We start from the raw sequence: 70,647 nt of genomic DNA, 5'->3' as shown, positions 1-70,647 counted from the left end.
TTGGGCTCCAAAATCATTGCCGATGGTGACTGCAGCTACGAAATTAAAAGGCTCTTGCTCCTTGGAAGGAAAACCATGACAAACCTAGACAGCTTATTAAAAAGCAGAGACATCACTTTGCTGACAAAGGTCTGTATAAGACAAAGATACGGTTTTTCTAGTCATCATGTGCGGATGTGAGAGTTGAACCATAAAGAAGGCTGAGTGTTGAAGAACTGATGCTTTCGAACTGTGCTGCTAGAGAAGACTATTAAGAGTCCCTTGGGCTGCAAGGAAATCAAACCAGTCCATCCTAAAGGAAACCAGCCCTGAATGTTCATTAGAAGCACTGATGCTGAAGCTGAAACTCCAATACTTTGGCCACCTGATGTGAAGAGCTGACTCATCGGAAAAGACCCTGATGCTGAAAGACTGAAGGCTGGAGGAGAAGGGGACGACAGAGGATGAGACGGTTGGATGGCGTCACTGACTCAATGGACATGAGTTTGAGCAAATTCTGAGAGTTGGAGATGGACAGGGAGGCCTGGCGCGCTGCTGTCCATGGGGTCGCAGAGTCAGACACTACTGAGCGACTGAACTGAAACAGTTGTTGGCAGTGGTCCAGTGTCTCCAGTTCGTTGGGCTGAGGTCTCTTCTTCTCTTGTGATTAGAAGTGGCTGCTTAATTGAGTCACTAGGGCCTTGTTACAGCAGAAACGTAAAAGAGCAAGCGGGAAGTTGATGGTGAACGGGCAGACTCTGGAGTCTGGAAACACCAGGCCAGCAACTCCCAGGGGCCTTACACTTTTCTGTGAAGGGCCACAGTTGGTTAGATGGGCCAGACACTTATTTCTTTCTTAAACTGAGGTTTAATTGACATATGACATAATGTTAGTTTCAAGTGTACCCTGTAATGATTTGATAACCGTTTGTTTTCTCAGTGCTGTCTTGGATACATTAAGTTTTACATTTTGATGAAATTGTCAGTCATTTTTCCTTTTCTCTCCCAGTGCCTTCTACATCCTCCCCAAGGACATCTAGCTTACTGCAAGCTTGCAAAGGTTTTCTCCCCAGAGTCCTTCTAGACGTCTCCTAGTTGGTCTCTCATCTTTAGATCTGTGACCCATGTTGAGTTAATTGTTACATACAGCGTGAGGAGAGGGTCTATTTCCCCTACGTTTATCCCGCTGTTGAGACGACTTTCCTTTGTGCATTGAATTGTCTTGGAGCCTTTGTCAAAAATCAATGGGCGGGCTTCCCTTGTGGTCCAGTGGCTGAGAATCTGTCTGCCAGTGCAGGGGACACAGGTTCAATCCCTGATCCAGGAAGATCCCACATGCTGCAGAACAACCAAGCCCATGTGCCACAAGTACTGAACCTGTGTTCTGGGGCCCGGGAGCCACAACTGCTGAAGCTTGAGTGCCCAGGGCCTGTGCCCCACAGCAGGAGAAGCCACTGCGGTGAGGAGCCCGGGCACCAGAGCAGCTCCCGCCCCCACAGCTAGAGAAAGCCCACACACAGCAGCGAAGACCAGCACAGCCACAGGGAAATGCATCTTTTAAAAGAATCGGTGGGTCACGTGTTCGTGGGTCTGGCTTTGGAGTCTGTCTGCTTCCCTTTTGTACCTCCACCCTTTCATGGTGTCTCACCACTTCGATTTTGGTGGGTTTGTAGCACATCCTGAAATTGGGTGGTGTGGGTTCAACTCTGTCTTTTCCAAGATGGGTCTTCTATTTCTAGATCCTTGGCACTTCCAGATACGTTCTAGAATGTCCTCTAGACGTCTGTGCATGTCTGCAGAAAGCCTGCTGGGATTCTGATGGGGATGGCTCTGGGTCTGTGGATCCGCCTGAGGTGTCTGGACATCTCACTGCAGCAGCAGCCCCCCGACCTGTCGGTCCTCCGTGAGGCTTTTCTTCTCTTTCTCTCAGCAGTGTCTCTGGGTCGGATCTGCCTGTGTCAGAGTTAGGGGGCCGTGTGGGCTGCAATCTGGAAAGAAGGACCAGATGCCCCCAACCCTGGTCCAGGGAGGCTCTGAGCAGCGGAGGCAGCCCCTTGGCTTCTGTTCCTGGCGGATGCGGCTCAGCCTCTTCGAACTGACCCATAGACTCATGTGATCTTCATCAGAACCCCAACAGACTTTTTTGATAGAAGTTCGTAGACTGATTCTAAAACTGGGCTGGACGTGCTGAAACTCTGGAAATGGAAAGGCTCTTGGTGATGCTCGGATGCACACATCTCCACGGGGGTTGCCCTCCTCCCACCCCAGCCCCAGCTCAGCCTTGGAAGATTCTACGTTATCCTTCGTCAGAGGAGGAAAGGGAAGAAAGTGGTCCCAGAGGCCCCAAACCTGGCGTTACTGAGAGGCCCCAGCATCCAGCCCCGGTCTCTGCTTTTGCCCTCGGGGTTTGGTTACACGTTGACAAAGACACCCAGAAAGTTGAACAAGACTCAGTTCTCATCTGTTGTTATGGTTACAAGGAGGGGAAATAATTTCCTGTGAGGTATCTTCTGATCACTGCTGTCGGATGCAGGAGCAGATTAGGAGAGCACCATGGTGATGTCCCTGGCTTGCTGGGGGCCACGAGACATTCGTTTTGACCTCGTATGTGGGGTTACAGTCTGCCCGCTTCACTGGGGAGATAGAATGGACCTCATTAACAGCCATCAGATGATCACTTTGCTGGTTTTATTGGGCTTGTAAAATTGCCTTTACCCTGTTCTCTCCGAAACGCTGGATTACGACATTGCAAGAGATCAAGGAGGCTGGTGTGTGTGTGGTGGGGAGGGGGGGTGCTGGGTGTGCGGGGGCTGGAAGGGAGCCCACCACCAAGCCCAGGGTTGTGGCCGGTGGTCTCCTTCCTACAGGGAGTCAGCCCGCTGGCACTGGGACCCCACACGACTTGAGACACACTCTCTGGGGTGACTCCCACTTCCCCCTGACCGCTGACCCTGCCCTGAATGGCAAGGGGAGGGGGTGGAGATGGACGATGTGACCAGCAAGACATCAGGGGTTTCTGGTTGGGGGCCTGGGGGCAGGGGCTGTGGCCAAGGAGGGTCTGCCACAGTCTGGGGCGCAGTGGGCTGGGGGGTGCAAGCGGTGCAGTGGTCAGAACCCCAAGGCGGCCTGGGCCTCGTGAGAGAAGAATCTCCTGCCTGCTCTTGGGGGTGGGGGTTGGGCACAGAGAGCACCCAGCTGGGGTGGTACCAGGGCTGGGGGGGGGGGGGGCTTGCTCATCCGAGGCCTCAGTGCAGCCCGCTCCTCTGGACCCCAGGACCCAGGGCGCCTCCAGAGACCACGGTCCTATTCTGCCGGCTCCGGGCAAGGCCTGCTTCCTCCTCCCGATGGGGTGTGGGCATCAGAGATGGGGAGCCCAGGCCACCTCCGAGGTCTGGGGCCTGAGTACTGGGAGGACAGCTGTGCCCCCACAGGGGACGGAAACTGCAGGCTGCCCAGGACGCAAGGTCAGGCGCAGCCAGGGTGGGCGGGCTGCACCCCTCCCGGCCCCTCTCACGCGGGCTCACCTTCCCCGTGTGAGCCCGTGTGGTCTCTGCGGGACCCCGCAGTCCCATCAGAAAGGCCCCTCCCCTGCCCCTGGTAACCACACTCTGGGTCAAGTGGGTGGGCGACCACCTCGGGGGTCTCCTTCCCTGCTTGGGCCTTCGTTGCTTTTTCATAAACTGAAGAAATTCCTGCAAGCGCGGCTCACTCGCCCCCCCCCCCCCCCAAGAAGCTTCCCTTTCTTCCTTTTTTTCATCAACAATGGATAGAGAGGAGCATGTTTTTAGTGTCAAAAATCAGCGGGTGGGGCCTCTCGGAGAGTGTCTGGACTTAAACTCTCCTGCCTTAAACAGCCAGGAAACTGGACAGAAGATGTGAGGCAACCATCCGCAGACCCTGGACAGTGGGCAGCTCGGGACCGAGGGCCCCGATCGAGGGGACAGGTGAGTGAGCCGCCGCCGCGCTGCCTCCTGCCAGGGGCGGGCACACAGGGCCCAGAGGTCCTGGAGACTTGAGGAGGTGGGGGCCAGAGTGCTGGGAGGCTCAGGCGGCTGGAATCTGCAGGACAGGACTGGGGAAGAGAGAGGAAGGCAGAGAAAGAGCTGCGGAAGCCCGCACCCAGATTCCCCCAGGGGTCTCTGCCTGAAGGCCCAGAGTCCCATCCGTGGGGCGAGGCTGCCAGAGAGACTGCGGAGAAGCAGCACAGGCCAGGGCTTCGGGCGAGTGATGTCCGAGCCGGTGGCCTGACCGTCCACGCCAGGGGCGGAGAACTCGCTGACCCTCCCCGAGCCAGGGTGGGAGGACTCGCTGACCCTCCCCCGGCCGGGGGCGGAGAACTTGCTGACCCTCCCCCAGCCAGAGGGGGAGAACTCGCTGACCCTCCCCTGGCCTGAGGGGGAGAACTCGCTGACCCTCCCCCAGCCAGAGGGGGAGAACTCACTGAATACTAAACACGTGGATGTTCATAGGATGGACTCCATGAGAGCCCCACCTCCTCAGTGGGATGATAATCCTGGAGAAAGTCACAGCCTACAGCTGTTCCCAGAAGCATCAAAGTGAAACTGAAAGTGTTAGTCGCTCAGTCCTGTCCGACTCTTTGCAACCCCGTGGACTGTATGGACTGTAGCCCGCCAGGCTCCTCTGCGCATGGAATTCTCCAGGCCAGAGTACTGGAGTGGGTTGCCATTTCCCTCTCCAGGGGATCTTCCCGACCCAGGGACTGAACCGGGTCTCTGTGTCATAGGCAGATTTTTTACTGCTTAAATGACCAGGGAAGTCCCAGAAGCCTCAAAACCAGCCCCCAAAGGACCACACTTCAAAGGGATGTGATGGAATTGCACACTCAGCAGTGTGTGTTCAACAGCCAATCCGAATCCGTGGGAAAAGCAAAGGCCCAGGAAGCTGTGTCCCAGGAGCAGGAGAAAACTCAGTTCGTGGAAACAGACCTGGAAATGACAGAGCTGATGGAAAAGACAGGCAAGGATGTCAAAACACTTGCTATAGATAGGTTCATCTGCCTAAGGGCTTAAAGGAAAACATGAACACAATGAGGAGAAAAGTGAGATACAAACATTTCAAATGGAAATCATGGTAAAGATGGAAATACAATCCTAGAGTGAATATTTCATGGGGTGGGATCAGACTCCACAGAAGAACCAGTAGGTTTGTGTTAGCATCGAAAGCAGGAGTCGGGAAAACGTGGCTAGCTTGCCTGCTTTTGTAAATACAGGATTTTGTGGGCGCACGATCAGACTTGTCTGCTGCGTGTCATCCACGACTGCTTCTGAGCCGCTGCGTCGGACCTGAGCGGCTGTGACAGCAACCGTGTGGCTGAAATGCTATGCAGCCCGTGACAGAAAAGGTCGGCTCACCCTAATTTCAAGTATTTACCTTGTGGTCTCCATACACCATAAATTGTAGAGCAAACCCTCTGTTTCTCAAAACCAAGGCACATGTTAATTTTAAGCCAATGGATCAGAGGGATTCCCAATCAGTAGAACATGAACTCTGAGGATGGTAATGTAACCTGGGTTACACTTTGGGGAAGGCGGGAAGTGGGGAGAGCCGCTCCCCCTCCCAGAGCTCCTCTGGGGCCCTGGGCGCTGAGCACTGGGGTCTGTGACCTGCTGGGTCTTGGGGCTCTGTGTTTCCACCAGAACGTGAGCCTCACTGGCAGGGTTGTCTCCCTCACTCTGTGCCCCGAGGCCCCATCCTGACCGGATGCAGGAACGGGCTGGCTGCAGGAACGGCCGGCTGCAGGACCGGCTGTGGGCACTGGAGTCTCACACCGATACCCGGCCGTGGTCGGAAAACTTGGCCTTTCTCTCAACACCGCATGTTCCCCTCCTCCTCCCCTTCCCCCTCTTTGCTCGGTTTTTTAGCTGACATCTATAATTTGGAAAGCCATAAAAATGAATATAGATGAAATATTAGAGGGTGACAGTATGAAAAAAGCATGAACAAAGAGGCTCTCACCGCTTTAAATAGGCCTTAAAACTGCTTTCATCCACGTGCCCGCCTCAGCCCAGTGAAATTGATTCATTGACCAAATTGGCCATTTAAAATTCAAAAGCCTGTGTTCCCTGAGCTCGGCTCCCTCCTCTGCAGATTTATGGGGCCGCAGGGAGGCACCCGGGGTGTCTCTGGGTTCTTTTTTAAGGATGATCTATAGTGAGGCAACAGGCCCCTTCTTCCTGGGGAGCCTGTGCTCACCCCACACTGTGGACTAAAGCAGGCAGGGCCAGTGCTGGCTCTCGGGACCCCAGAGGGCACCTTTGCAGGTGCTGTCCCGGGACCCCCATCTGTGGGCCGGCCTCCCCTCCCAGCTCGATACCTTCTGAAGATCCCGCCCCCAGAGGGAGATGAGAACAGGAGGTGAATCTACAGAAAGGAGTGAAGTACGGGGTTGGGGGGAGGCCTGAGATCCTGGTCTGTGGGCAGCTGGTGGAATCTCAGGGAGACCGAGGTCACCCAGCCTCCACCTCTAAACTCACCTTGGCAGGAGCTCAGACAGCACTGGGGAAGCCCAGAGGCTGAGCCCGAGGCAACCCAGGCAGGTGTGGGCTTCCCTGCAGAAGAATTTTGTGACAATCAGCAGTGCAAGGGTGGGGTCTGTTTTACACCTGTCGCTTCAAGGATGGTGAGGCTAAAACATCAGGAGATGACGGCCCCTGAAGGACAGACAGCTTATTACTCACAGACCACAAGAGGAGGGATCCGGCCACGCCCTGCAGGGCCTTGCGGAAGCACCAGGGTCAGCTGGGAGGCAGAAGGTGAACCGAGGGCCATAGCCTTTCTTGTGGCTTCCACGGGGAGGAGGGTGAGGCTGGGAGCAAGGTCAGGACTGGCTGGTTTAGGTGATTCACTGGGCTCTGGGGCAGGCCTGTCCCCGGTCCCTGGGCCTGGGATACGGTGCAGAGTGTGGGAGCCCACAGCAAGGCTGGGGGGCGGGCGCTGGACGGCTGGTTTGCATTTGAAGGTGTACTTATGGGAGCGGCGGTGGCGTGAGCTCTTCACTGTCTCTAGGAGTTGAGTGGCCCCTGCATGGTCAGCAAGGCCCCAGGTGTCAGAGCATCCGAACGTGGAAAATACCAGATGTGGTTCACACAGGGTCTGGGAGCCCCAGGGGTCGGCTGCCTCACCCCTCACACCACCTGGTGAGTAGGCAACGATGCCGTCCCTGGTCTGGGAGCCCCAGGGGGTGAGTCTCTCACCTCCCAGCCTGCGCCCCGCCAGGTGGATAAGCAATGGTGGGCCATCCCTGGCCTGGGAGCCCCAGGGGGTGGGTCTCTCCCCACTACCCCCCCACCCAGCTGGGTAGGCAATGGTGGGCCTTCCCTGGACTGAGTTACCCTGCAGGGACCTCCATCCCTGCGGTCACCTGGGCTCCGGCCACTCTTCTACTAAACCAGCTGCGCCTGCAGAAGTGCTGCCTGGAAGCACGACAACTGGGGGGCTGGGGGGCCGGGAGGGGACGCTGCTGAGGGCGTGGGGGCTGGGCGCAGAGCCCACGTCCGTCCCAGAGCTCAGAGCAGGTGGGGCTGCTCCACTCACCAGGGAAGCCTCCAGGAGGGAGTGCAGGAGGCCGAGAAAACGGGGCGGGAGATGGGTCTGCAGATGCTGTGGCGAGTCTGAGACCAGGAGGAGGGCTCCGTCTGAGACCCGGGCCAGGCTCTGTCTGAGACTGGGATTCAGGCTCAGTCTGGACCCGGCACTGGGGCTCGGCCTAGACCAGGACTCCGAGTTCAGTCTGAGACCAGGAGGAGGGCTCCGTCTGAGACCTGGGCCAGGCTCTGTCTGAGACTGGGATTCAGGCTCAGTCTGGACCCGGCACTGGGGCTCGGCCTAGACCAGGACTCCGAGTTCAGTCTGAGACCAGGGCCTTCCCAGCCGTGGGCAGGGCTCAGTGTCCGTCTCTGCACACGACAGCTAAAATCCGTGCGGAGGGAACAGGCGGTCCTTTCATTCGAGAAAGCTGCGCCTCTGCCCCCACCTCCAGTGCAGCAGGAGGTGGGCTGGACCCAGCCAGGCCCCCGCCCAAGGCCTGGGCCCCCAGCACGCTGGGCTGCTTCCCTACCCCACTCGGGGTGGAGTCGGGGCTCCCTGCAAACACTCAAGTCTCCATTTTAATTACTCCATCTTATTTTGTAACTTTAATTATATAATAAGTGACACTAAAAAACCATCGTTAAATTTTAAGCCTTTGTAATAACACCATTTTATTACATTTTGATGACTTTATAACTATGATTCTTTATTATTCGTCCCGTGTTATTTTATGACAGCACAGTGAGATTTTTAATATCTAATTACAGAACCCAGTGATCATTAAGTACATCTGATACATAAGCTCGCTGCGACCTGGTCCCAGGAGCGCCCGTGTGAGCAGAAATTGGAGACCTGCGTCCTTTCTGGGCGGAGGGGTGGGCAGTCCTGCTGCTGGATCGGAGAGGACAGTGCAGGGTGCTGGGGTGTCTCTATGCAGCCAGACGAATCTTATGAAAGGTCATGGCCAGCTGGACACACCCCGAACACATCCTGGGCTCCCAGGTGGGGGTCCTGAGGTGGCCAGCCCCGAGCAGCCCACTGCCTGCAGGGCTGGCAGGTCCACTGGCCTCCATACTAGTGGGAAGGGCTTCTCTGCGCTTCAAGTCTGTGCCCCAGAACACCCTTGTGAACTCAGGGGGAACTGCACAGAAGTCCTGGGGGCTTCTGGTCTACCTGTGAAGGCATTCACGCAAACAGAATCTCCGACCAGAGAGGGGTAACTTGCCAAGGTCACCCTGAAATTCAGTGGCACCCCCCCGGAAGAGAACCCAGGAGCCTCCCCCCTCCCCGCCCCCAAAGGGCCGAGCAGCCAGGACTTAACTGGGCGACGATGAGGCGGGGCTGGGAGACTGGGGTGGGGGCAGGTCAGGGCGGCAGAGCAGCGAGAGAGGCAGACAGTGTTCTCACACACGTGGAGCCTCTCCAGCGCCCCTCTTCTGCAGACACAGGCTCCGCCTAGGGACCCTGCAGAGGAGCTCTACATGAGGCTGTCCACCCCAGCAGTGAGCCCCCCCTATAAAACTGGTCTCACTGACTGGGCTGAGAGCTCCTTGGAGGCAGACGGAAGGCTCTGGACCCCTAGAGAGAAGAAGCCTAGACATGCTTGTTGCTGGGACTCAGAGGGCCGAGTCTAGCCCCTTTGGCCCGCCTATGAGGCCGGCCTTGGCCACGTGCCCCTGCCCCTCCTGCCGCATCTGTGCTCCCGCCCCGAGATTCTTCCCCATCCCAGGCTTCCCTGTCTTGAGCTGTGGTCTCTTCAAAATCCACTCAGGGTGACGGGAAGGCCCAGGAGAGCACTGGTCACCTCCCAACCCCAGACCTCCCACCAGGGCCTCGTCTCTCTGACCCCTTTGGGGCTGGAATGGTGGATGTCCGGGCTTGGGCAAGTCCCCCGGGGGACCCTGCTCCAACAGGCTGCGCTGCACGGATGCCCGTGGGTGATGATGCCCAGCACACGCCGCTGCCTTAGATGCGGAGGGCAGGGTCTGATGCAGACTGGGGCCTGGCCTGCCGCACGCACAGGTGGAGGACACACAAGACTCTGGGGAGCATCTCCCCGGCCCGCTGCACCTGCAGGCCAGGAGGGGAGCCAGACGCGGGACCTACGTTCTGATGGGTAGCAGGAAAGTGCTGCTCGCGTCCGTCTCCAGGGGAACGGGAGTGGGGTGTTCTGTCTGTCTCCCTGTGCAGACAGCCCACCCTGGGGCTCGGGGAGCAATCTTCCCGCATGCAGGACTCAGTCCTTCCAATCCCATGATTCAGTAGCCTTGCCCAGGCTCTGACTGGATTTGATCATCCTAGAAATGATATCGTTGTCGCGTCCCACTTGGAGGAAGCTCAATTGCCTGAATTGGGAGCAATCAGCATCTCGTCCCCGCGGCCGCAGTGAGGCAAGAACTGCTGAGCTTCTGCTCTGCTGGGCTTGAGTTTCTGCCATGGCGAGTCAAGACCCTGATTCCAGGGGACCCCCCGCCCAGACATTCTGGTGATTCAATGCAGGACCGCTGTGAAATCTTTTCTCATTTGCCTAAAACTGAAAAACAATCAAGCCCCTAAGCAGAAACTGTCTGCTGTGGCTCCAGTTCATTTCAGGGGATTCCTTTCCTGGGCAGCACCCCAATGCCTGGAAACGGTTCTGATTCCATGACAGGATGGCTCAGGGCTCAGTGCTCTGTGCTCAGGCGCTTAGTTAAGTCTGACTTTTTGTGACCCCCAAGGACTGTAGCCCACCAGGCTCCTCTTTCCACGGGATTCTCTCTGCAAGAACACTGGAGTGGGATGCCATTTTCTCCTCCAGGAGATCTTCCCAACCCAGGGATCGAAACTGTGCCTCTTACATCTTCCGCACTAGCAGGCAGTTTCTTTACTGCTAGCGCCACTGGGAAGCGCATGATGGAGTGGGGAGGGGGCACTTTAACAAACAGCAGATGGAAAATCCCTGGGGCAAGGTGGTGATGCCCCGGGTGGGTCCAGGATCCCCAGGCTTATCCCCGCCTGTGTCTCCCAGGACAACGCTCCCACCCAGGGAGCGGGGTTCTGGCTGAGCTCCCGATGTGCCTCGAGCCTGCGCCTGTGCTTCCTGGCCACGTGCAGGGCCCTGGGTGTGGCGGCTCAGCCCCTCTGAGCTTTCCAACACAGAGGGCAGGACAACTTTTACTTAACTTCACTGAGCCTCAGTTTCCTCATCTGTAAAATGGGGATTCCATGATTCCATGCTGCCTAGAATGTTTTGTTTTTTTTTAACTGTAGCATTCAGGAGCTTTTAGTATGTTTACAGAGTAGTGCAATTAAACCATTATTCTTGTTGTTGTTAGTTATTCAGTCATGTCCAACTCTTTGCAATCCCATGGATTGTGGCCCACCAGGCTCCTCTGTCTATGGGATTCTCCAGACAAGACTACCCTGGAAGGGGTAGTCATTCCCTTCTCCAAGGGACCTTCCTGATCCAGGGACTGAACTCAAGTCTCCCAGATTGCAGGCAGATTCTTTATGGTCTGAACCCCCAGGGGAGCCCCAATTAATGGTAATTAAACCACTGTCATAATCTAATTTTAGAGCATTTCCCTCAGCCTGCCCCCTCAAGCAACCTCGCACTGTTAGGAATCACTCCAGCACCCCGTCCCGCTTCGAGTGGCCGCTGATGTCCGTTCTGTCTGCAGATTTGCTCATCTCCACACTTCGTGTAAAGGCAGCTACTGCGTGGCCTTGATGACTGGCTGCCTTCACGGTGCATCGCATTTTCATCCATGTTCTAGGCTGTATCAGCACTTCATTCCCTTTATCAAAATGACTTTCTATCACAAGGACATATCACATTTTGTTTACCCATTCTTGTTGATGGACATTTGGACTGTTTCCATCTTTCAGCTGTTGCGAATGATGCTGCTGAGAACATGCGTGTATGAGTTTTTGTGCAAACGTATGGCTTCATTTTCCATAGGGTTTCCATAGGGTTATGGTTTCGATGCCCAGGAGTGGGATTGCAGGGTCAGGGGTCACCCCTCCGTGTCATTTTGAGAAGCGGCCAGACTCTCTTCCACAACAGCAGCGCCACTCCACGTTCCCACCGACAGCGTGTGAGGATGCTAATTTCGCCACATCCCCACCAACACTGGTTGTTTTCTGGTTTGGGGACTTTTGAGTGGCCGTCCTGGTGGGCATGAGGTTGTGTCTCACTGTGGTTGTGGCTTGTGTTTCCCTGTGACTAACGCTGGGGAGCATCTTCCCATGGGCTCGCCGGCCATCTGACCATCTTCCTTGGAGAAATGTCTATCCCAGCCCTTCACCCCGTGTTTGGTTGCTTGGTTCTATTTTCCCTGTTGACTGTCGCCCCAGGAGTTGGTGAGAAGGCGTGAGAGGAGGTGCCGCCCCCGCCCCCCTGCACTGTCCCCCGAGTCCAGCTCTCCTCTAGCCTTCCGAGGTTTGTTTTCTCTGCAGAAAAGGTGGGGCTGGGACATCAGGGGGGCCGCACGGCTTCTCGTTTGTCTGAGAGCTGCTCCCCCGCCCCAGGCGCTCACAGAGGCAGATGTCACCAGTCAACCTGCAGACACAGTCCAGTTCTGGGGAGCCGGTGGGGGATCGACAGGGTGGTGCTCACTGAAATTGCTTCCGGATGTGCCCGTGCCCGTGCGGGGCTCTCTGTGCAGACCAGGCCCTCCGGGTCCTCCCGCTCAGCTTCACCAACGACGGGAGATTGCCCACCAGCTCCTGATGGCTGGCAGCCCTGTTTGTAACAGGAGGCTTGGGCCCGATGCTAGGGTGGGGGGCTGGGGGGATCTCCCCTGGGTGCTGTCCCCAGGGCTGGGGGAGAGAGCTGACCCTTGTCCTGCCCTGGGAGTCTGGGTCCAGTTGAGCAGGTGGCCTTTGTGTTCCTGGGGTTCTGGAGCCGGCTGAGTGTCCGGGAAGGGCGGGGTCCAGGTGGCCCAGGGAGGTGAAGGCCCAAGAGACCCCTGGGGGTGGGGACTACTCTCGGCAGCTCCTCTTCTGCCAAGACTGCTCTGGGGAAGCCCACCCCTGAACCCTCACCAGGGAGCCCCAACCGCCAGCCCCTAGGGTCCCCTGGGGTGGGGGTGGACACCCACCCAGGGTCACACAGTCAGGGAGGGAGCCTCTGGGTGCCCAAAGCCGAAAGCCCCTGACTCATAGCTGAGACTGCCGCACGTGCCCCTACTGTGCCCGGGCGTGGCCCCGCAGTCCCGCTAGACGGGCATCACTCAGGAGGGAGCCAGGGCACAGAGAGGTTGAGAAACCTGCCTGCAGTCACACAGCCGGAGTCCAGAACTGGAGCCCACACTGTGAGCCCTGTGCCAGGGCCTGAGAACTGACCTCTGACCCAGGAGGAAGCACTCCAGATGGGAGTGAGGACGTCCAGGAATTGCAAGACCCCTTCCCCCTCCCCAGACAAAACAAGATGCTTGTCTGGAGGTATGTCCTCACTTCCACCCTCCGTGGTTCTTGGGTCTGGTTCACTCACGTGTCCTCCCTGCCTCCCCGCTTTCATGCTGGAAGAGGACGATGAGGGTCTCAGCTCCCAGGAGCTGGCAGGTCAGATGGCCGCTGGCCGGGCCTCACAGGCACAGTGGACAGCCAGCTGGCCCAGATGGAAATGTGGCTGGCGGGGGTGGAATCCTGCAGGCCCCAGGGTGTTGAGAGCAGGCATGGGACTCACGTTCTGGGGCTACAGGGATGTGATGAGTGAGGCTCTGGCTGCAAGAACTCCCGCTGGGCAGCTGGCGATTCCCAGAAAGCAGTGCTGTGGGCGGGAGGGTGGGGACACAGCAGGCACGCGGGTCGTGTGTGTGTAAAGCCTGCGTCACACTTGTGTGCGGAGAAGGCAATGGCAGCCCACTCCAGTACTCTTGCCTGGAAAATCACGTGGATGGAGGAGCCTGGTAGGCTGCAGTCCATGGGGTCGCTAAGAGTCAGACATGACTGAGCGACTTCACTTTCACTTTTCACTTTCATGCATTGAAGGAAATGGCAGCCCACTGCAGTGTTCTTGCCTGGAGAAGCCCAGGGACGGGGGAGCCTGGCGGGCTGCCATCTACGGGGTCGCAGAGAGTCGGACACGACTGAAGACTTAGCAGCCGCAGCAGCAGCAGCACTTGCGTGAGCAGGACCAAGCCGCTGGCCGGAGGCTTTGCCCGCGGACCTGCCGACAGCCCCTCTCGCAGGGGCTGGAGTCCAGTGTGGGGGTGTGGGCCCCAGGCTTCCGGGGGCGCAAGGGGGGCTCTGCCAGGGGCAGGGTCTGCCCTTCACTCTGGGGACGGTGCTTCAGGAAGGCCCTTGGCGGGGCCTCCGCGGCTGTGGAGGATGGTTCTCAGGCTGGAAGGGGCTGAGGGCTGAGCCACCTAACTGCCCTTTCCTTTGTCCCTCTGTCTCTCCCTTCATCCGCACCCCTCCTTCCCCTCTGTGGTTGGCAGGATTCTCGGGGGCCCCTATGGCCTGATGGGCACATCCCGGGGGCCCCGGGGAGAGAGGAGACCTCACTGCCGTGAGTGGCCACCTGTGTCCACAGGGAGATTGTCCTGGGGTGAGGGGAGGGGGTGACCTCTTCAGAGGGGGCTTCCTGGAAGGTGAGGAAGCAGACACAGCTGGGAAGAAGGGAAACGGGCATGTGGGCTGCTGGCCGGAGCCTCCGGGAGCGGGGTGCAGTCCCCAGACAAAGGGCAGAAGGAAGATGAAGACTGCAGCCCTCCAGCCTCGCCCAGTGAGCTGGCAGGGCAGCCCGACCTCCAGGAAGAGGTGCGGCTGGCCGACCTGGACTGCGGCTCTGAGCTCCTGCGCAGACGAGCAGCTGACCCATGGCTGGGCTCCCACCCCGAGGAAACTGTGAGATCCTTCGTCTAACATATTTGTGTTTAAGCTGCTGGGTGGTTTGTTTCAGAGCTTGGGGAACCAGTGCGCTCTGTCAGCCGGAGAGCTGGCGGTGGGGGTGCGGGAGCTTGCGGAAGCTTCCCCTGGGGTGTCTCCCGTCTGGGCAACAGACGGAGCAGGCCCGGCCCAGGGAAGGCTGCTCCAGAGCCAGGCCCACCCAGGCTAGGGGTGGGACTCGACCGGGAGACTCATGGGGAGGGGCGGGCTAGGACCCCAGCTCGGCCACTCCCAGCTCCTCCTTCCTGCCCCCGGTCACATTTCCCCACACCAGCGCAGCCCGCTCAGACCAGCAGGTTTGTGGGGGGAGCCAGGATCCCCACTAGGGGTGAGTGTACCCTGCCAGGTGGGCCCCCAGAGGCCCCTGGTGACCCCTGAGAGGTCACCAGCCTCCCGCCCTGCCGCTCCCACGTGCTCTGGATGAGACCCCAAAAGCACAGCAACAAGTAAAATAAACAAGCGAATCCGTGTCAGAAAAAGGCTGTGCGCTGCCAGAGAGACAGTCAACAGAGGGGACAGGCAGTCAGTCAGATGGGAGAAAGCGCCTGCAAACCGTGTGTCTGATAAGAGGTTCGTATCCAAAATGTAAGGAACTCCTACGACGCAACAGCAAGAAAACACAAACAGTCCAATTAAGAAACAGGCAGAGGAGGTGAATAGACATTTTTTTCAAGACCTACAAACAGCCAACAGGTACATGAAAATGTTCTCAACATCACTCATCATCAGGGAAATGCAAATGAAACCATAGTGAGATATCACTTCACCCCACACCTGTTAGAATGTCTATTATCAAAAAACAAGACAGAAGAAGAGTTGGTGGGGGATGTAGGGGAAAGGGAAGCCTGCGTCCTGTCAGTGGGAATGTAAGTTGGTGCAGCCACTGTGGAAAACAGGATGGAGGTCACTGAAAACTAAAAACAGAGTTACCAGATCATCTAGCAAGCCCACCTCCGAGTGTATGTTTGAAGGAGAAAAAGTCACAATCTTGAAAGATACCTACACCCTTATGTTCAGAGCAGCACCATTTACAACAGCCAATGATGAAAGCAACCTAAGTGTCCGCTGACTGATGGACAGGTAAAGAAGATGTGCGGGGTACAGACAATGGAATATTACTCAACCACAGGAGGAGGAAATCTTGCCATTTGCAACAACAGGGATGAATCTTGAGGGTATATCATGCTAAGTGAGAGAAGTCAGACAAGAAAGACAAATGCTGTGTGATCCCACGTCTGTGTGGGATCTAAACACAGAGAGCAGCTGGGGGTCGCCGGAGGCTGGGGGGGCGGCGGGGGACGTGGGGAGATGCTGGCCTACGGGTTCAAGCTTTCAGTTAAAAGATGGGTGAGTTCTGAGGACAGAATGTACAGCAAGGTGACTCTAGCTAATAACGACGTGTTTTTTAGAAGTTTGTTTTTGAACTTTTGGCCGTGCTGGGTCTTCGTTCCTGCGAGCAGGCTCTTCTCGCTGCGGTGCCTCCTCCTGCGGAGCCGGGCTCCAGGCGTTCCGGCTTCAGCAGGGGCAGCACACGGGCTGTGTCCCCCACACTGCAAGGCACGCTCTTCACCACTGAAGCACCAGGGAGCCTGGTGATGCCGTACTTTACATAAACTTGTAGCTATGAAAGGGACACCCTAACTTTTTCCTCAACAACCTCAGAATGGTAATTACGTGAGATGACGGGTGTGTTAACTAATCTTATTGTGGTAAAGATTTTGCAATACATATTTGTGTGCTAAGTCACTTCAGTCATGTCCAACTCTTTGCGACCCCATGAACTGTTTCTCACCAGGCTCCTCTGTCCATGGGATTCTCCAAGCGAGAATACTGGAGTGGGTTGCCGTGCCCTCCTCCAGGGGATCTTCCCAAACTAGGGATCAAGCCTGTGCCTCTTACATCTCCTCCATTGGCAGGCAGGTTCTTTACCACTAGAGCCATCTGCTAAGCCCCAGCAATACATACATGTGTATCAAATCACCCGTTCTACATTTTTAAATTTCATATGTTGTGTGTCAATCATGTTGAGAAAAAAAAGGAAGGAAGGAACGTCCTCCGGGGGCCTGGCCAGGCCCTCAGTCTCCTCAGTGAGGGAGGTCCCAGTAGACCCCGCCGTATTCATTTGTGAGACTGCCTCTCCGCGGGCTCCCCTTGTTTTCAGCTTCAGAGTTTCTCTTGCTGCCTCTGCGGACAATGTCATGAGTGGAAGCATCTTTGCTCTTCTATCTTAATACACAAGTATTTTCAGTTCTGTGGAAGCCAGCCCAGGGGCTGTGTTTTGGGCTGAATCTTGTACCCCAAATTCATATGCTAGAGTCCTAATCCCCAGGAGAACCAGACTTCATCTGGAGACGGGGTCTTTAAACAGACAAAGGTTGATCACCTTTGTATTTAAAGGTCTGTAGACTCAAAGCTATGGTTTTTCCAGTAGTCACGTACGGATGTGAGAGTTGGACTATAAAGAAAGCTGAGTGCTGAAGAACTGATGTTTTTGAACTGTGGTGCTAGAGAAGACTCTTGAGGATCCCTTGGACTGCAAGGAGATCAAACTAGACAATCCTAAAGGAGATCAACCCTGAATATTCACCAAAATGACTGATGTGGAAGCTGAAGCTTCAATACTTTGCCACCTGATGTGAAGAGCCAACTCATTGGAAAAGACCCTGATGCTGGGCAAGACTGAAGGCAGGAGGAGAATGGGGTGACAGAGGATCAGATGGTTGGAGGGCATCACTGACTCGATGGAGGGCATCACCGACTCGATGAATGTGAATTTGAGCAAGCTCCAGGAGATGCTGAAGGGCAAGGAAGCCTGGCGTGCTGCAGTCCATGGGGCCGCAGAGAGTTAGACACGACTGAGTGACTGAACAGCAACAGGAAATAGACATTAGGGTGGCCCTAATGCAACCCAGCTGGGGTCTCTAAGAGGGGCTTGGGACTCAGACACGCGCAGGGGGACGTGCACGTGAGGACCTCGGAGGAGACGGCCGTCTGCAAGCCAAGCAGAGAGGCCTTGGGGCAACCAGCCCTGCCGACACACACATTGGACTTCCAGTCTCCAGGAAGGGAGACACTAAACATCGGCTGTCCAAACGTCTGTGACACTTTGTGATGGTCACTCGAGCAAATGAGTCCTGACCGGGACTTGGGGTAAAAGGGAACACGTGGTTCTTTGGGCTGATCTGTTGCAGATATGGGGACTGCTTCCAGGGCCTGAGCGTGGGCTCTTGTCTAACACTCAGAAATGAAGTGTCCAAGGAGACACACGTGCTGGCAAAGCAAGAGACCTGATTGGGAAGGGGCGCCCGGGTGGAGAGCAGGAGGGGAAGGGGACCCAGCAGGACTTCTCGGCCATGTGGGTCACAGGCCCGGGTTTTATGGTGATGGGATTAGTCTCCAGGTTGTCTCTGGCCAATCATTCTGACTCAGGGTCCTTCCTGGTGGGGAGTGTGTCCCTCGGCCAAGACGGATTCCAGCGAGGAAGATTCTGGGAGGTAAGGCAGGACATGTGGACTGGCGTCTCCTCTCTCCTTTTGACCTTTCCCGACTTCTTCCATTGGTGGTGGCTGGCTAGTTCCGAGGTCCTCCCCAGGACCTCCTGATCTAAGCCGCTCATGCGAGGGGCTCCTCTCCTGCTGGCCAGGGCAGGCAGTTCCCGTTGGTGCTTCCCCGAACAACGTCACTAGAGGACTTTCCACACACGCTGTCATGCCCTGCTCCCTCCCGCGGCCCCAGAGGACCTGCTCTCCACTTAGCAAACGGGTAGCTCCGGTTCTGAGAGTTTTAAGTGATTGCTCACTGATACTTTAAATTACATTTCCCTGACTATTAGTGATTTTGAGCACTTTTTATATGCCGTTTCCCATTCGAATTTACTCTTTAGTGAATTCACACTCTTGGCCCATTTTTTTTTTCATTGGATTGTTTGTTTTCCTCTTATCAGGCTGTAAGCACTCCACATCTCATAGATAGTAGCTTCAGATTGTCATTCTCATTGTAGAGAAATTTTTATTCTTCCAAACTCATCGTTTGTCTGTTGACTTTGTTTTAGGCGTCGATCCGTAGATGTGCTTTATGCTATTATACAGCCCTGCATATTTATAACATAAGGACTTCGGAGGTTTCAGTCTTGTTTAGTAAGGACTCCTTACTCCGACATTGCGCACAGTCTCCCAGATTTTCCTGCAGTGCTCTTATTTCATTTCACTTTATTTCACATTTGAGTCCTTAATCTGCTTAGAATTTTCCCTCGATTAAGAGGTGAGAGTGGCTATGCATGCATGATCTTCGAGGAGGTAGCGAGCTGTTCTGGTTCCATTTATGAAATGCTGCTTCCTTTTACTCTGAAACAAAGCCCTTGACCTACATTAACTTCTTGGTCAAGCCAAGGCATTTCCTGACTGTGCTGTGTGCATTTAGGACTTGGATTCGCCTTTAATCCATTTTGAGTTTATTTTTGTGTATGGAGTGAGAGAGTAGTCCAGCTTGATTCTTTTGCATGTAGCGGTCCAGTTTTTCCCAACACAATTTATTGAAGATACTGCCTTTTCTCTATTGCATTTTCTTGCCTTCCTTGTTGTAGATTAATTACTCTTATAGTGCAAGTCACTCAATTGTGTCTGACTCTTTGCGACGGTACCCTGCCAGTTTCCTCTGTTCATGGAATTCTCCAGGCCAGAATACTGGACAGGGAGGCCATTCTCTTCTCCAGGGGATCTTCCCAAGCCAGGGATCGAACCCAGGTCTCCCGCATTGCAGGTGGGTTTATTTCTGGGCTCTCTATTTTGTTCCATTGATCTATGTGTCTGTTTTTATGTCAGTTGCTAAGTTCTGTCTAACTGTCTGGGACCCCATGGACTGCAGCACGCCAGGCTTCCCTGTCCTTCACTCCTGGAGTTTGCTCAGATTCATGTCCATTGAGTCAGTGATGCTATCTAACCGTCTCATCTTCTGTCATCCCCTTCTCCTTCTGCCCTCAACCTTTTCCAGCATTAGGGTCTTTTCCAATAAGTCAGCTCTTCGAATCAGGTGGCCAAATTATTAGAGCTTCTGCTTCAGCATCAGTCCTTCCAAAGAATATTCAGAGTTGATTCCCTTTAGGATTGACTGATTTGATCTCCTTGCAGTCCAAAGGACTCTCAAGAGTCTTCTCCAGCACCACAATTCAAAAGCATTGATTCTTTGGTACTTAGCCTTCTTTGTGGTCCAACTCTCACATCCATACCTGACTACTGGAAAAACCATAGCTTTGATTGTACACACCTTTGTTAGTAAAGTGATGTCTCTGCTTTTTAATATGCTGTCTAGGCTTTTCATAGCTTTTCTTCCAAGGACCAAGCGTCTTTTAATATCATGGCTACAGTCACCATCCACAGTGATTTTGGAGCCCAAGAAAATAAAGTCTGTCACTGTTTCTACTTTTTCCCTATCTATTTGCCATGAAGTGATGGTCCCAGATGCCATGATCTTAGTTTTTTGAATGTTGAGGGTTGTTTTTTTTTAAGCATTTATTTATTTAGCTGTGTCAGGCCTTAGTTGCTGCCTGTGGGATCTTTAGTTGCGTCATGCAAACTCTTAGAAGCAGCACATGGGATCTAGTTCCCTGACCAGGGATTGAATCCAGGGCCCCTGCACTGGGAGCTCAGAGTCTTAGCCACTGGACCAGCAAGGAAGTCCCTTGAAGGTTGAGTTTTAAGCGATTTTTTCAACTCTCCTCTTCACCTTCATCAACAGGCTGTTTATGTGTGCTGTGTGTATGCAGTTGTTCAGTCATGTCTGACTCTTTGCGACCCCATGGACTGTTGCCTGCCAGGCCCCTCTGTCTATGGGATATCCCCAGGCAAGAATACTGGAGTGGGTTGCCATTTACTCCTCCAGGGGATCTTCCCAAGCCAGGAATCAAACCTGGGTCTCCTGCATTGCAGGTGGATTCTTTACTGACTGAGCCAGGTTCCTCTTTGCTTTCTGCCATTAGAGTAGTAACATCTGCGTATCTGAGGTTGTGACATTTCTCTTGGCAATACTGATTCCAGCTTGTGCTTCATCCAGCCTGGCATTTTGCATGATGTACCCTGCACAGAAGTGAAGTAAGCAGGGTGACAATGTACAGTCTTGCCGAACTCCTTTCCCAGTGTTGAACCTGACACTTGCTCCATGTCCGGTCAACATTAGTAGTGATAAATCATGTTGGTAGCATGTACCCTAAGTGTGACGTGATGAGGATGGCTCTTTGCCTCTCCCAAACACAGTGAAAGGGAAAGTGAAGTTGCTCAGTCGTGTCCGACTCTTAGCGATCCCATAGACTGCAGCCTACCAGGCTCCTCCGTCCATGGGATTTTCCAGGCAAGAGTACTGGAGTGGGGTGCCATTGCCTTCTCCCTCCCAAACCCAGAGGCCCAGTCTAATCATGAGAAAAACATCAGACAAATTTCACCCGATGGTCATTCTTTAAGATACCTCTAACTTTTCTCATGTTTGGGCTCCTAAATTTATTTTCAAAGTTCTTTATATGTTTTATCATAAGTTCTTTCTCCCTATACGTTTGCTCTTTCTTCATGTTTTTTTTAATGATGAGAAAAACAATCACATATTTATTAGTTTGATCTTACTATTAAATAATATCAGCATTTGGGTGTATGACTTTCTGGACCTTATTTACGCATATAGTTTTAGTTTGTTTTCATTTTTAATAATATAGCTATGGTAATACAAACTGTTAAATATCATGAATCTCATTTCTGCTTAGCAATTTGATTCTTTTACCATGCTAGTGTTCTTTAACTGGATTAGTTAATTAAAGTGTAGTATTTAATTAATTTTTATAATGAACTTTTATTGTCCTTGATAAGCATTTACAGGGTTTTCAACATACTGTTTAGATAGCACCATGATGACCATTCTTGAAGCAGTTTTATACTCCAGGGTCCTCGGATAACTGGAGCAGCTGGTATCCTATGCTGTTCCTGGGAGGAGGGCCTGGGACACTTGATCAATGAAGAATCACCCTAGGTTTGCCTCAAGAAGGAGGGCGGGGACTGTTTCCTGTTCTCGCCAGCAACTCAGTCATGCCAGCGACTCACAGGGCCCACAGCCCCCGTCAGGAGCTTGGATCCGGCACCCTCATCCGTCCTGTCCGGGAGTCCTCACCCGGCTTTCCCGGTCTCACCGGGGGTCTCACCTCTTGGCTCACGGCACTGCCCGAGGCCCTTCACGAAACTGGACGTGACGAGGGAGGGTCCACTGCAGACACTGCTGGTCCGCCAGGAAGGCAGAAAGCCCAGGTGAGGCAGCTACTGCCTCCTACAGGGGTCGGGAGGCGGCATGGCTGGCCGGCGGGGGGCCGTGGCTCCCTCGTCCACCGGTGCCCCCAGCCCCCGGCATCTGGCACCGACGGAAGGACGGGCATGGGCGGGGGCAGGTACGCATGTGCTTCAGCCTTCAGCCCCCAAAGGCTGCACAGTGTGACCCCCTCGAGGGGGCGCAGTGCCGATGACCCGCGGGCTGCGCTCTCTGCCTGCCACACCCGGGTGGGTACACAGCTGCTTGGCGGCGTCACTCCGAAGGCTGCCATCGCTGTACCCGGCCAGAGCCTCCTCAGAGCCGGTTATCCTCACACAAACCTCCCAGAGCCTCCGCCGTCCTCCGGCTGGAGCCAGGGTGAGCCTAAACTTGCTACTGACCCCGGGCAGTCAGGTCCCCGTAAGTGTCCTGCTGGGGCCGCTTATGCCAATAAAACAAGATGGAGTTTGATTCCAAGAGTTGCATGCTTGCGCTCCAGAGTCCACACTCTGCCCGACCTCTGCTCATAATTTTTATGCCCCGTCTTCCAGGCCACTGACTTGGGTCTGAACGACGACCATGCTATCCTTCAGCCTGTCTCCTGAAAGGCTGCTGTGAACTCCAGCGACAAGCCTGCACCGTCCTTGAAGCTACTTCTGTGTCTTCACTGTCCTCATTTGCTCTGCTTCCCCCGTCTCCTCCATCAGCAACATGTATTCTTGGTTCTGCCTGGTCTTTCATCTCTGGTGGCTGCCCTTCCCTACCCTCCTTGTTTTGGGGTATTTTCTTTCTTGGCTCCCTGGGGCTCAACAGCGATAACTGTGTTCCCTGCGCATAGCGGTTCTGCAGGTGGTGGACTCTGTTGAGGCTGATGATGTAGAAAGAGGCCTGTGACCAGCCCTGTGGGTCTCCTAAGCTGCCGATTCCACTTTCTGTCTCTCCTGCCATCCCAGGGCTGCCTGGGAGCTGGCACCCATTTCAGGGGAGGTGGGCAGATCGATCTGAGAGGGGAGCAGACCAACCTATGCCTCCAGAATCTTCTTCCCACTGTTTAACCTGGAAAATCATGTTGGACACCCCAACTCTATGCCCCTGAAAGAGATAAAGAGATCAGGTCATCCCCCTGAGGACCAAGGCCAAAGCCACTTCTTCTCTGCAACTGTCCAAGGGAAGGCATGTCTCCGATTCCACCAAGGATGATGTGTTCTAAACATCAGTTACTGGTTTTCAAGTCACAAATTCTGCAACAAAGTGACATAAGGGGACGGCGTTTCTCTCCCACTGCAGTGAGCTGTCAGGGACCGTTGCGGCAAAGCAATGGGAACAGCTCAAGAAGGAATCTAGGGGCACTTGGAGCCGCATCCCAGAATATGGTCCGAACCCTCGACGGCGAGTCCATGGCGTCGGGAAGAGGTGCGTGGTGGCTCAGGGAACCGCCTATTAACCACAGCACGGTCGGGGTTGAAAAGACCTGATGGATTTCCTGGCTGCTTCCTCCCTCCCTTCATCAGCTCTTGGCCCATAAGCCAGTGAGACGTCCCTGCACGGCCTCATGCTCACACTCCCACGTCTGTCTCCTGAGCCGTGGGTCCGTGGATGCCTCCGACCGCCTCTGCACTGTGCAGCCAGGCAGCCCAGTTGCTGGGTGAGTTCAGCTCACGTCCTCCACCCTGGACCTCTCCTCTCCTTTTGCGGGGAGGCACTGAGCAGGAGAAAGCGCTCCACAGGGGGAGGTTCCAGAAGTCTGGCCACACCCCACCCTGTTGCTATGCTACGCCCTTTGTGTCCTGTTGTCTGGGGAACGTGAGCCCATCAGGGGCTGCGGGGTGGACACTGGCAGCGCCAAGGAAGGGGCGCTCTGAGGCCCTGGGGCAGGCGGAAGGAGGGCAGTCGGAGAACCCAGAGGGCCTGGGGCTCCTGGGCTCCGAGCCCAGCAGTAACAGGGCTGCTCCTCTGGTGGGACGGACGTATTTCTGCCAACCGTTTTCTCCAGACAGAATGAGTCTGCCTCCTCACTGGAGCAGGCACTATTTTTTCAGTATAGGAGCATCTTCAGTGATAAATCCTTGGATAAGGGCTCCCTTCTCCTCCGAGAGTTTGTCCAAAGAGCTTCTTGAGTGCAGGCAGGGCAGGGATAACCAGAGTCACAGGGTTTTGGGGGGCTGCCAGTGGGCCCCAGAGGGCGGGCGCACGGCCGTCCCGACCTGTCACATACCAGGAGGGAGGAGGGTGGGGATCGCTGTGACCGAGTATATTTTGTCCCAGGAACGTAAGCGTAAAATAGTGCCAGGAGATCTCGTGTAATTCACCTCATCAGTAGATGGTAGGAGGCAAGCTCACGATCATCTCAGAGGATGCAGACTGGGTTTAAGCCCACCCCCTCCTCGGTGGAAACGCTCAGATGATTAGAGATAGGAAGGTGACCTTAACAGGTGAAGGGCAACTGCCGCCACACAGCAGAGCGCCGGCTTCCGTTAACTTCCGACGCAGCCCACGGAGGTCGGGACTTGGAGAGCTGACGTGTCTCGTGGCTGTTACTCTCCATGGCGCCGATGGTCCGACCAGCAATACAAGACAGGAGGAGAAGCGGGGATGAGGACTGGAAAGGAGACACGAGTTAGCACTTAGGTAGACAACGTACCTTTCTGCATAAACAAATTTTCAAGGAAATTTTGCAGATAGAATTAATCAGGTTTGATATAAGGAGGTGTAAAAATCCAAGGCATTTCTATGCAACAGCCATCACTAACTGGAAAGTGCAAAGAAAAACCACGCCGCCTGCAATAGCAGTAGAACTACTGCTCAGCAGTCAAGAGAGACGTGCCCCACCCCCAGGGAGGAGACAGCACCCTTCTACTGGATGATGGAGAGGGGGAGTTAACTGTGGGAGAGGCCTAGCAGGAGCAGAGAAACTCAGCTTTAAGTGTTCGGTTCTCTCTTAAAATAATCTGTGAAGTGAACGTAATTTCATTTGAAATCCTAACAGCATCCCTCACGGCACCTGCTCAGGTGAGCTTCTGCTCTGCAAGGAACATTGAAGGGTTTGTCCCACCGAATATCAAGGCTTCGGCCAGGGCTGTGATAGACTGCATGAACAGACAAGTCATTGGAAGAGAGCAGGGCCCCAGCCAGACCTGCACGCACTCCTGAAAGTGGGGTGCCTCAGAGGCAGCTACAGATCAGGCTGTCACCTGTCACCAACAGGAAAGCAAAATAATTTGGGTCATGAGCTAATTCTGTACAGAGAATAAACTTCATGTGGGTTAAATTCTTACATCTGAAATGTTGAATTTTAGAACAATTAGAAAAAAACTATCGGAGAATGGCTTTATGATGTCAGGTACAGAAAAATTTCTTAAGCAAGACCTGCAAACACAAACCATAAAACTGAAGCTGATCAGTTCGACTTTCTGATAATTAGTATCGTCTGTACAACAAAAAGCACCATGAACAAAGTTAGAAGTTAAAAAAAAAATAAGCGGCAGACCAAGAGGAATTATTTTCTATAAACATAGCCGACCAATGATTATCCAGCATATATAAAGATCTCAGGGTAATCAATGAGACAACAAGAGAAAAGAACTGGGGGAAGAGGAGGGAAGGCTCAAGAGGGAGGGGATATATGTGTACAAAAAGCTGATTGACTTTGTTGTAGAGCAGAAACTAACAACATTGTAAAACAATTATACTTCAATAATGAAACATACAATGAAAACGCCAGAAAAAAAGAATCAATTAGAACAGGGCAAAGATGTGACCACATGATTAACAAGAAAGGTGACTGAATGGCCAATGTCCTCTCCCCAGGAAACTGGGAGATGAAATTAGAGCAGTGGTTTTACAATCATCTGGTTAACAATGGTTAAGGATCTAGTGGTAACGGGGCTAGCCACGGATGAGTGAGCTGCGGGACAGAGCTAGGGAGGGTGCACTGACTCCACCCTTTGAAGAGAAATCTGTCCACTCCCCAGCCTGGCTGATCCTTCTCCCAGCACGTCCATCTCTCCTTCTGGGGACACTGTTGCATTTTGCACAAGAGCCGGAAATAGGTGGCCCCTCTAGAACAACCCATGAGAACAGTGGAAGGTGTCAGGCAGGGACAGATCGGTCCTTAAGATGGAGGGTGCATGGACGCGGGCCAACATGGACCCATGATGTGGCGTGAAGAAGGAGACAAAGGGCCTTCCCTGGCGGTCCACCTGCCAATGCAGGGAATGCGGGCTCCATCCCTGGTCTGGGAAGATCCCCCACGCTGTGGGGCAACTGAGCCCAGGCGCCACAACTGCTGTGCCCTCGGGCCTGGGAGCTGCAAGTAGCTGAAGCCCGGGCGCCTGGAGCCCGAGAGCTGCAACCACAGAGTAACTCCTACTCACCGCAGCTAGACAAAGTCCACACACAGCAACTAAGACCCAGCACAGAGAAATAAGCAGAAAAGATGCACAGTTACACACAGGGCCTGATATCACCCATGCAAAGCCTTAAAATGCACGTATGTTTACAAAACAACACGCTATATTGTAGTAAAGATATCGAGCCGTGACCAGTGAGGCTACCGAGGAGAAGTGAGGCAGATCAGATGGGTGGGTGCTGCCCGGGGCTCCCTCCATTTTAACATAGCACTTTGGAAAACATCACCTGAGGCAAATAGAGCAGAATGCTAACGTCTGGTAGGTCTGGGTGGTGAGTACGAATCATCCTGTGTAATTTGCTCAGAACGTTGAACTATCCCGTAACAAAACACTGGGACAAAGACCAGAGATCCCCGGGGAGTTGGGGTGGGGTGCGGGGGAGGGCAGGGACTAAGAAGAAATAGGAGAAAACAAAAGCTGCTAAGATGGCAGAATAGGTTAATAGGATGAAAAGTAAGAGAGTGGAAATGGAAAGAGCTCAGGGTGGAAATGAAAGAGGGAAAGAACCATCCCAGATATGCGCGTGGAGGAGGCGGCTGAGAGCATCTCAAGGACGCACATCTTCAACAGATGACAATTGAACACCTGCGGGGAGCTGGGCCCGGGCCTCAGAGCCTTCCCTCCCGGTGGGCCGCTCTTAGCACGCAGCGCGTGCCCCCGTCCCGAGCCCGGCAGAGGCTCCGGGTACAGGCGCATCTCAGGGGCCTGGTGTGCACGAGCTGGGGCCTCCGGGGTCTGGGTCTTTGCTTTCCCGGAGACGTCCTCCGTGGACTGCATCAGGTGTGTTAGGAACACCCAGCGGCACGTGTTTTCTTTAATTTTCCGTTCCCAGTAGCAATACTTGGAGAAGGCAATGGCAGCCCACTCCAGTACTCTTGCTTGGAAAATCCCATGGATGGAGGAGCCTGGTAGGCTGGGCAGTCCATGGGGTCGCTAAGAGTCAGACACAACTGAGCGACTTCACTTTCACTTTTCACTTTCATGCATGGAGAAGGAAATGGCAACCCACTCCAGTGTTCTTGCCTGGAGAATCCCAGGGACGGGGGAGCCTGGTGGGCTGCCGTCTATGGGGTCGCACAGAGTCGGACACGACTGAAGTGACTTAGCAGCAGCAGCAGCAGTACTGACCTGCGCTCTCCCCAGGGCCAGGGCCAGGGCCAGGCAGAGTTAACGCCTCCCTGGCTTATGTCCTCTCCTCCGACTCGGTGGGCGGGGGCCGGCCAGTCTCCACCGCCCACCCAGCGTGAACGGTCCAGTGCAGTTCAGTTTTGACCCACTCCCGACTGGGCTCCATTTGGCTCAGTTGGCACGTGGCTTCTGCTCCTTACCCGTCCACTTTCGGTTCAGTCGAGGTCAGTGTCGGTTCAGCCCAGTTCATTTCCAAGGTCAGTGTCTACCTTGCTTAGCAGCTCCTGTGCCCCAGTCCGAAGCTGGGGTCTGTGGGGAAGACGTGCCGTGGGGCCCGGTGGGTCCCAGCCCGAGGTGCCTGGGGAGCAGCTGTGCGCGTGTGGAGGCCACGTGCCCCGTAACCACATGCACGGCCCCGGCCGAGCGTGATGCAGGCTCAGACCGCTCCCCAGGCAGCCCCGCGAGTGTGGGCAGGTGTGCTGCGGGTCACAGGCGTGGCAGAGCCGGCCGGAAACACAACGGAACTCAGGGAAGCCCCTTCTGCAAGGTAGGGTCTTCAAAGCGCTGTGTGTGCTGTGAGACCCTAAGGCGGGGCTGATGTGGAGGATGTTCTAGAAATTGTCCACTAGTTCCAGGTGACCCGGGCTGCTGAGGGCAAGTCCTGGGCCGGGGTCAGGGCGGCTGGGTTCTCCCGTCCTTGTCTGCTGGGGCGGAGGTTGTGCTGACGGCCCAGCTCTGGGGTCCCCAGCCTCTCCAGGCCCCACGTGGTCGTCATGTTTCAACCTAGCCCGTGGCTGCTCCCAGCTCTCAGGATTCCCCAGGACGGAGTCCCCGAGCCCAGCCTCTGCAGTGGCCCATGAGGAACTTCTCGCTCATGAAGACGCAAACCCCACCTGGCAGAGTCCTGGCTCAGTGGCCGCTCTCTGGGGACCCTGCATCCAGCCCTTCCCAGGGGCCAGAAAGCAAAGTCTCACCATCCTCTGCCCTCCAGACGATGGATTCCCAGACTCCCCGCAAAACCACCCAAAGTGGAATCTCAGACTCTTCAGGGCAGGAGCAGGTTGCCTGGGAAATTTGAGGACACAAGTTCAATTCTTCATTATTTACGAACCAACAGGGAGGGGTTTATTACTCGGATTACTCACTAATCATCCCCCGTAAATGCAGGAACCAACAAAATCCCACAGAATCAATAACGTGGTAAGTTCCCCGTCTAAATCACGGCACCTAGCATTCTTGAGTAAACCTTTCGGTAATTTACAAAGGCTGTTGAATTTTATAGTAAGTGTTTTTCAAACCAAGCTGGATTCTAAACAATAATGACTTTTTAATGTGGCTCTGTGATTACATTGTCATGGTGAAATACGGGGGTCTCTGACTGCATCCGAAATGAGCCTGGTGTGAATTACTTGCCGGCACAGACCAGCGCGGCCGCAGGTAAAGCAATCTTCATAAATTACCCTCCAATCCGGGTGGCCTGGCAGGCGAGGCCTGATGCCAATGTTGGCAACTTAAATTTCAGCGGACAATTTGTAAACAAGCTCTTCCTTTTGTTCCGGAGCGGTGGCCATGGCCCTCTCGGGGGCGGGGGGCCGCGCCGCCTCGGTCCGCCGGGCGAACACCAGCTATGACCTTGTATGACGCCAGTTACGGGGCCACCAGCCCACAGGCTTGCTGACTTGAAAGGTGGTGAGCTAGTCCCGGGGAGCCTTGCGCCCAGGGCGCCGTGGCCCACGCGGCCGGTGGCTGTCGTGTCTGGCAGTGTGGGTGGAGACGTTCTGGGGCTGGCGCTGGTGGAGGGCCGGGCGCGGGCCGCCCGCGGTCAGGTGGGTCTCCCTCCCTCTCTTGCTGTCGTCCGTGGCGCCATGTCCAGCCGGGAAGGCCCCGAGGTCCCAGCACTCCGAGACTGGGGACCTGCCCACCCTGTCTCTGAGCCGCCGAGTGACCATCTGGGTGGCTCAGCTGCCCTGGGCTTGGCACCAAGCAGGACTCAGAGTCAGACAGGGCCCGGCGAGGGACGTTTGCCTCCAGGACCTTCAGGCCACCTGGACGGATGGTGGGGGGTGGGAGGACACACTGGAGTCACCCGCCCTCCCCCCATGGACCCTGTGCTGGGGCCCCTCAGGCCTTCCTGCTGCTCCAGCCTGGGGTGAGGTGGGGGCTCCTCTGGATGGACCCCGAGCCTCCGAGTCCAGAGTCGAGCCTGGCCATGCCAGGAGACTGGGAGTCGGGGGGGAGCTTGCAGAAGGTGCCCTCCCCTTTCTCCTCTTCCCTCCCCTCCCCCTCACTGCATCTCAGGTGTCTCCAGGGCTCAGGCCTGTTTTTTTCCTTTGAGCCATGTGGCATGTGGGATCTTAGTTCCCTCACCAGGGATCAAACATGGACTGCCTTCACTGGAAGCTCGGAGGCTTAACCACTGGACCATCAGGGACGACACAGGCCTGTTTTTTAAAAGCCCCAGACTTAAAAAACTCTCTTCTACTCCAGTGTTATCTTTTGTGATGTGACATAACCCCAGGGCTTCACAGCTAAACGTGTTGATTCCAGCATTCTGTGGGTGTAACTCCCCGGGACCCCCGGCTTCCGCCTCCAGTGGGTCTCAGTGTGGCTCCCGAGCTGCCTGCTCCGTCGGGGGCTGTGTGGGACCGTCTGTGTCTCAGAGTGGAGACCCCCCACCCAGGTCTCAGTGGTGTCTCCTTTCCAGAGGCCGTCCCCACAGGAAGTGGGCAGTGCCGCGGGCTGGAGAAGGGGCTCACCTTTGCTAAGTGCTGCTGGGGAAATGTGGGCTTTCCTGGTGGCTCAGCTGGTAAAGAATCCGCCTGCAATGCAGGAGACCCGGGTTCAATCCCTGGGTGGGGAAGACCCCCTGGAGAAGGGAATGGCTACCCACTCCAATATTCCTACCCAGAGGGAAACACAGAGGGAGGGGCCGGAGAGGCTGGAGGCCCATGGGGGTGGAGGCTGTGCACCCTGGGCCTCCTGTCCTCAAGACTGTCAAGGGAGCTGTGTGGGGTTGGCGACCCGGCCCAGCCTCCCGTGATGGGGGCTTGAGGTCCCCAGGCCAGCTGCTCCTTGGTGAGCCCCAGGAAGGCCCCGTGGCCTGGTCAGCAAGACTCGTGATGATGGGGGCGGAGAGGGGGGCCAACAGCAGCCGCAGCCCCTGGGAAGGGGTTGTCACCATCTGCTTTGGAGACGGGACACGGAGGCAGAGAGAGGAAGGGACCCCACCTTCCCGTGGGCTGCAGGGGGTAAGGGGAGGGTCTCCTGCCTGTCACTCAAGTGCCTGCTTGCCTCGTGCACAGCTGCGGGTGGGGCAGGACCGACGGTCAGTGGCGTGGCCTCCTCCATCCTCACAACACCTCACCTTCTTATCCCCATTTTGCAGGTCTGAAGACTGAGGCCCAGAGTGGTGATGACCCAACCAGCCTGAGGCCGCACACCCAGGAGCTGGGATCCAAGCTCCCTCCCCACCCAGGGCTGTAGGGTAAGTCCCCATTCACAGCCAGCCCTTGTCCCGGGCAGCTCTGCCTGCTCCCGTGGGGCTAGTGGGGGAGCCCGACTTCACACAGTTGCTGAGAAAGACAGATGAGTCAATGAATTGCAGACAGGGAGACCCCAGTGAGGGGTGATTATTAAGCTCCTCCTTGGTATTTAGCAGAAGCGCTTATTTGCAGCCAGAGGACCACTTTTGAGAGGAAAAAGGCCCACCAGTGAAGCAGCAGTCTCTTTAATCTCTCTTCTTCTAAATCTAAAAATGAGGAGGACGAACTTAGGAGTCTATCAGCCTCCCACTCAGACACCAGAGACACGGACTGAGTTTCCGTGGAGTGGACCTGGGCTGGGAAGGCGGAGGAGCCCCCTGGAACACACCAGGCGCTCAGGGGAGGAAGCGCCAGGCATAGCGCGTCGAAATTAACATATGAACTTCCAGCCTCCGCGCCAATTCAGAATCTGATTGAACAAACTGCTCTTATTAAAGTCAATTGGTGAACATTCTATTATAAAAACAAATGAAATCCTCCCGTCTACCAGATAAATAATTTTCTCCCCACACCTAAGCAGGAGGCATTAACTTAACGGGTAATGATCTAAATTATGTATTAAACTCAATTACTTTTTATGACTACTTTCCAATTAGGGCGCCCTGATTGACTCGCCCGCGTGGAGACTTCTCGCGACATACCTGGTTTCCGCCGGCTCTGTGCTCGCTGCTCACCCAGCTTAATTGAGTGTGTCTCTCCCTCGATACTCTAACCAGCCACGAGGTGCGGCTTTTAATGATGAATAAACAACAGCGCCGGCATGATTACCAGCTAAATTACCCGTCTGCAGAGTCACTCTCAGCAAACACTTCTAATGTAAAAATATCTCCCCGCCTTCCAGCTCCAAGCTTCCCTAATCAAGATGCATTCCCAAGGCGGGCTCCGGGGGAAGCCAGGGTTCCGCCTGGTCTGGTACCATGTTGTTGCTGAGAGGCGCCTCCGACATGCTCGGAGTTATGTCTGAGTCCCCCACAGAGTGCTGGTCGGCGGGGCCGTCCGTCAGCAGACGCCCCGCCGTCAGAGCTCCCCCTGTGCAGCTAAGAGCTCTCCTTCTAAGACTGCAAATTCATCTGACAGGGGTCATGGGTGTGCTCACCTCTGTGCATTTGGGCTGCCCGCACACTGGGGGGTCTGTGATAAGAACTTTATTCCTCGTGGTTCTGGCAGCTGCAAGTCTAGCGCAAAGCACCAGCACATTCAGTGTTTAGTGAGGACCGGCTTTCCGGTTCATAGACAGCGTCGGGGTCTTCTCACTCTGTCCTCACTGGTGGGAGCATTCGGGGGTCTCCTTCATTAGGGCGCTAATTCCTCTCTCAGGACCTCGTCACCTCCCAAAGCGCGGCCTTCAAATGCCATCACCTAGGGGGTGAGGTGTCCACGTGTGAATCTGGGGGGAGGGCACATTCAGTCCATTACAGTCTCCACTTTTCAAACAAGCACCAAACGACTTTTTTTCTTTGAGTCACGCCTTAAGGCTTGTGAGATCTTGGTTCCCTGACCAGGGCTCAAACCTGTGCCCCCCCGCCACCCCCCCTGCGTTGGAAGCATGGAGTCTTAACCGGGAGGGAAGTCCCCAGAACTACTTTTAAAGTTAAAAAAAAAATTGCATAGACCCGCCCGGCTCCGCAAGCACTAAAATGCAGCTCTTTAGCAGCCCACTTTGTGCCAGAGTAAAGGCAAGTGCAAGACAGCCCAGCACACAGCGAGACGCGGGTGAAAGGGGGTCAGGCAGGCGCCAGGACCTTCGCTCACCAAGGACTCACTGGACAGCTGTGTGCAGTGGGACGCCCAGCAAGGCAGGCAGAGGCGGGGCCGGGGGCTGACGGGGTCAGGACGCCCCGTCTGGGGTGGTAAGGGCTGCGGAGGTCGGGGGAGAGTCTGCACGGTCACACAGGCTGGTCGGGAGGCTGGCTTTGAGGCGGTGACTCGAGGTGGAGGGCATGTTGTTGCTGCAGCACTCAGGAACCCTCGCGGGTTCGGGGCGGCAGCTGGTGGGGTGAGCCTCCTCAAGCCGGGCTTCCCCAGAGGCCTCTCCGTCCTCCCTGCCACACACAAAGGGCAAGGCTGGAGGTGGGGGGGTTCCCCGAGAGGCCCCCAGGGAATGAAGGGAGGCCCTCCTTGGGAGGGCCGGGGGCTGGGACCCCCAAAAGTGCTGGGGGTTTGGCTCCTGCTGGCTGGCCTGGGCCGGGCTTGTCCCGCCAGGCCTGGGAGCAGCCTTGAGGGGGTCTGGTCGTGTGTGTGTCATGGGTGGGTGGGGGTAGGTGAGCCTAGGGGCGGAGCTGGGTGGTCTCACATGTCGGGCAGCGGAGAAGAGCCTCCCTGCTGGCCCTGAGAGAATGCCCTGGGAAGCTGGCAGCCAGGCCTGGGTGACCCCCCGGGGCCCCCTGCCAGCCCACCTGAAGCTGAAAACGTCCCCAAACCAGCAGCGACGCAGGGCCCGCGTCTCAAGCGGGAAGGCGCCCGATCCCCAGAAAAGAAGCCCTCCCATCGTCCGTGTTCCGGTGCCGCTCCCCGAGCCCGCGCGGACTGATGGCGCCGCTGAGGCCCAGGCCTCCCTCGCGGCCCCGCGGTCCCCCTCTGCCCAAGGGGCAGGAGGGCCCTCTCTCCTGCAGGCCGGCGAGGGGAGAGAGGCTCCGCAGCGGCTCTTGAGTGCCCGAGGAAGGGCGAGACGGAGGCAGCAGGGGGCCGGGCAGTCGGGGCGGCGCGGAGGGACACTGGGATGGCCAGGTGTGACGGGTGGAGGGTGACCCCCAGACCCTGCATGGGGGCGTGTGAGTGCATGTGGGTGTGTGTGTGGTGTGTGAGGTGAGTGTGTGGGGTGAGTGTGTGGTGTGTGAGTGTGTGGGGTGAGTGTGTGGGGTGAGTGTGTGGTGTGTGAGCCTGTGTGGTGTGAGTGTGTGGTGTGTGAGCCTGTGTGTGGTGTGTGAGTGTGTGGTGTGAGTGTGTGGGCTGAGTGTGTGGAATGTGAGCGTGGTGTGTGAGTGTGTGGGGTGAGTGTGTGGGGTGTGGGGTAAGTGTGTGGTGTCTGTGTGGTGTCAGTGTGTGGTGTGTGAGTGTGTGGGGTGAGTGTGTGGTGTGTGAGTGTGTGGGGTGAGTGTGTGGTGTGTGAGTGTGTGGTGTGAGTGTGTGGGGTGAGTGTGTGGTGTGTGAGTGTGTGGGGTGAGTGTGTGGGGTGAGTGTGTGGGGTGTGAGTGTGTGGGGTGAGTGTGTGGTGTGAGTGTGTGGGTGAGTGTGTGGGTGAGTGTGTGGGGTGTGTGTGGGGGGTGAGTGTGTGGGGTGAGTGTGTGGGGTGTGAGTGTGTGGGGTGAGTGTGTGGTGTGTGTGTGTGGGGTGAGTGTGTGGGGTGTGTGTGTGAGCCTGTGTGTGGGGTGAGTGTGTGTGGTGAGTGTGTGGGGTGAGTGTGTGGTGTGTGAGTGTGGTGTGGGTGTGTGGCGTGTGATCTGTGTGCTGGGGCTCACAGTGAGCCTCTCAGGCCGTCCTACCTGCCCTGAGGCCCCGCCCCGCGCACGGGAGTGTGGGGAGGATCATGGCGTCCGGGTCTGGTCTCCTCGTTCGCCGCCGAGCAGCCTCAGTCAGGAGACCAACGAGGACCCCCATGGGCTCCCAGGTGGCCCCTCTGCCCACAGCCGCTGCCTGGAGGCCACGCAGGCTCCCAGCGGGGCTGGAAGGAGGTGGCCAGGGGACAGACGGCGGCAGATCCTGGTTTCTGGCCCCTGAGCCCTTCGGGGAGGTGTCCCTGGGCTGGGCCCGGGTGGCTGCTTTCAGCCTCCGGAGCTGAAGGAGCCATGGTCTGGCAGTCAGACCAGGAGGGAGAGGGCCCTGAGGTTGGAAGAGTCAAGGAATCCTGCCTGGAGGAGGCGGCCTGTAAGTCCCGGCTCAGGGGCCCCTGAGAGGGAGAGCCTCCAGCGGGGACCGGCATCCTCCCCCCGGGCAGTCCCAACGCCAGCGACAGGAAGGCACCACCCCCGGGGCGGGCACACAGACCACGGGCCCCCACCCTGCTCACACACGCCCTAGAGTTTGCTTTTTGTTTGTTTGATGAATTTCTCTGATGTTCTAGAAAGAAATTAATTTCACTTATTCCTCCAAGCGGTCATTAGAAAAGCTTTTAATGAACACAGTAAAACCCAACTAATTATCGCAATGGCATTTCACTCTAAATAAAATTGACAGGAACCACGAATATGACGCGTATAATTCTCCTTAGTTTATTAAAACCCATTTATCACATTTTATCCTAGAGGAAACTGATCATATTAGTCTGTGATAATTTAACTAATATTTCCTCACTGCATCTAATATTTAAGGGGAGTTTACTGATATTAAAGTCATATGCACTGTATGGAGGTGACTTTGCATCATAATCACTTTTCTTGGTGAGGAATGAGCTAGGACGATTCTGTCTGTGCCTTCCCGATGGGAGCGGCGGGCGCGTAAACTCACGGAAAGTCCTGTCCCGGTGTCGCTGGATACGCGTGGTGTCATCTTCCCTCCTGGAACGCGGGCTGGGGCCTTGCCGTTGGAGACGACCCTCCCTCACCCCTCAAAGTGGTCCCCAGGCTTCAGAAATCCAGCATTTCCAGCCATTCCCTGAGTGACAAGGTGGAACCCAAATTCCGCCCCTCCTGGGGTGCCCCAAAACTCAACAGACACACCCGAGTGTGGAAAAGAGCGTTGGCTTATCATTAACCCAAAGGCCACTTTCCTCCCCAAAGCAGGCTTGAATCTGCACGTCTTGCCCCGGGAGTGTTCTTTCTGAGCACGGATTGCTGAGGAGGTGGGGCGCGGGTCCACTTCCTCCATCACCATCAGCAGCTCCGTGACTCTCACACCCACGGGGAAACTCGCCAAGCACCCTCCCTGGGGGACCGTGCACGCGGGCAGAGTGGGCGGCCCCTGCTGGTGAGACACGCGCCGCCCTGGTCCCGGGGGCCTGAAGCCATGAACGGGCTGCTGGGGGGTCTGTTCACAGAGCTTCTCGGGGGCCGGGCGGCTGGGTGTCCTGTCTCCTGATGCTGCCCTCTGAGCGCCGGGCTCAGGGGTCCGGGCACAGGATCGGGGTGGTCACAGCCCCTTGGTCCTGCAGGCTCACTCCAGGGTGTCCCAGCTTCCACGGTCCAGATCAGGGCACACGGGCGCTGAAGTCCAGGCGGCAGTGAGGTGCCGGCCCTGCCCAAGGCCCGGGAGGCATCCTGGCGAGCCCCAAGTGCAGACCTGCGTCTCCCCCATGGGGCACCGCCTCTGTGCCTCCAGCCGTGGCCCAGGCGCCCCACAGCGGGCTCTCCAGCCCTGTCAGGGCCCCCAGGGACCCCCACGCCCTTCCCGACCCCTCAGGGCTCCATTCCTCCGTGGCCCACAGCCCCCTGGCCCCAGGATCCTTCACTGCCCTGTACCGTCCTCCCTCCTGTGGCCCCTGACCCTCTCTCACAGCCACGGGGAGGACCCACACGGACGAGCCCACCATCCAGGCCCCCAAGAACATTCGTGCTGGGTTGGTGGTGTCTCCAGAGTCACGTGGGCCTGACCCCAAAGACCCCAGACCCTGCTCAGCAATTGCACCTGCTAAGGGCATGTGGCCCACCGTCCGCCAAGCCTCCCCCATCTGTCCCCGACGCCCATCGGGGGCACCTGCTGTCTCGCCGAGCCTCCTGCCTCCAACGCCAGGAGGATGGGGGAGAGGCCCCTGAGACTCCCGCACACTCCCTTCTATCCCCGCCCAAGGCTCAGGGAGCTCTCACGGCACCGTCTTCACAAAGGCACAGGGAGGGACTTCCCTGGTGGCCCAGTGGTGACGACCCCACTCTTAATGCGGGTTCCGTCCCTGCTGGGGGGACTGAGATCCCACACGCTGGACAGTGAGGCTAAAAATCCAAAAGCAGGTTGTCACAGGAACTATCATCAGTGATACTAGGTGCCGGAAGACAGCAAAATAACGAGGAAAAAAAAAAGGTGGAGGGAGACACAGACCAGCCCAGCCCACCGAGCCGGCCCTCCCCAGCTCCCCGCACCCTCCCCTGCTGGCTCCCTTTCTCCCAGGCTCCTGCTGAGTCTGGGGCTCCTCTCTTGAGCTGCCCCACCCTCCTCGAGGCCCAGGTCCTCTCCTGACCACCCCCCACACCCCCAATGCCCTCCTGGCTCACCCGGCAGCTCCCCCCGCCCGGCTCACGCCCCAAGATCATCCTGGCCATCTCCTCCTCTTCCCAGACGTCTCCCCACCCAGGGCTCCGGGGGTGTCTGTCCCCGACACCTCAAGCCCCACTCTTTTTTCTCGCATTGTCCTGTATTTCTCACATGTCTTTCTTTTTTCAGCTCCAGGCCTGTGCGCGGAGCTGCCTGTTCTAATTTCCTTTCATCGTCACAGGCATTTGTTTGAATTGCATGAGTCACACAGGGACGTGTGTCTGGGGACCGTGTGTGCACGTGGCCGAGACCCGAGTACAAAGCCGGCTCCCTCCCCTCCGCCTGGGCGGCAGGGAGGCGCCCAGACGCACTGTCTACACGCACCTGCACGTGTGTACATACAAGATAAAACACACACTTGGGTCTGGCCATCTCGCCGCTGCACAAATGGAATTATACATATTTCATGGCTTGTCTGCCACTCCTTTTTTTATATTTAACACAACGTCCTGGGGAGCTAGCTTTTGGGTGGGCACTCACAGCCCGACCTTGTTTTATTTTCTATTTATATTTTGACTTCTTAGTCCTGTGGATCATGTTCTGTGTAATACACTCGCCTCTGCTGACGAAGAATTGAACAGTTTCTCTTTCCTTCTCTAATTATTATTTTCTATCACCAAGCACTCACGCCCATGACTCTTCACAGTCCTATGTGTCCCCCACTCTGGGAGCAGAGATCTCAGAGGGTGAGCTGGGCTGTGGGGAGAGGGGGACACATGGATGTTTTTGATGGATATTCCAAATTGCTTTCTGAAAAGACTATAAAAAAAATCATTCCTCACTGGATGCACAGGAGAGGGGCTGTTTCTCTTACAATTTTGTCATTGTTAGAAAGCATTAATCCTTTATCTTTTCCCCAATTTTATGGGTAAAACACAATATCTCATCTCTTTGTGGGCTCTGATTACCAGTGAAATCAAGCATTATTTACCTTTGTGTGTGTGTGTGTGTGTGTCTTTACATCTATGTCTATAATCTGCAGACTTTATCTGTGTTCATGACTTAGAAATGTACTTGTATTTTGTCCCCCAGGCAGACTGTTCCAGACACATCCGTGGCCCCCGCCCTTCCGCAGGTGAGATGCGCATTGGACGGGCTCTCGGGTCTGTTTCTGGACACTTTGTGCGTTGTCTGCAAATCCAGGGTTCACTGTTCTATTTCAGGTTTGGGTTTGCTATGCCTGGGTGTTTTCTTTTCTGCAGGTGAAGCACGGTAGGCATCACTGACTCGATGGACATGAGTTTGAACAAGCTCTGTCCGGGAGCTGGTGATGGACAGGGGAGCCTGGCGTGCTGCAGTCCATGGGGTCGCAGGGAGTCAGACACGACTGAGCGACTGAACTCAACTGAAGCGTGGTAGGGGTCCCACCGTGTGAACTTGGGTCAGGATTCTCCTATAAGAAGAGGAGCTCTCCCCCACTTGCTCAGACTTTCTTTCGTGTCTGTGGTCAAGTTTATCTTTTCCTTGAATAGGTTAGTCTGCCATTTCTCTTAGTTCTTTCTCCCCAAGATGTTTTCCAGTTTTTCTGGCTGTTGCAAATGAGGACGAATGCTTCTTTTAAGCAGTTATTCCTGGTGTGTGCAGTGAAGCTATGGGTTTTTAGATGTTGGTCTTGCCTCTGTCTTACTAAACTCTCATGATTATTATTTGCTGTTTTTCCTCCCTGGATGACACCGTTAGCAAGTCACAGACTGTGCCTCTTCCTCTCTGGTCCTCATGGCTCTCAGAAAGCAAGCTGTTCTGGTTGGGTCTGCCCATGGAACAGAAGTGTGAGGCTGACAGACTCAACTCGCCCCAGATTTTACCCGGAGCCTTTGCTGCTTCACCGAGCATGAGATCTCCCCTGTTCCCACCATGAGAAGGATTCCCATCCTGAATGGAGGTGGGAGCTTAAGAAACACTTTGTCTGTGTTCATTCTGCTTTCATGAATTCCAATGAGTCACATTTGTAGATTTCAAATGTTAAATGTCCTGGAGGCGCCAGAAGGAACTTCCTGCAGCTTCCAGACCCTGGAGCCGGTCCTGGGTTCCTGAGCGCATTCCAGAGGCTTCAGCTCCTGCAGACAGACAGACGGACGGACGGACAGCTCCAGGAGGCATGCAAGGGAGGAGCTCAGGGCTGTTGGGACGTGTCGTTCCCACATACACAGTTACACTTTTTAATCACATGCACACGCAAACAGTCGTTGATGTGTTTTAAAGTTTACATAAATGATAAAAAGAGTGTGAAATTCTTGCAACTTGCCTGTTTCACTCTGCATCAAGTTTTTGAAATATATTTATGTTGATGGATGTAAACTTAGTGGGGCAGACCCTGTGTTTCTTTTGACTGCGGTAGAACATTCCATGGTGGGAATAAGGCTGGATAGACTGGTCCCTCCCCACTAAAGAAGTCTCTGAGCCTTTCCGGTTTTCTATGCTTACAGACAGCCATCCCACCACGGGCCTCTGCAGGGGCCGGTGATGGGAAGTTCTCCACTGGGGCTAGCGTTTCAGACTTGTGGGGTGTGTATCTTTGGCTCTCCGTTAAGTCCTACGTGCGATACTTTAACCGTGCCTGGCATGCTCTAAGTGCTAACCATCATCATCATTATTAAGTATTGACAAATTGCTGTCCGAAGCTTCTACACCAATTTGCACTCCCGCCAGCGATGGCTGGAGGTCCCGTCTCCACGAATTCATGGCAACACTCAGTGGTGTCAGACTTATTAATTTTTTACACTCAAATGGTTGAAAAATGGCATCTCGTTGTTTTAATTTGTGTTTCTCAGTGTTAGCAATGAAGTTGAGCATCTTCTCACATATTTATTGCACTTTGTTTTCTCTGATATTTATAGTTTCCTATCATCTCCTCATTTTTCTATTGGGTCGTTTGCCTTTTTCTTATTGATTTTCAGGAATTATTTATGTATCTGGCTAGTGATACTTTATTGGTTATGTTGGTTGCAAATATATCCTCCCAGACTGAGGCCTGTATTTCTTGCCTTATTGATGGCATCTTTTGCTGAACAGAATTTTAAATTTTAATGTGCCCGATTCAACAAACTTGCCCTTATGTTTTGTGATAGTGGTATAAGAGCTTACATTGTCTGTGGCAGTTCTGCATTTTCACGTGTAGGCTTCTACCTACCCGACATCAAGCATCTTTTTTCTGTCGTGCTGGGAGTGTGGCTATAGCCCACTCTTCCCCAGGAGGAAGAAGTCTGTCCTATCACATGCCAAGGTCATGTACGCAGTGGGTCTGGTCCCAGCTATTTCTTCAGTTTCGTTACTTCACTTGTCCATCCCCGAACCATGTAGCTTCACAAACTGAGTCTAGTCTGAGGTGCATCTCTGATCCCTGTCTTCAGGTGTGTCTTGGCTATTTTTACTCTTTGCTTTTATATGTCGATTTTGTAAATCAGCTCAAAAAACTCTTATTGGATATAGATTGTAAATACAGGGAAGTTTCATCATTTTTGAATCTTCTTGTTTATGAATACGGTTCATCTCTCATTTTTAGGTCTTTCATGACTTCAGTAAAGTCTAATCAGCAAAGTTCCTGTAAGAAAGATTGCACATGTTACTTTGCACACATACTCCTAGAAATCTTGTGTTTTGGGACTATTAATGGCATCTTATGATATTACTTTACCTACAAAAAGTGAAGATCATGGCATCCAGTCCCACTACTTCTTGGCAAATAGATGCGGAAGCAATGGAAACACTGACAGACTTTATTTTCTTGGGCTCCAAAATCACTGCAGATGGTGACTGCAGCCATGGAATTAAAAGGTGCTTGTTCCTTGAAAGAAAAGCTATGACAAACCTAGATAGCATATTAAAAAGCAGAGACATTACTTTACCAACAAAGGTCCATCTAGTCAAAGCTATAGTTTTTCCAGTAGTCATGTATGGATGTGAGAGCTGGACCATAAGGAAAGCTGAGAATTGACACTTTTGAATTGTGGTGCCATTGAAGACTCTTGAGAGCCCCTTGGACGGCAAGGAGATCAAACCAGTCAATCCTTAAGGAAGCTAACCCTGAATATTCATTGGAAGGACTGATGCTGAAGCTGAAGCTCCAATACTTTGGCCACCTAATGCAAAGAGCTGAGTCATTGGAAAAGACCCTGATGCTGGGAAAGACTGAAGGTAGGAGGAGAAGGGGACGACAGAGGATGAGATGGTTGGATGGCATCACCGACTCAATGGACATGAGTTTGAGTAAGCTCCGTGTGTTGGTGATGGAGAGGGAAGCCTGGTCTGCTGCAGTCCATGGGGTCGCAAAGAGTCAGACATGACTGAGCAATTGAACTGACTGACTGAATCTTTGCAAGTAATTCTTATGTAATTGAAGTTATATTCTGCAACTCATTGAAATCCCTATTAACTTCCATAGTTGTCTACAGATTACCTTGACTTTTTTCTTTAAAAACAACCTGCAAATAGTGACAGTTTCTGGCTTTTCCCCCTTTCTAGACTCTACATTTCTTTTTCTTGGACAATGTGCTTCTAGGTGCTCTACCATCATTGAGGCAGAAAAGTGGAGCTGCTCTGAAAGGGCAGCGGGGCTGAACTCCACCGTCAGGGCAACACGTTCTCTGGGATCTGAGCATCTCTAACACTAAAGGAAATTCTCTCGTGTTCTTAGATTATTAAAAGGCTTTTGTCCCCCTCAAATCATGAATTAGTATGTCTTCTCTAATGTTTGGCTCAATAGTAATTTTTCTTTCCTGTTTAAAAATTGAGTTATAGTTGATTTGCAATATAGTATGTTCATATATTTTAGGTGTGGTGGTGGTGGTGGTTTAGTCTCTAAGTTGTGTTTAACCCATTGCAACCCCATGAGCTAGCCCATGAACTAGCCTAACCAGGCTCCTCTGTCCATGGGATTTCCCAGGCAAGAATACTGGAGTGGGTTACTGTTTCCTTCTCTGGGGGATCTTCCTGACCCAGGGATTGAACCTGCATCTCCTGCATCACAGGCAGATTCTATACTGACTGAGCCACATAGGAAGCCCATGTTTTAGGTGTACTACATAATAATTCATATTTGTAAAGGTTATACTCCATTTGTTCAGTTCAGTTCAGTCGCTCAGTCATGTGTGACTGTTTGCGACCCCATGGACTGCGCCACTCCAGGCTTCCTTCTCCATCACCAGCTCATGGAGCTTACTCAAACTCATGTCCATTGAGTTGGTGATGCCATCCAACCATTTATCCTGTCGTCCCCTTCTCCTCCTGCCTTCAATCTTTCCCAGCATCAAGGTCTTTTCCAATCAGTCAGTTCTTCATATCAGGTGGCCAGAGTATCGGAGTTTCAGCTACAGCATCAGTCCTTCCAATGAACATTCAGGACTGATTTCCTTTAGGATGGACTAGTTGGATCTCCTTGCAGTCCAAGGGACTCTCAAGAGTCTTCTCCAACACCACAGTTCAAAAGCATCAATTCTTCAGCGCTCAGCTTTCTTTATAGTCCAACTCTCACTCTATACATGACCACTGGAAAAACCATAGCCTTGACTTAGAAGGACCTTTGTCCACAAAGTAATGTCCCTGCTTTTTAGTATGCTATCTACTTTGGTCATAGCTTTTCTTCCAAGGAGCAAGCATCTTTCAATTTCTTAGCTGCAGTTTTGGAGCCCAAGAAAATAAAGTCTGACACTGTTTCCACTGTCTCCCCATCTATTTCCCATGAGGTGATGGGACCAGATGCCATGATCTTAGTTTTCTGAATGTTGAGCTTTAAGCCAACTTTTTCTCTCTCCTCTTTCACTCTGGTCAAGAAGCTCTTTAGTTCCCCTTCAATCTCTGCCATAAGGGTGGTGTCATCTGCATATCTGAGGTTATTGATATTTCTCCCAGCAATCTTGATTCCAGCTTGTGCTACAATCAGCCCAGCATTTTGCATGATGTACTCTACATATAAGTTAAATAAGCAGGGTGACAATATACGGCCTTGACGGACTCCTTTCCAGATTTGGAACCAGTCTGTTGTTCCTCGTCCAGTTCTAACTGTTGCTTCTTGACCTGCATACAGTTTTCTCAGGAGGCTGGTATTCCCATCTCTTGAAGAATTTTCCATAGTTTGTTGCAATCTACACAGTCAATGACTTTGGCGTACTCAATAAAGCAGAAGTAGATGTTTTTCTGGAACTCTCTTTCTTTTTTGATGATCCAACAGATGTTGGCAACTTGATCTCCGGTTCCTCTGCCTTTTCTAAACCCAGCTTGAACATCTGGAAGTTCGAGGTCACATCCTGTTGAAGCCTGGCTTGGGGAATTTTGAACATTACTTTGCTAGTGTGTGAGATGAGTGCAATTGTGCGGTAGTTTGAACATTCTTTGGCATTGCCTTTCTTAGGGATTGGTCAACTTAGTTTGCATTTTCTATGATTTTTATGTAAAGGAGAGCATAGAATGCATCCTCATTTTTCCTCCTAGCAAAATTGTTTCATGGCTCACTCAGGCTGTGGCCAGTATCAGCAGTGTCACTTCTTTTCATGGCCGAATAGTTCCAGTTGCACGAGTGTACATAATTCCTTTATGCACTTACCACTTGGAGAATGTTTGGATTGTCTCCCATTTGAAGCTCTTACAAATAAAGTGTCTATGAACACTGGTGCACAAGTCTTTATACAAACATAAGCTTTTATTTCTCTAGGAGTGAAACAGCTGACTCATACAGTAGGTATTTGTTTATCCGGTGAACCATGAAACTGTTTTCCAAGTGACTGCACATTCTGCATTCCCAACTGCAGTGCATGGCGGCTTCCAGCCGCCCCACCTCCTCACCAGCACTTAGCAGGTCAGTCTTTCTCATTCCAGCTGTTCTTGTAGGTGCGTCGTGGTACCTCCTGGTTTTCATTTGGGTCTCTTCGATGACTAACGGTGTCATTTTCCTGATCGTCTTTGCCACCCACGGTTCTCCTGAAGCAGCTGTCCCAAGTTTTGTCACACTTTTCACTGCGTGCTTGGTTTACTTTTTGTAGAGATGTGAGAGCTTTTGTATATTCTGGATAGAGGTCCTTCTCAGGTGCATAATTTGAAAGTTTGGTCTCGGAATCTGCTGCTGTCCCTTCATTCTCTCAGTGGTGTGCTTTGAAGAGCAGAAGTTCCTAGTCTTGACGCAGTGCATTCTATCAATTTGATCTTTTGTGGATTGTGCTTTTACGCTATGTCTAAAAAAACCTCTGTCTAATCCAAGTTTACAAAGACCTCCTATTTTCTTATAGAAGTTTTATAATTTAAGGTCTATGATTAATTTTGAATGATTTTTTTGTATATGTTGTAAGTTTGGGATCAAAGTTTTGTTTTAAATCCAGTGTTACATTGAAAAGACCATTATTTCTCCATTGGATTGTTTTTTCACTTTTGTCAACAGTCAATTGACAATATTTATATGGGTATTTGGAGGGATCCTGTATTCTATATTTATGCCAACACCATACTGTATTGATTAATGTAACTTTAAAATTAGTTTTAAAATCAGATAAAGTTCTCTAACCTTATTTCTTTTTTCCAAGTTGTTTCAACTATTCTAGGTCCTTTTCATTTCCATATGAATTTTAGTTTCCATTTGTTAATTTCTACAGGAAAAACCTACTGGAATTTTGATTGAGATTCCATTGATCCATAGATCAACATGAAGAGAACTCACATCTTAATAACCTTGGGTTTTCTTATCCACAGACATGGTGTACATCTCCATTTAGTTTGACCTTGTTTAATTTTAGCAATGTTTGTGGTTTTCAATGTAGAAGTCTCACATATCTTTTGTCAAACTTCTGCCTACGTATTCCAGATTTGTTAGTGTTGCTTTACAGGTTATAGTATTTAAGATTCCATGTTCTGATTATTTTCTGTGAGTATGTAAATATCCTCACAGCAAGTAACAGTAAAGTGTTAATTGCTCAGTCGCGTCTGAGTCTCTGTGATCCCACGGACTCTAGCCCAGCAGGCTCCTCTGTCCACAGAATTCTCCAGGCAAGAATACTGAAGTGGGTTGCCATTTCTTTCTCTAGGGGGTCTTTCTGACCCAGGGATTGAACTCAGGTGTCCTGCATTGCAGGCAGATTCTTTACCATCTAAGCCACTAGGGAAGACAATGTAAACATACAGTTGGTTCTGTATGTTGATCTTGAACCCTGACACTTTGCTAACTCTTTATTAGTCTAGTAGCTTTTATTTTGTGGACTCCATAGAATAGCTTCTACAAAAAGTTTATTTCTTTCTAATCTGCATGTCTTATTTTCTTGCCTTATTGTGCTAGATACGAACTCCAGGGACTTCCCTGGTGGTCCACTGGGTAAGAGTCTGCCTTCCAATGCAGGGACTATGGATTCAAGCCCTGGTTGAGGAACCAAGATCCCACATGCTGCAGGGCCATAAGCCCACCACCAGAACTCCTGAGTCCGCGCTACAACCAAAGACCCTGCGTGCCTCGGGGACGATCCCGTGTGCCTCAACCAAGACCTGATGCAGCCAAATAAATTAATTAACAAGTTTTTATAAAAAAAGGAAAGGAACTTCAGGAAATGTTCGTTAAAAGTGACAAGCAAGTCAAAGATGAGAACAGGTATCTTTTACCTTGTTCTCAATCTTAGGAAGATGTAAGTTTTGGGGAGATGGGCTTTGTCAGATGCAGAAATTTCATTTTATTCCTAGTTTTTAAGGAGTTTTAACGTGAATTAATATTACATTTTATTAAGTGCTACTTCTATTGAGATGATCATTGTTGTTATTCAGTCACTAACTCTTGGCAACCTCATGGCCTGCAGTATGCCAGACTTCCCTGTCCTTCACTATCTCCTGGAGTTTGCTCAAATTCATGTCCATCGAGGTGAGCATATGTTTTTCCTTTTTAGTACATTAATACGGTGAAGTTTATTGACAGATTTTTGACATGAAATCAACTTTGCCTTGCTGGGATAAACCTCAATTGTCATGATATAGCATCATAAATGTATGTATATATTTGCCAAAACTCTGGTAGGAATTTCTGCATCCTTGTTTGTGAGAAATGTTGTTTGTTGGTATCATTTTTTGTGATGCCTATGATTAAATATCACAGTAAAACTGGCTTCATCGAACGGTAATGGGGATGACCCCACCTCCTCTATTATCTGAAGGGTTAGTGTAGAATTGGTGTTATTTCTTCCTCATATACAGGTAGACTTCACCCTTGAAACTCTTTGGGCCTGGGGCATTCCTTGTTGTAAGGGCTTTAGTTACAAACTCAGTTTCTTTATCAGATACAGAACTATTCACACTATCTTTCCTTAAGTTAATTTTGATAGTTTACCTCTTTAAAGAAGTTGTCAATTTTATTGGGTAAGAGTTTTTCATAATGTTCAATTTTTTCCTTATACTAACTAGAATATTAGGTGATGTCCACTCTCATTCCTGATTTTGATCATCTTTGCCTTCTCTTTTTTCTTGTTCAGCTGGGATAGAGGTTTATCAGTTTTGACCTTTTAAAATAGTCAGTTTTACTTCTATTGGTTTTCTTTATATTTTCCCCCCTTTTCTTTCATTGATTTCTACTCTTTACTTTCATTCTTGTGCCTGCTTAGGGTTACTTTGCTTTTTTTTCCAGTTCTTAAGTTGGAAGCTTTGGTCATTGGCTTGAAATCCTTCCTTTTTGTTATCACATAGGTTCTTGGTGCTGGAAATCTCTTCTGCATTAGCTACATTCCCCTAATTTTGATATGCCAGGTTTTTATTTTCACTCAGTTCAAAAATCTTTCCAATTTCCACTTTGATTTCCTCTGTGAATCATTGGTTATTTAGACATTTGTGCTGTTCAGTCAAATATTTGAGATTTTTTCCAGGTGTCTTTAAGTTATTGATTTTTAATTTACTTCTATTTGGACCACTAACATGATTTGCATAATCTGAATTCTTTCCCATGCATGGTGACTTGTTTTATGATGTGAACTGTGTTTAATCTGAGTAAATGTTCTGTGTGCGCTTTAAAAGTTGTGTGTTCTGCTAGTGTTGGGTGAAGTGGTCTATGAATATCCATCAGTCGGGGTGGCTGAAGCGTTCCTTGCTCAGGTCGTCTTCATCTTCACTCACTTCCTGTACCTCCCTGATCACTGCAGCGCTGAAGGCTCTGGGGGAGTCTGTGGGAACCCGGAGCCCCCCGCCCCACGCATCTCTCCTTCCAAGCATTTCTCTCCCCTCCGATCCTCTGCTCAGCAAATTCCAGTCACCTCATCCTCCCTGAATTCCCAGCCGTGTCTCCTCACCTCTGAGAGCCCCCGGGCTCTGGGCTGAAGCCTGGGTGCAGTGAGCTGGGAGCCTCTCCGTTTGCTTCCTCGCTCCCAGAAACTGTGCTCTTCCTCTGCCTGCTTCTCAAATGCCTCAAAACTATTGTTCGATATTTTATCTTGTCTTAAGTTGTTTAAAATGGGAGGGTAAGTTCAGTCCCTGTTAACTGCATTGTAGCTGGAACAGAAATCCACATGACATTCACATTGTATTGAAATGTTTTATATTGGTTTTCAGTTTTAAAAATCAGCAAAGGACAAAGTACAGAAGATTTCTTTGTAGTTAGAGACTGCACTGGACGCCACAAACCTCAGCAACATAAATGCTGGGCGTATAGGTGGCAGATTCCAGGACCTGAGCCAGCATGGGACCTGCTGGTGAGTGCCATAAGGGCATTCTATGTTTTCATCCTACACAGGAGGAAATAATATTTTTCAGTTCAAAATTAATAAATCAGGAAATAGATGCTTGGGCTACTTATTTACCATTTCCTTGGACAACTAAAAAAACGATTAATCACCTAGGAAGAAGCTTCCATATTTGGGAGTCGACCCCCTAGGGTAGGTCTATATCCTCATCTCCTTTATTCCAGGGGCTCCGCACCTGAAGGATGGAGAGGGTGAAAGAGTGGGGGCCAGGTGGACAGAAGGTGGGTTTCAGGGAACACAGAGGAAGTGACCCCATTTATCACCAGGGGCCTTCCAGCTACCGCTCCCCGAGGCTGCCCGGGATCTCTTGCTTACTCATCTGACTGCTTCCTGCGGTGACGGTGACGGCTGTCCCTCCCCTGTCCCCTGCAGTGCTTTGATGACAGCCTCAGGCCGGCCAGCCATCATAGCATCTTGGTGTTGGGCCTGCAGGGCTGGGAGACACTGTTGGGTCCAACTCTTTGGTTTTCCATCTGGAAACCCAGAGCCAGAAACTTGGCCAAAGTCAGAGGAGTGGCACACAGAGGAGTGGCAAAGCCCCCCAGGGATTCAAAAGTTCCCGCAAAGCTTCGCCCTCACCCCAAAGGGACGGACACTAACCTGCCAGGGAGATTGATGACGGGACAGGGTGGGCAGGGTCCCACGTCACTTTTGTCCTGGAATGTGACTGTGTCCTAACCGAGCCCAGCTGTCCTTGCCTGTGTATACAGTAAACCTGGGTCCTGTGGCATGATGGGAAATTCCAGCCAGTTACAGCATCAAGGCCAGAAAAGTAAAAAAGGTCCTCCAAGGATTCCAAAGGTCAGTTAAGTCCAAGTTAGCTGCGGGGATTGGGGCACAAAGTACTCCTTTTTGGGCTTGTTGAGTAGACAGGAATGAGGGATAGGTGAACGGGTGGATGGATGGCTAGATGGCTGGACGGATGGGTGGGTGGATGGATGGGTGGGTGGGTGGGTGGAAGACAGACAGTTGGGTGTAGGTGGACAGATGAGTGAGTGGACAGACAGCTGGGAGGACTCCTCAGCTGTGACTGCTCAGGGTCCCCATGACCTCACGGAGGTGGCAGGCCAGGCTGGGTCTGGACTTTTAAAGCCAGGGTACTGCCTACTTTCCCGGTTACTGTTGGTCTCCAGGCCACTGAGCAGGGAGCGGTACCCCGTCCCTGGAAGCAGCTGTGGAGCCTGCCTGGCATCGGAATGGGTATCAGAGGGGTCAGAGGGACAGAAGCTTCCTGAGGACCCGGGGTCGGGGAGTGGTAGGGAGGGGGAGGGTCCCTGAGAAGGGCATGTGACACGTAGGCCTGTGAGAGGTTCAGACCCGCAAGAGGAGCAGGACAAAAGGTGGGGCCGGGAGCAGGGAGGGGACCCAGGGGCTGGACAGGAGGCGGAGCCCGCAGGGCCCCGAGCCAGCAGCCGAGGACAGCCCAGCTTCGTGGCGGTCAAGGGCTTCTGAGGGAGCGAGGTCAGACCCTACAGGCCAGCTGAGGCCCTGCCGACGCTGGTCCACCCCCTCCTCCCTCCGTCCGTGCACCCTAAGGAGAGAGAGGCTGCTCCCTGTCCATTGTCCCTGCCAGGCAGCCTGCTAGCCACACGAGGCTGTTTCACCCTGAGCACAGCCTTAATGGGCAAGACAGTTACCCCACCGTCTCACCACCCTCTGCGCTCCATGCCCCCTCCCCGGTGACCAGAGCCCTGGCTGCTGGGATGAGATCCGACGCTGCCTCCTTTGATTCCAGCGTGATCAGCAAGGCGGGATTATGACCTTTAAGAGTCAAGACAGGAGCTCTCGCCAGCCTGAGCCGAGCTCCTTTCCAGGTGCCGTGGAGCCAAGGCCGGGCCGGGAAGCATTGCTGGGGTCTGTGTCCGCCCTGAGATGGAGCCTCACCTGGCATGACCGCAGGGGGCTGACATGGCTGCATCTCTGGGTCCAGCAGAAGAGAGACAAGATGGTCCAGTGAACAGAGCGGCGGAGTGCAGCCCGGGAAGACGCTCACGGCCGTGCCTGAGAAGAGATGCTGGCCACCCAGCTCCCAGGTCCCCTGGGGTGTCCGGAGCCCACCCAGGCCCCCTGCCCACTTCCTGAGAACCCCAAGAGGTGTCTGAGCTGCCAGGCAGGAAAGGGTTAAGGAAGCACTGAACACATCTGATTTACATGCAAAAGCAGCCCAGTGCCTTTCTGACAACCCAAGGCTTGTGCAAACCAATCAATATTTTATGAAGACGTTTCCTGGCTCCGTGGGGGGAGGCCGGGGCCGCAGGCCTGGCTCTCTGCAGCGGGAAGAGGGGGTCTGCGGGCCGCCGGTTCCCTGAAGGAGCCGGGCTCCTCTAGCGCTGGGGTGATTCTTCCTCCTCCATTCCTGCTCACGTCTCTGTTCATCCACCCGCCCGGCCGCGCTCTACAGGTGAGAGGGGCACGTGCCTATCTCCGTACCTGCGTCGGGAACGAGGGAGGGAGGGAGGGAGGGAATGCTTTCTCAACTCCAAAACGGCGCGTGGTCCCAGTGGTCCCGCGGTTCGTCCCGTGTGGACACCCCCAGGTCAGGGCTCGTGGGTCACAGAGACCCAGCCCGCAGACCGGAATCCAGGTGAGCTGGCCCGTCGCTGGCCTGCCCTTTACCAGCCGCTCCGCAGTGCCTGAGCCACCGCCACACCCTGGCTCTTCCCCAGGCCCCACGGGGACCGGGGCCAAGCTGGTTCCTGCCCCTGCCGCCCTTGACCTACTGGGACCTCTCAGCCCCACTGAAACTCTAGGACCAGCCCTGCTCCCCAGACCCCAGAAGTAAGGGGTCTGGAGCCCCCAGCCCCACGCTCAGGGTGGCATTCTCAAACGTCCCTTTAGCAACAGCGAACTCACTTGAACCAAGCCTCACAGAGCTCACGGGAGTGCTGGGGTCAGAACAAAGTGCCCCACACACCCAGGGGAGTTGCCGCAGCAGAGGGGAGCCAGGCTGGGGGGCCGGAGGGATGTCACCTGGGGCAGCCGGCCTCTTCACACGGGGGCTTGGAGGTGGGGTGGGGGCTTGGAGTGGGAGAGACAGCCTGTAAGGAGACCCTGAGACCTGGGAGGTTGGAGGGCTCCGAGCCAGTCAGGAAGGACAGAGCAAACGGGGTCGGGGGTCGGGGTGGGGGGAGACGGGGAGCAGGGCTGGGGAGCAAGGGCTTCAGCCCAAGAGGACCGCAGAGGCTGGGGGCCATCAGGTAGGGGTGAGCTGGCCTCAGGGCTCTCAGCTCAAACCATACTCCTGGCCTGGCCGCTGTAGCCAGAAGGGGCCTGACCCCTGGGGACAGGGGCCAGGCCTGCTTGGGGGAGGCGATTCTCAGGGCTCAGAGGACAGGTGGGGCTGGGGCCGAGCTCTGCCCCTGAGGACTCTTTGGGGGACAGGTTGGAGACTGTCCCAGACTGAGGTCAGGACACACAGGTTCCCACACGCTCTCCCCTCTAACGTGCTGCAGGGGTGGAGCACTGGGGCCAGGCCTCAGCCCCCCTGGCTGCAGCAGGGGGTCCCAGCAGGCATCTCACAGACCCTCCTGAGAGTGGGCGCTGACGTTGGGGTGGGAGGGTCCCCCATCATCTGAGAGGCTCCCCCAGCGTCCCTGCTCTGAAGGCCACAGAATGGCAGTGCTGGGTGGGGGCGGGGTCCTGCTGGGGGCGATAGACAGGTGATAGTGTCAGGCCGGCCCCTGGGCCCCAGCCGACATCCTCTGCTGAGAAGCCCCGTGTGCAGACCCAGCGGACGGGGCTCCCAGAGCCGCTCACGACCCCTCGCCCAACCTGTCAGCGCTCACCCCATCACTGCTCCATGTCAGGGGCGCCGTGGGCCCTGGCTGCAGGGACCTCCTCCCGGTCCTTTCCCAGAACCCCCTGCCCCCTGGCTGTCCTGTCCTCCCTGGAGGGGCGGGAGGGAGCCGGGGAGGGCAGGACGGGGCAGGCCTTCGTCCCTCAGCCTCCGCGCCCCGCATTCACTCAGCCCACAGCAACGCTGTTTCCTACCCCCGGGTCTCCGAGGCCTGAAGTGAGGCCAGGGAGCCCGAGGCTGGTTTGCCGAGGAGGAAGCAGAGGTCCCCAGGGGTCTCCCTCCCCAAGCCGGGAGGTCTGGGCTCATCTCCGCTCCCAGGACGTTCCCCAGCCTGGCCTGACCTTCTCATCTCACGTGTCCCGTGTGCCGGGTCGGGGGAAGGGGGCTCCTGGGCTGGGGGGCTGCACTCATGGTGCCGGGCTGCCCCGGGGGTCCCTGGAGATGTAGGAGAAGTTGGCCTGGAGGGGCCGTGGAGGGGCCGTGGGCCCGGCCTCCCCGTGGCCTTGTGGGGCGGCCGCACGCGGGGCTGGCAGAGAGGGCTCGCTCCTGGGTTTCCATGTGGGTGGGCAGGGGATGAGGAGGCAGAGCAGGGCGGGGGCACGGCTGCCCCCTCAGCCAGACAGTGAGCGTCCACAGGGTCCACTTCGTGTCTGATAAAGCCTCCACTCTCATGGAAGGCTGAGAGCAGCAGGACGTTGGCGATCTACCTCGAGGACACCCCCTCCATCAGGCGCAGGGGCGCTCCGTCTGCCTGGGGTGGGGGGAGAGGCTGACCGGGTCCTGGGGGAGCCGGCTGGGTGGCTGTGCAAATGGCTTTGCTTTTTCATGTGAAACAGGTTGTTCATAACACGCTCTCTGTTTTGTGATTAAGCACGTGGATTGAGGGGCCCAGGGTACTCAGGGTGGCAGGAGCCGCGGGGCTGTCTGGAGCGTGTGGGCCAGTCACGCACAGGGGAGGGCCTTGGCCAGCATCTCGGGCCCACGGCTGTCCTGCCCACCCCTGGCCCTGTCTTAGCCTGCCCGCCCCAGCCCCCTTGCTCAGAGATGCTGCCAGCCCTGCCCATCCTCCAGTCCAACTGGCGTGCCCTTCCCCAGGAAGCCCTCCTGGGCGCTCCATCCACTGCGCGTCTGCACACTGCCCTGCCCCAGAGCCTCGCTGGCCCAGGGTCTAGGGCATCCCCCCGGCCCCCCTCGAAGTCCAGCTGCCTCTCCGTCTGTGCCAGGCACCGGCGTCCCTCCACCGGACAGTGCAACGGGCCTCCCGATGCAGCGGGAAAGAAAGACGGGGGTCGGGCAGGGAGTCACGGGCTGGGATTCGGGCCCAAGTCCACCACGGTCTTGCGGGCCTTGTGGGTGAATCCGTTCCCAGCCTGGTGCCTCCGTTTCCCCGTCTGTTCCCGAAGCCGGTGCATTCAGACGACGGGTGGGTTAGTGCTGCGAACCTCCCATGTGCTGCTTGAGGGCCCACCGCCCACGTCCCAAGTCTGGGTGTGAAGGTGCTCAGGCTATGTCACAAGTACCACCGTCCCGGGGGCCGAAGTTCAAGGTCCAGATGGGTGGGTGGCTTCATTCTCTCGGCTTCGGCCTTCCTGGGCTTGTGAAAGGGCCCCGTCCTCAACGTCCCTGTGTGAGTCCCCTCTTCAAAGCCCCCCTGTTTTAGAAGGAGCCGCCAGAGGGGAGGTGGAGTCCCCCACTGCAGTCTGTCCCCATCTTAACACACTACATCCACAAGAGCCCCTTCCCCAAACCCGCTCACATTCGGAGGAGCTGGGCTTAGACCTGGAACGTCTGGATTTTAGGAGGCGTCTCATTTCAACCTGCAACACCCGGAACCACTGGCTCTTGCCGCTCGGCCCCTGAACCCGCTCCGTCCATCCCAGGTGGCCACGGGCACTGGGCACCTCCGGGCGAGCTGGGCCGGGCCCCCGCCTCCCACGTGAAGGGACACTGCCCCGGGACCGTGTGGTGCGTGGAGGGAGGGGCCGGGCGGGCAGTGTTGCCGGGGGTCTCCCACACTCAGACGAGCTCCATGTGCCCAGAAGGAAGGACCCCCCACACCCCCGCTCAGAGTCTGGCGGGCTCCTCTGGCACAGGTGGATGGGGAGACCCCTTCCTGGGCACCCAGACCCCTGGGTGTGGGAGCGGCTGCTGGAGGCGGGAGCCGTGCCTCGTCCCGGCCTGACCACTGGGCTCTCTCCTCACTGCTTCCAGGCGCATCGGGCCTCCTGGGGTCGGCCCTGGTGGGGTCGGGGGCGTGCTGAGGGGTGAGGACACCGGGCAGCCTTGGACAGTGAGGTGTCCGGCCGGGGAGGCAGGCAGACACGTGGAGAGCAGACAGGGAACTCGGGCGGTCAGCTCTGCCCGGCCCCACGAGCCTCGGTCTCCACGGCGCGGCCCAAAGGAGAAGGCTTTGTCTCAGGGCTTACCTGGGGGTAGTAAGACCCCCCGAGAGCCTCAGGGACCGCGGCACCGCCCTTCAGAGCAGCCACTGTCCCGGGCGCCCACTCTGCTCTTCTCAGGCACGCTGGCTCAGGGCCTCCCTCCTTCCCTCCAGGCGCGGCAGGGCCGAGAGGGGGCTCCAGGGGGTCAGAGCCCAGCTGAGCAAGGGGGCCGGAGGCACAGTGCAGGCCGCCGGGACCCAGGGGCTCGTCGGGACCCAGGGGCTTGTCAGGACTCAGGGGCTCGTCAGGACCCAGGGGCTAGTCAGGACTCAGGGGCTCGTCAGGACCCAGGGGCTCATCATGACCCAGGGGCTGGTCAGGACCCAGGGGCTGGTCAGGAACCAGGGGCTGGTCAGGACACCAGGGGCTCGTCAGGACTCAGGGGTTCACATCCTCTGCAGCCCAGGCCTGCCCAGCACCCCCACTTTGCCCCCCCCACCCCCCATGATGAGATCACTGCGCCTCCCGCTTATTCCTTTGGCCACAGGCTGCATCCCTGAAAGAACGAAGGAGACACGTGCTGTCTGTCTGTCCATCCTCTGTGAGAGGCGCTTGTACCAGTCGAGGCCACAGCCCTGCCCCGTCGACCTGACCACCTGGCTCTCCAGGGCCTGGAGTCTGGCCCCTGGCCAGGCGCCCCTGCCCACCCTCCCGCCCAGACCCTCTTGGGGGCACAGGGCAGGCAGGTTCGAGAGAAATGCTGCATTTTTATGAGATGCAAGGCCTGTTTGGGTCGGAGAAGCCCGCACCTGGGATGGCCCTGCCCCGCAGCCCAGAGACAGACGGCCCTCACCCCGTCTCCGCACAGGGCCGGCGGGGCTCAGCACCCCTGGGGGCCTCCGCGTCACTGCCCCCCTGCCCAGGTCCCGGCTCGGCGGTGGGTGTCGCTGGAGGTGGTGCAGTCACCAGGAGTGTCCGGGGGGTGGGCTGTCACCCTGAGGGAGCCTCAGGAGGCCTCAAGAGGGAGGCCCCACCCGAGGGGGCCCCCGCAGTCACCGCCCGTAGGAGGCTCAGTGCAGGGTGAGTCGGGGTGGGCGAGACCTGAGGTCAGAGGCAAAGGGGCATCGTGCGGGGGCGGGGGGGCGGGACTGTGCTGACGATCCCCGGCTGCCCACCCAAAGGGGCGGCATCGCCGGCACGGGGGCGCTCTGTGGCCGGGCAAGTCATTTTCTGACGTCTGACCCGGGGTCCCTCCCTCCACAAGCAGATGGGCAGACGCTCGGCATCCTAATTTGAGATTCTCTTTTGTTTGGGCCCAGACGTCCTTCCACAGGCCCCGAATCTGGGTCATCAGAGCGGCACTTTTTGCTGGAAGCCAGATGCTGAGCTTGGCTTTCCTGGAGTCGGCGTCACTGTGGGCAGGCAGGCGGGGCTGGGCCGGGCCTGGGACCCCAGGCGGGCGGGACGTAGGTGCCAGGCTCCAGGCCCCGGTGGGAAGGGCCATGTGGGGCCTGCCTGTGCAGAGCCGCCCTGCAGAGGCGGCCGCTGTCAGCACGGCAGGGAGGGGCGCCCAGGGCTGCCCGGGGCCTGGGCGCGCCGTCCGGGGCTGGGGCCAGCAGGGCAGGACGGGTCAGGGCGAGGCTGGCCGACAGACAGGCCGCAGGGAGGCCTGCCAGCCTCCGAGAGAGCCTCCTGCGGCCCCCTCCTGTACCGCGCCCCTCAGCAGCTGTGTCCGTCTCAGCATCGCGGGCAAACCCAGCCCTCCCCGGGCCTGCCTCTTGCTGTGGGTGAGGGGCTGGCCTTCCTTGGCCCCGTGGCTCCCAGGAGCCTTGGCTCTTTCCTGCGGCTGGTCTCTGGCTTCTTGGCCGCTGGGGGGCCGCAAGCGGGCCCTGCTCCCCTCCTCAGTGCCCCCGCAGAGCATCAGAGCCCACCCAGCCCGGCCCCGTGGGGCAGGCAGATGTTTGTCTCAGGCGGCACGGGGATCCGCCATTCCTGGCTGCGGCACTGACACCGCTTGGCCCAAACACCTCCCCCACGCCTGCCCGGCTCCGTCCCTCCTCAGGCCGGGGCCTGTCTCCGACTGCCCTCTGTGCCTGCGTGTGCGAGACCCCCACCCAGGGGGAGCCCCCCACCCCCAGGATGGCCCGAGCAGGCCTCTGCTGACACTAGGGTGTCTTGGCAGGGACCCTGGTCCGCAGCTGAGCCCGTCAGGACTGTCTGCACCGAGAGGCCAGCTCTGCAGCTGTGCCTGGGAGCCGCTGCATCTGCTGTGCCCCCCACCCAGTTGAGCCCCCTCTGGGCCCAGCCCCCTCTGGGCCCCTCCTGGGGGAGAAAAACCTGGCTGGAGGAGCCTGGGACCCCCGCCTGAGTTGGCCGCCCCCTCTGACCAAGAATACTCCTCCCCGCCCAGGGCTGCCCCAGGGTTCAGCAGGAGGGCAGTCCACCTCCATCCCTGGCTTCGTGAATCCCCACGGCAGGCACATCTCCAAGTCCCCAGGTTCACAGTTGAGGAAGCTGAGGCCGGGAAAGTCACTCCAGGAAGGCTGTCAGCGCTGGGGTCCTCCCACGGTCATCCGAGACCGCCTCTGTCTGCACCCGCATCCCCGCTACACACCTGACCTGAGCTCCCAAGGCGGGCCGTGTCCTCTGTCTGGCTGGGCTCCCTTGATGCATCTGGGAAGGGAGACCTGGGGAAACCGAGAAGGCTTCCTGGAGGAGGAGGGAGTAGGGGTTGGGCATGAAGGAAAGGCAGGGCTCAGCTCTCCCCTCCCTGGGCCCCCACCCCGAGAGCATCTTCCTGAGCTCCGGGCCTCCTGCTTGGATCCCGGGGCCCCAGGGTGGTGGAGCCAGGCTGTGCACCCCAACCCTGCTTCCATGTTGGAGCCTGAGAGGGTAAGTCAGAGCCTGTCCTCGGACGTCAGGTGACAGCAGGCTGGGGCCGGAAAGGAGGAGCCATGGGCTGAATGGGCAGGGGTCAGAGAGTGACCCGGGCGGGGAAGCTGCTGGGGACTGCAGGACCCCCCCCCCCGAGTGGGGTGGGCTGTGACCCAGCAGGTGAGGGAGGGGCCTGGGTGGGCAGGCCAGGGACGGGCAGGGACAGGCCGAGAGGCCTTCCTCACACAGGGAGGCCCTGTCCTGGCCTGGAGCCTGGGCGTCGGAGAAGGGGGTGGGGGGAGGAAGAGGAGGGAGGAGGGAGAAGAGGGAGGAGGGAGAAGAGGGAGGAGGGAGGAGGGCGCTGAGGGGGAAGACGAAGGAGGAGCAGAAGAGGGAGGAGGGAGGAGGGGAAGAAAGAGGAGGGAGAAGAGGGAGGAGGGGGCTGAGGGAGGAGGGGGAGAGGGAGGAGGGAGAAGAGGAAGGAGGGGGAGAGGGAGGAGGAGGAGGAGGGAGGACGGAGAGGAGGGGGAGAGGGAGGAGGGGGAGGAGGGAGGAGGGGGCTAGGGGTAAGACGAAGGAGGAGCAGAAGAGGGAGGAGGGAGGAGGGGAAGAAAGAGGAGGGAGAAGAGGGAGGAGGGGGCTGAGGGAGGAGGGGGAGAGGGAGGAGGGAGAAGAGGAAGGAGGGAGAAGAGGGAGGAGGGGGAGAGGGAGGAGGGGGAGAGGGAGGAGGGGGAGAGGGAGGAGGAGGAGGAGGGAGGACGGAGAGGAGGGGGAGAGGGAGGAGGGGGAGGAGGGAGGAGGGGGGGGAGGAGGGAGGAGGAGGGGGAGGAGGGAGGAGGGGGAGAAGGGAGGAGGGGGTGAGGCCTTGTTGCTTTGATCCCACCAGATGTGCCCTGTGGAATGCCCTGGCCCTGCCCTGCATGGACAGCTGCCTTCCTTCTAAGACCGTTCATAAACAGACGCAGTGAGCATCCTTTGGAAAGGTGCTGAAGTCTGGACTGCCCTGCAGGCCCATCGCGGGAGGACCAAGGTGGTGGGAAGGGGCCCGGGCTCCGAGGAGGGAGGAGGCTTGCTCATCACCCTCCACGGTGTGTGTCATGTGGCATTCACGGCAGGGCAGCCACACGCTGACTCCTTGGGCGAGGGGCCCATGAAGCTGTGGCTTCCCGGGGCCCGGAGGCTGAGGACGGTCAGCGGGAGGGGCTCAGAGCCACGGGCCCCAGGATGGCGCCGAAGGGCAGCATGGCTGGCCGGTCCAGAGCCGCCCTGCGCTCTCCCAACAGCGGCTCCGGGGCAGAGCAGGACGCGGCGGCCAGTGCTGCAGCTGACCCCCGGGAGCAGCGTGGGCCCTGGGCTCGGGGTCCCCAGGCTGCTCTTCAGAGCAGGGCAGGCGCTGACCCCACTTACGTCCACACACCTGCCTGCCCCTTGGCTCTGAAGGCAGAGCCTGCTGACCCACCGACACCCTGAATCTGGGGTTTGGGGGGTGGTGGACCCGGCTTTGTAGTGAGCTGCACGTGGAGCTCAGCACTTGGAGTCCCCGGGTCACTAAAGGCAGGAGGTGAGGGGCCTGGCCCCCCACGCGGGACCCCCCCAAACACACGCACACCCAGCAAGTCTGCACCGGCCCGGCCGCCTCGCCGCGCACTTCACAAGCTCAAGGTCAAGTTCGTCCTAGAGCAGCAGGTCTGCTCGGGTGCCTTCTATCAGAACTTGGGAGCTAGGGAGACAGCCACGGTGTCCCCCGCCCACCCCCACCCCCAGCTGCCGCTCACTCCAGCCACTCTCCGCCAGCTCACTCAATAAAATTTTATGGAGTTTCAGGGGTCCTTGAGAGGATCTCAGTGGACAGGTCCCCATGTTCCTGGAAGCGCGGCTCCTGCTCCCCGCCCGGCCGCCTGGGACATCAGCAGTCGGCAGGCACGGGAGTGGGCCCCGGCCTACCATCACCCCGCGCTCGCCGGCTCAGAGGCATTAAGTGATCACACTGGGTTCTGATGAGTGTCTTGACAGCGCGGTCGCGTTATCGCCCCAAAGCTGGAGCCTTCCTGACTCTTCCTGAGCATAATTTCCCCTTGGAGGATTGTTCCACTTCAAAGGGCCACTCAAAGCGGCAGCTGACCATTTTGCCTGCCTGCAGATGAGTGGAGTGGCTGGGCGGCTGCATCTGGGGCTCCCTGCTCTGGTTGGCCTATTAATTTGGGGACCGCAGAGACGTGGTGGTCAGTCAGACACCAGAGGCTGCCCCAGTGTAGGCAGGGAGGCGGATGGGGTCAGCGGGTGCCACGGGCCCAGCAGGGCAGCACCTCAGAGGCAGGGGAGAAGGAGGGGACACAGGAGAGCGGTGTTCCTGAGACACACAGGTGAGATCCGCTCCCTCACACGTTTAACAAATAAGCCTTATCGTTGTTCAGCCGTTAAATCGTGTCCGCCTATGTGCAACCCCATAGACTGCAGCCCGCCAGGTTTCCCTGTCCTTCACCATCTCCCGGAGTTTGCTCAAACTCATATCCATCAAGTCAGTGATGTCACCCAACCCTCTTGCCCTCTGTCAACCCCTTCTCCTCCCGCCTTCAATTTTTCCCACCATCAGCGTCTTTTCCACTGAATTGGCTCTTCACATCAGGTGGTCAAAATATTGGAGCTTCAGCTTCAGCATTGGTCCTTCCAGCGAATATTCAGGGTTGATTTCCTTTAGGACTGACTGGTTTGATCTCCCTGCTGTCCAAGGGATCACCAAATTTGAAAACATCGATTCTTCGGCGCTCAGCCTTCTTTATGGTCCAGCTCTCACATCCATAGATGACTACTGGAAAAACCCTAGCTTTGATTATATGGACCTTTATCAGCAAAGTGATGTCTCTGCTTTTTAATACACTATCTGGGTTTGTCATAGCTTTTCTTCCAAGGAGTAAACATCATTTAATTTCGTGGCTTATTAAGTGGGACAGAATGTCTCAAAATCATGACAGCAGTCAGTTGTTGCATTGCTCAGCTGTGTCTGACTCTTTTTGGCCCTGTGGGCTGCAGCAGGCCAGGCCTCCCCGCCGTCTGAGGTACGCAGGTCATCCTGGGGCCGGTCTGGTGGGAGTTGGGCGGTAGGTGTGCTCTGGGCCACAGACTGAGGGAGAGGCCGGGACTGGCTGCACCCTGGAGGCCTGGCCGGCTCAGCGGCTCACAGCTGACCTTGAAGGTGGGCAGTCAGGGTGACCTGCGCGGGTAGGGCCGGGTCAGCCTCCACACCTGGGGACGCATTCAAGCTCGGGTGAAACCAGGGGAAAGAGGACGTCACTGGGACCAGGCCGTGGTCAGGAGCCTCGGTGACTGAGGTCTCCTTCCCCAGGCCCACAGGCCACCGAGGCACCGCTGGGCGACTTACAGAAGAGGAAGCGGAGGCATGGGCAGGAGGCTCGGACATGCCAGGGCCCTCGTCTCTGGCTCCTGCTGCGCCAGACCACCCACTCCCTCTTTCCAACCCGGGGAGCCTGGCATTGCTTGCCAGCTCCCCTCCCAGCCGCCCACCCTGGGGGGCCTGGGGCAGCTGCGGAGCCCAGCTTCTCATCGCTGGGGTGCCAGTCCATCTCGGGGGCCCGCAGTTGCTCAGGGCGGCCTCTGCTGCAGGACAGCACCCTCCCACCCCGGCCATCAGGCTGTAGCTGGTCAGCAGCTGGTCCTGCCCGGGTGCACCGGGCGCCCGTGAGCCTCGGGGCGCAGATGGGACTTGAGAGCAGCAGGTCTGGGGGAGGTCGAACCTGCCCCAACACCCCGACCCCTCCTCTGCTGAATCTGGGCTTCTGGGGCTCCCCTCCCCACGTCTCCTGGCACTGACCATGTTCCTCTCGGCACTGACCATATGCCCCTGGCACTGTCCATGTCCCCCAGCACTGACCGTGTCCTCACCGTGAGGGGTCCCCACTTCCTCACCCTGGCGCATGCTCTCCTGATGGCGTCCTCGCTGCCCCTCCCTGTGGCTGTGTCTCAGGTCCAGCACCAGGACCAGCTCTCACGACAGCCCACAGGCTGCTCTGCAGACCCTCCTGAGTTGTGCAGTGTGCAACCTGTGCACCGTGCCAGGTACCTCTGCCTGTGATCTGAGGCGGCAGGGCCGGATGTGAGCAAGTACAGTTTTAGTTTTAGTTTAGTGCCTCTCTGTAACACCTTCAGAACATTGAAAGCAGAGTATCAACTCCTTCCCTGCATTTCTGTGTCAGCACTCCAGCTCCCCCAAGACAGTGGACACTTCTGGTCAAATCGAGGAATATGTGCGCAAGAAGCTGCCAGAGGCCCTCGTTCCGGGAACCGCGATTCCCCATCACCAAGGCTTTTCTGGACGCAGAGCCTGTCCTCTGCACGGCTGCGGGTCGCTGCAGGTCCAGCCCTGCGACGCTGCCCACCTCCCCCGGTGGGAGTGAGGCCTTCCTGGGCCGAGGGTGGCCAGTGCTCACCCGCCCTCCCCTTGTTCCGGATGCAGAACCAGAAGTCCTGGGTTTGGGGGCCGCTGGGCCCAAAGGCTGGGCTCTTCGGGCAGTAGACGGGGAGTGGAAGCTGAGCGGCTCAGACCTAAACACAGCCTAGAGGTCTGGGAGCAGAAGGGGGACCAGGAGCCGGGGCAGCGAGCGGGGGACAGGGAGCCCACTCCCATGTCCAGGAGGGCAGTGGCCCTTGGTCAGGGAGTGCTGGGGTCTGGCTTCCCTGGGCAGGTCAGAGAGGGCCCTTCAAGTTCCACTGCCTGGATGCACCTTAAATACGGCCTCCCCAGCCCCTCATCAGCCTCCTCAGTGAGATCTCTGAGAGTGGCCTGAGATCACAAATGCACAACATGGGCGGGTCTGCAGAGCAGCCTGTGGGCTGTTGTGACAGCTGATTTTCAAGGCCTCGCAGGGTCTCCTTTGCCCTGAAAGATGGGGGAGCCCTGGGGTACATGGCCATGCATGTGTGCGTGCTCAGTCACGTCTGACCCTTTGTGACCCTGTGGACTGTAGCCCGCCAGGCTCCTCTGTCCACAGAATTTCCCAGGCAAGAAAACTGGAACGGGTGGCCATTTCCTTCTCTGTGGGATCTTCCCGGCCCAGGGGCTGAACCCAAGTCTCTCGTCTCTTGAACTGGCAGGGGGATTCTTCACCACTGCGCCTCCTGGGAAGGCCCGGCAGAGGTGTGCGTCCACACCCTCATGTCCTCTCATCTCCACGGACAATAAGGGGCGGGTTTGAGGCTCACCTCCATTTCACAGATGAAGAGTCTGAGGGTCAGAGTGGGGATGGGCTGACTGGTGAGCAGAGGCGAGATGTGGGCCCGGGGCTTCCAGATCTGGGCCTGTGAGCCCCTCTTTTCAGCACGGCACCTCCGGGAGACGGTGCCCCACCCCCAGACCACACTCTTCCCGCAAGCTGGTGGCTCAGCCAACTGCTGTGAAAAGTCGCCCATCTGTGCGTTAGAGAAAACCAGGGATGAGGTACGATTTCCCTCCTGAGGCAGCTGATTCATATTTACTTTTAAATTTGACTTGACTAGCATTTATTTAGTCTGATTAGAAAAACATTACATATTATTGAAGAAATTTGGAAATTCTGGCTGGGGATCAAGAAAATTCACAATTAAACCTGTCACTCAGAAAGACCCCAGTTTGATGCATTTCCTTCTGCGTTTTCATTTGTTTGTTTGCATGACGATCTGTCACTCTTTCTGCACTTATTAGTTGGCTTTCCTTTGTAAGGCGTTCATCTATTCGTTTTCATTTGTGTTCACTGGACTCGTAAACGCTCGTTCAGCTCCTGTCTGTTTATTTGGATGCTTGCATTGCACCCAGTTGGAAGCCACTTTGAGCTACCTCCAGGGCCCCTTCTGACATGCCCTTTTTCTTAGAGCACTTCCTTACTTTCTGGCTAATTTTCACCCTCCCTGGAAATAGCCACCCAGAGGGTCCTGGCTTCTCTCGGGAGGGTGGTATTTAGAAGTCAAGGTGTGGGTCCCAAGCGTGCTCAGCACTGCCGGGAAGCCACTGCTCCCAGGCCCCCTCTGCAGACAGGGCCAGTTAATGAGTTTCTCCACGTGCGGCGTACAGCACAAGCCTGTACTCCATTGAGGGTTCATAGCTGGTAACCGCACTCCAGTGCCACACTGCGGGGGTCCTTCTTTGTTCCGTAACTTTCCTGAACTATAGCTTGCACTCCAGTGGTGAGGAACCTGGCTCACAAGATCTCTAATATATTTATTCTTTTTCTCAGGCCTAGAATAGTCAGGAAACAGTTTCATAAATGAAACTGAGAACCTACTAACTGGAGTTCAATGTTTGTTTTCAGGACGGGTGTGTGTGAGAAATAGAGAAGGAGGAGGAGGAAGAAGGGGGGAGAGGTAGGACAGGAAGAAGAGATAGAAGGGGAAGGAAATAGGAGAGAAGAGCATTTACTTCCAGCAGAGCCCAGATCTTAAAGCAAGATCTGATGAGTTCTGATGAACATACATACCCACGTAGTCCGTCAAGACACAGGACGTTTCCATCATCCCAAACATCCTCTTGTGTTCCCTCCAGTAAGCCCTAACCCTTAGGTGATTGCTGTTGGATTGCTGTCGTCCTGCCTTACTGTTATCTGCTCTTGAACATGACTTAAATGGATGGGTGCCACATGCCCTGGGCTTCCCAGGAGGTGCAGTGGCAAAGAATCCCCCTTACAATGCAGGAGCCACAGGAGACGTGGTTTTTATCCCTGGGTCGGGAAGATCCCCCGGAGGAGGAAATGGCAACCCACGCCAGGATTCTTGCCTGGGAAATCCCATGGAGAGAGGAGCCTGGTGGGCTGCAGTCCAGGGGGTCGGGAAGGGTCAGACAGGAGGAGGGACTGAGCACGCACACAACACGCGCCTCTGCCTCTGGCCCCTCTGGACTGACAAGACGAGGCCCAGACACACCCACGGTGCTGCGTGAGTCACTGGCTGACTCACGGCCACGGCTGGGCGCAGTTCCATTGTATGCAAATGTCAGTGTTCCTTTATCCCTCCTGTTGATGGACACCTGGACTATTTCCAGGATCTGGCTGTTCTGAGTAAGGCTGCTATCAACATTCAAACACAAGTCTGTTTGTGGGCATATGTCTTCACTTCTCTTGAGTAAGGAGAAATTTCTAGGAGGGAACCGGCTGAATCAGAGGGTAGGTCCCTGTTTAAGCAAACTACCAAACTGTTCCCATTTTTCCCTCCCACCAGCAGCATGGAGCTCTCTGGTTGTTGCTTATCTTCAACAACCCTTCGTATTATCAGTCTTTTTACTTTCAGTTATCCTAGTGGGGACACGAAGTTATATCTCACATCTTTGCGGTTTATGTTTGATGACCAGTCGTGTCGGACACCTTTTCCTGTCGTTTACGGTCATTTGCATTTTGTGTTCGCTAAAGTGTCTGTTACAGTGTTTTGCTTATTTGGTTGTTCTCAGTCTTTTTATTAATGATTTGTGGGACTTCTTTGTATATTCTGGATACAACTAAGTCCTCTGACAGACATGTGAATTACAAATACTTTATCCCAGTGTGTACCTTGCTTTTGTGGGATTCTTACTTACATATTTTGAAGACCAGAAGTTTTTATTTTTGCTGAAGTCAAATTTAACTTTTTTTTTTCATTTAGGGTTATAATATTTCTGTATTCTCTTTAAGGAAGCTTTACCTCTCCAAGGTCATAAAACTATTGTCATGTTTTCTGCTAGAAGTTCTATACCTTTAGCTCCTAGGTTTACATACATGTTTAATCCAGCTCAAAATAATCTCTGTAAGTAATGCAACCAAGGGATGGAGGCTCACTTTTTCCCTATTTATTTATCCAATTGGTTTGACATCATTTGTTGATAATACTTTCCTTTTCACATTGAATTGCTGAGATATGCTAGTCAAAAATCAATTGATTTGTAAATATGGGTCTATATCAGGACTTCCAATTTTGTCCCATTGAATAATTTGCCTATACTTATACCAAAACACATTATAGTCAGTTACTGCAACTTTATAGACATTTTGAAATCAGCATATTTCTCCAACTTCATTCTTCTCTTTCAGAATTTCTTTTCCTATTCTTGGTTCTTTGGGGTGTTCAGTTGATCAGTCATGTCCAACTCCTAGCAACCCCATGGACTGTAACCCCACTAGACTCCTCTGTCAATGGAATTTTCCAGGCAAGAATACTGGAGGGGGCTGCCATTTCCTACTCCCGGGGTTGGTCCTCTGTACTTCCATATAAATTGTAAAATTAACTTGAAAATTTATACAAAAATTCTTCTGGGATTTTTACTGGGATGGCATTATATCTGTAGTTCAATCTGGGTAAGCTTGACCTCCTAACAACATTGAGCCTTCCAGTCTATGGTCTCATTATAGCTTCCTATTTATTTAGGTTGTCTTTATGTTCTGTCAAAGATTTTTTTTAAATAAAAATAGCACTATTTTTCAGTTTATGTAGTATGTATGTAGAGGTCTTGTATAACTTTCAGTGAATCCCTAAACTACCTAAATTTTAATATTATAAATGAAACTTCTATTTAAATATTATTTTCCTATTGTAAGTTGAAAATACACATGCTAATAAACTCATTTTTGTATACTGACATAGAATTCTGCATCTTACAATGTTTACTGGTTAGTTCTAGTAATTGTTACTCAAATTCTTTACAATTTTCTATGTAAAAATTTATTGTCTGTGATTAAATGGCATTTTACTTCTTACCAAACTGTATGGCTTTTCTTTCTTTTCTAAGTTGTTCATGAGACCCTTTTATCTGCTGTATCTTTAGTAATGTCTCTTTCATATTTCCTAATTTTTATCATTTGTTTCTCTCTATTTTTTTTTATTACTCTGGGAAGGGATTTACCCATTTCATTTATCTTTTCAAAGAAAAAACTTTTGACTTTGTTTATTGTCTCCATTATTTTTAAGATTTCATTTTTTCCTGCTTGTATCTTTGTTAATTTCTTCTTTCTATGGGTTTAAGTTGTTCTTATTTTCCAACTTCTTAAGGTGGAAATTTATTGGCAAACTCTTTCTACAAAGGGTCTGAGAAGTTCTTTTGTTCTAACACCAAGTATGTGTTTTAGCTGCTCTGAACTGCAACACTGTGGGATTCTCTAAGGTGAAAGTTTGTATAAACATGAATTTCACCCAGGGTAGTTCTCCTCTTTCAAAGGTCAAACCTCTCCACTTTCTGATTATTTCTGTTCATCCTCAAATGTCTTCAAATAGCTGCATTTTATATTTTCTCTAAATTTGTATTTGTCATCTGTAGGAAGATAAGTCTGAGACAAGTTCCTTCTGGTATCTTTCAATGAATATGTTATTCAACCTGACAGATAAAAACAGAAATATCTTAATTTTGCCTTTCTTTGGCTAAATGTGGTTGGACACTTTTTCATAACTTACAGTGGTTTGTAGTCCTGAAGAACTATGTACGGATGTTTGTAACACTGTACAGGGGGCAGTGACCAAAATCATCCCAAAGAAAAGGAAACGCAGGAAGGCAAAGTGGTTGTCTGAGGAGGCTTTACAAGCAGCTGGGAAAAGAAGAGAAGCAAAAGGCAAAGGAGAAAAAGGGAAAGATTTACTCAACTGAATGCAGAGTTCCCGAGACTATCAAGGACAGATAAGAAGGCCTTCTTAAGTAAATAATGCAAAGAAATGGAGGAAAACAATAGAATGGGGAAGGCTAGAGATCTCTTAAAGAAAATTGGGAATATCAAGGGAGTATTTCAGGCAAGAATGGGCACAATAAAGGACAGAAATGGTAAGGAACTAACAGAAGCAGAAGAGATTAAGAAGAGGTGGCAAGGATACACAGAACATCTGTATTAAAAAATGTCTTAATGACCCGGGTAATCATGATGGTGTGGTCACTTACCCAGAGCCAGACATCCTCGAGTGTGAAGTCACGTGGGCCTTAGGAAGCATTATTACTAACAAAGCTGGTGGAAGTGACAGAATTCCAGCTGAACTATTTAAAATTCTAGAAGATGATGCTGTTACAGTGCTGCAGTCAGTATGCCAGCAGATTTGGAAAACTTAGCAGCGGCTACAGGACTGGAAAAGATCAGGTTTCATTCAAATCTCAAAGAAGAGCAACGTCAAAGAATGTTCAAAATACGGTATAATTGTGCTCAATGCACATGCTAGCAAAGCTATGCTCAAAAGTCTTTAAGTTAGGCTCAAAATTCTTCAAGCTAAGCTTCAGCAGTATGTGAACTGGGAACTTTCAGATGTACAAGCTGGGTTTAGATAAGGAAGAGGAACCAATATCAAATGATCAATTTGTTGATCAAATTGCCATCATCCATTGGATCGTGGAGAAAGCAAGAGAATCTCAGAAAAACATCTACTTCTGCTTCATTGACTACACTAAAGACTTTTGCGGATCATAACAAACTGTGGGAAATTCTTAAAGAGATGGGAATACCAGACCACCTTAACTGTCTCCTGAGAAACCTGTATGCAGGTCAAGAAGCAACAGTTAGAACTGGACATGGAACAATGGTCTAGTTCAAAATTGGGAAAAGAGTACAACAAGACTGTATATTGTCACCTTGTTTATTTAACTTCTATATAGGGTACATCATGCAAAATGCCAGTCTGGAAGAATCACAAGTTGGAATCAAGACTGCCGGGAGAAATATCAACAGCCTCAGATATGCAGATTGTTGTTCAGTCCCTAAGTGCGTCCGACTCTTTGGGACCCCATGGACTGCCGCACCCCAGGCTTCCCTGTCCTGCACTATCTCCAGGATTTCACTCAAACTCACGTCCATTGAGTCAGTGATGCCATCCAACCATCTCATTCTCTGTCTTCCCCTTCTCCTCCTGCACTCAGTCTTTCCCAGGATCAGGGTCTTTTCCAATGAATCTGCTCTTTGATTCAAGCGGCCAAAGTATTGGAGCTTCAACTTCAGCATCAGCCCTTCCAATGAATATTCAGAGTTGATTTCCTTTAGAACTGACTGGTTGATCTCCTTGCAGTTCAAGGGACTCTCAAGTCTTCTCCAGCATCACAATTTGAAAGCATCAGTTCTTTGGTGCTTAGCCTTCTTTATGGTCCAACTCTCACATCTGTACATGACTACTGGAAAAACCACAACTTTGACTCTACAGATCTTGGTTGGCAAAGTGATATTTCTGCTTTTGAACACATTGTCTAGGTTTGTCACTCTAATGGAAGAAAGTGAAGAGGGACTAAAGAGCCTCTTGATGAAAATAAAAGAGGAGAGTGAACAAACCCAACATTCAAAAACCCAAGATCATGGCATCCAGTCCCATCACTTCATGGCAAATAGATGGACAAAAAGTGGAAGCAGTGACAGATTTTATTTTTCTTTGGCTCCGATATCACTGCAGATGGTGACTGCAGCCATGAAATTAAAATACACTTGCTCCTTGGAAGGAAAGCTATGAGAAACCTGGACAGTGTATTAAAAAACAAAGACATCACTTGGCTGACAAAAGTCCGTCTAGTCAAAGCTATAATTTTTCCAGTAGTCATGTATGGGTGTGAGAGTTGGACCATAAAGAAGGCTGAATGACAGTGAACTGATATTTTTAAGCTATAATGCTGGAGAAGACTCTCAGGACTCCCTTAGACAGCAAGGAGGTCAAACCAGTCAACCCTAAAGAAAATCCAACCTGAATATTCATTGGAAGGACTGATGCTGAAACTGAAGTTCCAATACTTTGATCACCTGATGGGAAGAGGCAGCTCATTGGAAAAGACTCTAATGCTGGAAAAGATTGGAGGCAAAAGGAGAAGGGAGCGGCAGAGAATGAGATGGTTAGATAGTATCATCAACTTAATGGACATGAGTTTGAGCAAATTCCAGGAGATAGTGAAGGACAGGGAATCTTGGCATGCTGAAGTCCATGGGGTCACAAAAAGTCGGACATAACTTAGTGACTGAGCAACAAGTCCTTTATTTATGAGTTGTCATTTGCCAGTTTTATTTGAGATGATAGGGTCTTTGTTGAGGACTTTTAATAGATCTTTCTCTGTGCACGGAATTTGTTGTGAATATTTTCACAAAGTCATTTGCTTTTTAATTTTATTATGTTTTAATACACATAATTATTAAGTAGCTGCTGCTGCTGCTAAGTCACTTCAGTCGTGTCCCACTCTGTACGACCCCATAGCCCACCAGTCTCCTCCATCCCTGGGATTCTCCAGGCAAGAACACTGGAGTGTGTTGCGATGTCCTTCTCCATTAAGTAGCTACATCAGTTCAGTTCAGTCCAGTTCAGTCATTGAATTGTGTCCGACTCTTTGCAGCCCCATGGACTGTAGCACACCAGGTCTCCCTGTCCATCACCAATTCCTGGACATCACAGACTCATGTCCATTGAGTCGGTGATGCCATCCAATCATCTCATTCTCTTTGATCCCCTTCTCCTCTCACCTTCAGTCTTTCCCAGCATCAGGGTCTTTTCAAATGAGTCAACTCTTCTCATGAGGTGGCCAAAGTATTGGAGCTTCAGCTTCAGCATCAGTCCTTCCAGTGAATATTCAGGACTGATTTCTTTTAGGATGGACTGGTTAGATCTCCTTGCAGTCCAAAGTAGCTACATAGAAAGTGCTTGTATTTAAAAGCTTTTGCCATTTACTATTTTTATTGAAATACATTTAAAACTTTTTTGAATGATATTTCAACATTTATGTAGATAATATTTGCAAGCCTATTAATGAGTTGTACACTGCTAAATAATTGTATCATGTTAAATTATTCTTTCTCATGGTCAGCTTGATAGATTGTTGATGAAGCATGCAGTTGAATTTTATTTGCTAGTATTTCATTTTTTACTTTATGTGAAATTTTATATTTATAGCAGACTTCCCCAAAGGAACCCCACCCCTAAGAGATATTTCCAGGTAGAAATGGTTCTTTGGCTGGACAAATAAGATTGGGAAACACTGAGATCCTATTATTGCTCTTGTTAAAAGTCACAATGCACATTTGCAAGTTAAATATATTTTGAAAAGTTGTGCATTTAAAAATTATGTTGACCTTGGTAAACCCAACTGTTTTTTCCCTATATGATATAGTGGCATCTTTCTATGTAATTCCTAAGTAATAAAGTTTGAAGAACATATGGTGAGTTATATTTGTCAAAATTACTTGACAAGTCTTCCAAATTTATAAGTTTCTAAAACTGAGTACACATTTTTGGAATTAATCGTGCCTTAAATGTTCACAGTATCTCAACAGCAAGAGTGCCTAAGCCTGGAACCCCTTTTGGAGTGTTTTCTATTTTTAACATTTTTTTCAGGGATAACTATTTATGCATATTGCTTAGCTCTTTTCATGTCAACCTTGATAATTTATCTGTTTTCATTCAGATTTATTAACATACAGCAGCGCCAGTAACTTCCTGTCAATGTTAAAAATTGTCTGCTTGTTGTTCTGTCGCTTCTCCGATTTAGAGTTTTGTGTAGTTGCTGTTTCACACTCCTTCCTCCCTCTTAGTTACGAGATCAGCCAGAGTCTGGTCTGTTCTGTTCAGTTTTTCAAAGACTTAGCTCTTTGATTTACTCACCTCTTAGGTCTTAATCTGCTCATCAATTCTCATTTTTCTGTTTTTTTTAATTTAATAATTTATGCTATTATCTTCACTGTTTTAATCTTCCTTGCAACTACTTAAAAAAAAATCATTGACTTGAAAGTTTTGATCTTTTTTTCTTTGTTTGATAGTGAAAGCATTTAAAGATGTGACTTCATCTTTGAGGACAGCTTTGTAGAAACCCATTTGTTGCTGTAATTTCATTATTTTTCTGATATTCTAGAATTTAAGTAATATTTCTTTTTTCCTTTTTCCTCAAATGTTATGTTTACAGGAGTACTTTTTAATCAGCAGTTGGTAGAGATTTTTAATTTAGACCTTTGTTAATAATTTCTAGTTTTAATCCTTCAAAATAAGCTAATGTCATGGTATTAATACAATTTCAACTTTTTGAATATATCATAGTATTTG

At 53.7% G+C, this 70,647-nt stretch overlaps 1 long non-coding RNA gene across 1 annotated transcript; it reads left to right on the top strand.

The window, feature by feature from the left end:
• Positions 1-14,081: 14,081 nt before the first annotated feature.
• On the top strand, positions 14,082-31,509 carry LOC122706197. Its single transcript, XR_006344338.1, has 3 exons — positions 14,082-14,358; positions 30,601-30,699; positions 31,354-31,509. It is a non-coding gene; the product is annotated as an uncharacterized LOC122706197 (long non-coding RNA).
• The last annotated feature ends 39,138 nt before the right edge of the window (positions 31,510-70,647 follow it).

Source organism: Cervus elaphus, chromosome 13 (genome assembly GCF_910594005.1).
Source record: "Cervus elaphus chromosome 13, mCerEla1.1, whole genome shotgun sequence".
In the NCBI taxonomy this organism is placed as follows: domain Eukaryota; kingdom Metazoa; phylum Chordata; class Mammalia; order Artiodactyla; family Cervidae; genus Cervus; species Cervus elaphus.
This window is presented reverse-complemented; position numbering and strand designations above follow the sequence as displayed.